A 68,013-nucleotide genomic window follows, 5' to 3' on the forward strand; every position below is an offset into this window, starting at 1 on the left:
TGTAAATTTAACGATTGGGAATATGAGACCAAGAAATACAATTAAGAGTTGCGGCATCAGACATCTGGTTAACGTGATTATGAAATGCGTGAATGAGTCTAGTTCTGGGACGTGGCTCTGAGCGAAAATTTTAAGTGAAGGCTTTTGTAAAGAGCCAGGTTTTGAGTTTCTTTTTGAATGTTCGAGTACAGGTTTCAAGACGAATGTCCGAGGGGAGGGCATTCCAGTGGAGGGGGCTGGCAGTCGAGAATGCACGTTTCTTGAGTGAGGACTTGGCTGAAGGTATGTGTAAGGTGCCTAAGTAACTGGTTCTGATTGGTCTTGATGATGCTTGTGGACGAAGTGGACAGCTTAGATCAAGCGATGTTTGGGAATGGATGGTCTTGTGTGTTATAGTTAGCACTTTGAAAATGATTCTGGATCTGATAGGGAGCCAGTGTAAGTTTTTTAGTATGGGTGTTATGTGTTCACCTCTGCTGGTGTTAGTAAGAATCCTGGCAGCGGAGTTCTGCAACATTTGTAGAGGTTTGGTGGTGATGGCTGGAAGGCCTATAAGCAGAGAGTTGCAGTAATCGATTTTAGAAAATAGAATTGTTTGGAGGACTGTTCTAAAGTCCTGAAAATGTAGGAGAGGTTTCAATTTTTTCAGAATGTGTAATTTGTAATAGCATTCTTTCATTGTGTTCTTGACAAATTCTTTGAGGTTCAGCCTATTGTCTAAGGTAACCCCAAGGTCTCTTACTTGAGTGGAATTGATCATTGGAGGTGTGGTTAGGTTGTTGGTAGGCTGAAGGTTCTCATCTGGAGTGATTAGCAAAAGTTCCGTTTTTGACGTATTAAGTACTAGGTTAAGGCTAGAGAAGAGTGAGTTTATGGACTGTAGACAATTGTTCCAGAAGTTGATGGTGCTGGAGATGGAGTCAGTGATTGGCAGCAGAATCTGGACATCGTCTGCGTATATGAAGTGTGTGACCTTAAGACTTGAGAGTAGGTGACATAAGGGGAGAAGATAGATGTTAAAAAGGGTAGGGGAGAGGGAGGATCCTTGAGGAACTCCGAAAGTGGACTTGACCGGGAGGGAATCCTTGTTGCTGATTCTGACCTTGAATGTCCTATTATGAAGGAAAGATCTGAACCATCCCAGGGCTGATCCTGAGATGCCTATGTCTGAGAGCCGGTCGATTAAGATAGAGTGTTTTACGGTATCAAACGCAGCTGATAGGTCGAGAAGAATCAGGAGGTATGGGGTCTTTTTCTCCAGACCTGCGAGGACTCTGTCAGTTATTGAGGTTAGGAGGGATTCCGTACTAAGGGATTTGCGGAATCCGAATTGGGCTGTTGTGAGGATCTTGTGATCTTCTAGGAATTCAGATAGCTGTTTATTGACTATCCTCTCCATAAGTTTGGCTACAAATGGTAGGTTAGCGATGGGGCGAAAATTAGCCGGGTCTGCAGGGTTCAAGTTGGGTTTTTTGAGGAGAGGTTTGAGGGTGGCTAGTTTCAGTGTGTCTGGTACTAGGCCTTGGGTTAGCGAGCGATTGATGATCTCTGCTAAGGGCTTCGCTATGATGTTGAGAATCATTTCGATTTCGAGTGAGGAAATAGGTTCGAATGAATATAGGTTTGTATTCTGGTTGCATGAATGAGTGTGGATAGAAGGAGGTACTGTGTTACTGGTTGCCAAAGGAGCCATTAGATTGAGGATTTTGTTTTCAAAAAATTGAGCAAGTTCTGTGCATCTGGATTGTGCTTGGTCATCTGGGTAGCTGGTGAGGTGGGTTTTGTGAGCTCTGAGACATATGAGAACAGCGCTTTAGGATCAAAGGAAAAATTGTGAATTTTGTGGGCATAAAAATCTCTCTTTGTGCGAAGTATGTTGTTTCTGTAACTGTGCATGAGGGTTTTGTACTCATTTAGTGTAGCGTTGGATGGATTCTTCCGCCATGCGTGTTCTTTTTTTCTCAATTCTAAGCTTATGATAAACTGTGTTAAAAAGAGAGAAGGACCGAACAGCACGAACCGAGAGGAGGGGGTGGGGAGTTACCCCCTCTCAGTCTCCCTCACTGCAGGACACAAAGAAATGCCAAGACAGTAATCCCACAGAACAGAAGGGCAGACACGGAGCTCAGCACAAAGGAATGCTGAGGGGAGGGCCAATTCACCCCACTGAAAAACTTCATTACCCAACAATCAGCATTCCCTAATGAAATGGGAGGGGGAGTGGAGGGCTTTAGACACCACACCCTGATCCCTCTCCGCTAAACACAAAGAAAAGACCTAAGAAGTGGGAGGATGGGCACACAGACACCAAACGAAAACTGCAGTTCCCAGCAAACACCAAAAGGGTCCGCCTACAGCCCGACACAACGAAAGTCTTTAGTATGTAATGGTAAACTGCTGGAGCTCACGAAGAGCCAGCAAAACAGCTCACGAAGAGCCAGCAAAACAGACAGCAGAAAAGCAAAATTCAGTTCTCTCCTTAGAACTCCTTAGAAACAGGAAAACAGTGAAATCAAACAATGGCAGCAGACAAGATGAAAGTTCCACAGGAAGCCTTGAGGAAGGAGGGCTGGCAAGGTCTGGGCGAAGACCCTCTGAGGAGCAGATAGCCCAGAGACAGGAAGAGGCCCCCGAGGAGCTGGTACCCGGTAGTCTCACGCCACGGAAGAAGGAACAGGAACAAATGCTGAAGTGCAGAGGAGGTAGCTTCAGCAAGTTGATCTCATTGCCAACTCGTAGGCTGACTGGGCCAGCGTTGTTAAGTATGCCTGATGAGTGACGTCATCTGCGGGGGACGCCCCTGAGGTTCCTGCATGATGTGGTTAAAGCTGACCTGGGAGCACGTGCGCACACCTAGGGATCCCCAAGGGCAAGATGGTGATCGGGAGCATCCATGCTGCTTACGAGAGGCCGGGAACAAAGGCCAGAGGGCCAGCAGTAGCTAACAGCAGCAGCAAGTTCTCCCAACAGAGCCAGGACAGAAAAGAAAGAGGTGAGAATCATCGGTTGCAGCCATCTGCAACCTGCGTCCAAGCCTTCCACTTTGTTCCTGCATCTTAATCTTGTTCCTGAGTTCTGAGACTTCCAAGTCCTCGGAGTCCTGCACCTAAGTCCCATGAGCATGACCAGCTCATGGTGGGCTGTGTAATACAGATGAGCTTTGTTTTTCTGGTTCGGGTCGGGTTTCAGTTCGGGCTCTTTGTGGGAAAACTCGTTTTCCCACGGATCATTTTTTGCCAAAAACAAAGCTGGAACCCAAACCCGAAACCGGAAAAACGAATAACAAATGAAAAACCGCGAATCAGAAAAAAAAACCATCCCAACCCTTCACATGTACTTTCTTACATCCCCCCCCCCCCCCCCAACCATCCCGATCCCTCCTCAAGACTTACTAAATGCCCTGGTAGTCCACGGGGTCCCGCGAGCGATCTCTCCCTCTGTGCCGTCGGGCTGTCGGGCCTGCTACAACTCAAAATGGCGCCGATAGCCTTGCCCTTATGATGTCACAGGGACTACCGGTGCCATTGGTCAGCCCCTGTCACATGGTAGGAGCAAAGGATGGCCGGCGTCATCTTGTGCCCCTACCATGTGACAGGGGCTGACCAATGGCACCGGTAGCCCCTGTGACATCATAAGGGCAAGGCTATCGGCGCCATTTTGAATACTGGCAGCCGACAGCCTTAGTGCAGGAGATCGCTCTGGACCCCCGCTGGACCACCAGAGACTTTTGGCAAGTCTTGGGGGGGGGGGGGACTCCTGACCTCCCTAAGACTTGCCAAAAGTCCTTGGTGGTCCAGCGGGGGTCTGTTAAAAGAGGGGCTTCCCCTGTTTCTAATTACAGAATGAATACCAGCTTCAGACGATAATAAAGAAAGAGGTTTATTAATAAAAGTAATTCATAGAGGAATGCGGAAAGTTTCCTCTATGGAGCAGAATATACAGAAAGAATTTAGTACAAGCAAAGGTGTACAAAGTCTGTTTAAAATCTGCTCAGTGTTCTTAACGTGTGCATCAGCTTATAAAGGGTCTGGGGTCTGCTATTATCAGTCATCTGCATAATCCACACCCATTACCTTTAATAACCAATCAATATATGTTTTAACATGTGTACAGCAGCTTGCTCTTACTATAGGCCACAGGCCTCTTCTTATCAGTTAGAATAACAAACTTAGTTCCATCCTTCCAGGAATGATGTCATCCGTGCTGGATAATTCTCTGGCAAGTTCAATGATCATAGTGCTTCACAGTACTATAACTACATATGTGCAGGATATATGCAGTGCACTATTCTACAGGTCCCAGAGTGCTCTTGCACTCGGCTATCAGCGCCATTTTGAGTTGTAGCAGGCCTGACAGCCCGATGGCATGGAGGGAGAGATTGCTCACGGGATCCCGCTGGACCACCAGGGCATTTAGTAAGTCTTGGGAAGGGATCGGGATGGTGGTGGTGGGGGGGGGGGGGGTTGTAAGGGTGTTTTATTTTTTTAATAAATGTGCCTCTCTTCCCCACACTAACCTGAAAAACTCGGGGGAAACCCATTTCATGGTTCGGGCCCCCCCCCGAACCACTACGAATCAGGCAATTTCATTGAAATTGCCTAATTCGTGATAAACAAATGCACTTCTCTACTGTGTAAGTCACATTGCTGCTCAAGTCCTGGGGTAAAGTCTTCCAAGACTTCGGAGTTCTGTCTTCATCTTCAGTTTCAGTGCAAGTCTTCACGCTCAAGTCCTACATTCCAAGTCCTGCAGGTATAGTCTGTGAACAGCCCAAGGTGGACTGTATAGAGCACTCTGCAGCACAAAGCCTGTTTCCAAGCTTACAAATCCATTTTCACTGGGATAAGTCCTCGGAGTCCATCCTTGTTTTAAAGTTCCAAGTCTTGTACCTAGTTCTGGTCTCATGGACCTTGTCCAACTAGTGGATCTCCTTGTTCCTAGTATCTGCCTGAACTTTGTCATTAGCCCTCACCTGGATCCATGTTCCTCTTTCCATGTGATGTTCCTCTTTCCACGTCAAGTTCTAAATCTTCAATGGCTTCATCATGTCCATGTCTCCAGAATCATCTTCCATCCTCACCTCCATCTGTCCTTATGCACAAGCCATTCCCAAGCAGCAAGTCTGGTAGCTGGAGGGCTACCCCGGAGACCAGCATTGTATTTCTGGGTTTTAATCCTGTGTGTGCAGGTTCAGCGAGGCCTTCAAGTTTACTAATTCCAGCTAAGTTTCCAAGTTCCAACTATGTTCCAAGATTAGCCAATAGCTGATCCTGTTTTTGCCTATCCTCTTGGATCTTCCTCTGTGATATGTTCTGTTTCAGGGGCTCTCGCACTTCCATTTGCAACACTTCAGACACTAATTACCTCCCTTTAAGCAAAATGCTACTTCAGACATTTTGAAGTACTTGGTCAGATTGTATGAAATATTTGAGGCAGTGGGCACTCACTCTGAAAAAGAGCAGGTACCCCTACTTCTGTGGAGTTTTAGTGAAGAAACTAAACAATATATAGCTAGCACTCCCAGTGACATAAAAGGGTTGTTGAACATTTAAATGTGGTGAAGAGAATTAAAAATAAAATAATTAATTTGAAGGGGCTGTATAAGTGCCAGTGATGCCTGCATTGAGTAAAGTGCTTGGGAACCATAGCATAGGGTATCCAGGGAAGCTATTACCTTAACAACAGAGCACTGGTCATCTGCTCACTGTAACAAAGTTTAAAAGAATGGTACAAATTATAGCCAAGTTGCTATTTTGTTTGGAAAATTGGTATAATTGGGAATGCATTTGGATTGGTTGATGGGTTTCCTTTTTACTAGTCTCTTGAACCAAGGGTTTTTTTTTTTTAAAGATTTCTGTTAATTACTAATCTAACCCAAGTAAACAAACAAAGACATTCAGCTTAACGCATTCGAACCCATCACCATCACAGAGATACAATCGGTGTTGAAGAAAATGAAACCTTCATCACACCCTTTTGATCAAATCCCTTCCAAAATGCTTCTTCTCATCCCGGATACTATATCAAAAACCCTAGCCGAAATCATAAACTGTTCCCTGTCCCAGGGTATCTACCCAGATGACCTAACAACAGCCTCAATCAAACCCCTTCTAAAAAAACCAAATCTAAATGCATGCGATCCTAACAACTTTCGCCCCATTTCCAACCTCCCATTCATAGCCAAAGTTATGGAAAGACTGGTGAACATGCAACTTTCCAACTACTTGGAGTACCACAGCATTCTGTCTCCAAATCAATATGGTTTTCGCAAAGCCGCAAGCACCGAAACGCTACTCCTCTCACTAACGGACTTCCTCCTCTCCGGAATTGATAAAGGCCAAGCATTTTTATTAATCCTCCTCGATTTCTCGGCGGCCTTTGATACCATCAACCACTACCTCCTTCTAAAACAGCTGGCAAACATAGGAGTGACAGGTGCTACACTATCTTGGTTTAAAACCTTCCTGGAGAACAGAGGATATAGGGTCAAAAATCATAATACAGAATCCCAAAATCACCCTTCCACCCAAGGGGTACCGCAAGGTTCATCACTTTCACCCACGCTTTTTAATGTCTACCTGCTCCCACTATGTCAACTGCTCACAAAACTAAGCCTGAAACACTTCCTCTTCGCTGACGACGTTCAAATTGTTATCCCTATAAAAGAATCCATCACGAAAACAATGGAATACTGGGATAATTGCTTATTAGAAATCAAACACCTCCTCACCAGCCTAAACCTAGTCCTTAATGCTTCGAAAATGGAATACCTGCTCATAACACAGGAAAACAACAACACACATTCAAAATCACCAGCCCTCCTTCAAACCGCCCACATAAGAGACCTAGGAGCCATCTTAGACAACCATCTTAACCTCAAACCATTCATTAACCAACCCACCAAAGATTGCTTCCACAAATTACATATTCTGAGAAGAATAAAGCCGCATTTCCATGCTCAGGACTTTAGAACAATCTTGCAAGCAATAATCTTCTCCAAACTAGATTATTGCAACTCACTACTACTAGGCCTCCCAGCTTCATATACCAAGCCTCTACAAATGGTACAGAACACAGAAGCCAGAATCCTTACAAACTCCAGGAAAATCGACCATATCTCCCCAATCCTCAAAGACCTTCATTGGTTACCGATTCACTACAGAATCATCTACAAATCCATCACTATCATCTACAAGGCCATCCACCATCACACTCAGCTCGACCTACAAATCCCCTTTAAAAAACACACATCCACCAGACCCATCAGGGAATCCTACAAAGAATCACTACAGGTTCCACATGCCAAAACCTACCAACATAAATCTCTCAGTCTCAGAGCTTTCTCCTCAACAGGTCCACCTCTATGGAACTCTATCCCACCTGACTTGAGACAAGAAACCTGTACACTAACATTTAGGAAAAGACTTAAAACTTGGCTTTTTAAAAAAGCATTCCCAGGCCTAGATTAAAACCGCCACCCAACAGCACTAACCCTTATTCAAAAATTGGATTGAAATAAGAAACCACCAACTTCACACTCATACTCAGTACCTTATTATCATGCTACACAACTGTATCATATAGATTCATTCTTGCTATACAACTATGCAATTGTCTGCAATGTAAAGATTACACTGCTCAGTTATCTCCCCCCTTTTCCAGATCCAAGTTAATTCTCCCTGTTTTATTGTAACTTTCTCACATCCATTCTATTGTTTACTGTTTTGGAAGTTTGAATTTGGAATATTGATTACTATGTTACCCTCTGCTTTACACACATTGTTAATTGTAAACCGGGTTGATGTGATTCTTGTCATGAAATTCGGTATAACAAAAATAATAAATAAATAAATAAATAACTTTTCTTTTTATGACATCAGCAATATTCTTTTTTTTTCTCTGCATGACAGTTGGTCAGTGAGGGGTTAAGCTGGGAAAGGTGACAGAGAGAGAGCGTAAGCTGCTGAGCTCTGTTATTTAGGCCTTTATACTGTGTAAAACACCTTAAAAAACATTTAAGAAACAATAACTAAGAGTGAATGAGAATGAATGAGAGGGATTATTAATGATTATTTGCCTGTCAAAGGTAAGGACATTAATTTAGTGAGATTAAAAATAAAACAGCTGAAACGCAGATATTTTCTCAGCTTTCATAGGGCCTCATTTTCCAAGTGGCTCGCACGTGATAAGGGACGTTTTGCACGTGAAAAGTCCCTTATCGTGTGCGATACCAGGAAGAGGAGGAGTCGGGGAGCCACCGGGGCAGACTCCGCGAAGACGCCGCGGACGACGAAAAGGTAAGGGCCTTTTCGCGTCCGAGTTCGCGCCCAATAGCTGCACCTTCTATGGTGGCGCTATTGGGTGTGAAACCGGCAGCGATCGTACGGCGGCGGTGTGATCGCTGCCGGCTAGCGCAGGACCGCCCCCCCGGGTCGACCCCCCGCCCCTCATTACCTAAAGTATTGCAGGCCTGCGATACTTTAGAAAATGAGGCCCATAGTTAGCTGAATGAAAGAAACTTGTGAAACTGATTGTGTGATATTATAATTACACTGAAGTTAAAGCCCTGTTAGAAGCAGACAAATATTGCTGCTTAGATATATTGTGCTGTTCACCTGAAGATAAGGGTGACTGCTGCTGAATTCCAAAGAGTAATTAAAAGCACTTTTGGCAGAAGGGCAAAAGGATTTTCATTTTGAGCTTTAAGACTTCTTATTTTCAAAACCTCATTTCCATTTAAATGCAGTTATCTGAGAACTGTTTGAGGAAAGAGTGACTGAATGGGTATAAGGATCTCATGTGTTATCTAACTAATTTAAAGAGTGTCTGATGTAAAAACACATTAATTTATTCTTATCCACCTTTCCTAGTTGTAGACAGGGAACTGAATTAGCCTTGTATTTTGAAGCTAGTAACATTAAAGAAAGTAAACAAAATTAATAGCTGAGGGAGACAGGTTCTTTTATTGATTTCTTAAAGTCAGAATAGTAGGAAATTGTTCCAGAGATGACGTGGTCAAGCTCCAGAGACGACGCGGGTCAAGCATAAATCCAGGAAGAACTGTAGCCTTAAAAACATTTCATCTTTGTCCAAAAACCAGCGTACACAAGTCATCGTGGGAGTCAAAGATAAGTGCACCAACGAATACACGTGTAAAAGTATTAAAACACTTTTTAAAAAACAATTAAATAGTTACTAGTGCAGTAAATATTTTATAAGATAGACAGAATGTGAAATACAGTTATAGTTATCTGAAACGTTTGGAATGTTTTAAAACCAGGTACCAAGGTTAAAATATATTTATTTGTGTCATACTTCATGTTTATATTTATTTTCCCAGTAAACCATATTCTCTATTGCCAGTTTAATAAATTTAACTTTAATAATACCAAGTGTCAAAATAATTAATTTTTCTTTTATTGGTGAAACTTTGTTGAGGAAAATTGTAAACTGTTAACTTATAACACCTTTAATTAATTAAGGGAACCCCAAAGCCTGAAGCACACAGCTACCTATGTGACAGTGCATAAAAACAGTTTCTAATTTCCGAAGTGGTTTACAAACACCTTTGAGTTTGCCCTCAAAGAGGACTAATAATTAATGTTTTGCTAATAATGTTATGGCACGGCAAGGTGCATACAACATGAGATGTGGCCCTGAGGAAAGCCCCCAAGTTTCAGCTACCACTTAAAGCAGACTTTCTTTTATGGGGATCCTTGTGTCAGAGAAGCTAACAAGGTCACCCTCCAAAATCTCTTTTTTGATCCTATTCTGTGAACTCCCTTATATCTCCACAGGGAGGTGCCCTTAAGTTTCCTTAGAGGAAGCAGGGGAGCTGGATGTCGTTTGCCACAAAGGAAAGACTGCCCCTATAGAACAGAATACAGATAAGAGGAACGACAGGAGCCAAGTGTCCACCATGAGTCAGAGTCCACAAATACACTTTGGAACTAATTCTCTATGTCCTCCTCAGGAGCAACCCACTGTCCCAGCAGTGAATACTGAAAAGGACACGAGTGATTTGCAGTCTCACAAGAGGGATTGCTATGGGAGGCAGTGGCAAAAGTATAACCAGAGACCATCTGTGGAGAGTCAACTTGAAGAGCTGAAGGGCCGGCTGATACCTATAACCTCATTGACCAAAACCACAGTATGCCCATTGCCCACTACACCCAATACAATTCCACAGAAAAAAAGAGAAAAATTCTGAGGAAGCTAAGAGTAACGCCAAACCTAGCACACTCCAAGAGGGTCCCAGTACCCTGGGGTCCTCCACTAGCACGCATGTTGTTTCTCCTCAGGTCTCTACCATAAGTGCCTGAGAGTCTTCTCTGTTTGAGCCGAGAGATGCCCATACCTCTACAGCAGTGGTCAGGTTTTCAGGATATCCATCCGTACTGAATATGCACGAGAGAAAATGTGCATGTTATGGAGGCAGTGCATGCAAAGTTTCTCTCATGCATATTCATTGTGGATATCCTGAAAACCCGACTGGCAGGTGGGCCCCAAGGACAGGGTTGGGGACCACTGCTCTTCAGTACCAGGTGACACCCAGCTGCATGAGAGGTCTGTGGACTCTGTCAGGAAGCACAAGTATTTCTTAGGGAAACTGAAACCTCAGTGACTTCACTACACGATCCCCAATTGAATACAAGATGTTTTTAAGGATACAGTTCTTCCTGGATTTATGCTTGACCAGGTCATCTCTGGAGCTTGACCACGTCATCTCTGGAACAATTTCCTATTATTCTGATGTGTTCAGTTGTGGAGATCTTCTAGATCTAGAATACGATCCCCAATTGAATACGAGATGTGTTCAGTTGTGGGGATCTTCTAGATACAGATTCAAAGGTCACCCTAGTCCAGTGATGGCCAACCTTTTGCGCTCAGTGTGTCAAAATTCATTAAAAAACCGAGCATAACTCGGGTGGTGTCACTTCTAGAAAAATCCATAATTTTGTGATATTTGTAGCTCTAATATTAATAACAAAATGTTATAATTTTAATATATGTTCTGTATTTATTAATAAAGCAAAAACAAATAATTTTTTACCTTACCTGCTTAGTGACTTTTTTGTTGCTGAATTTCATTGGCTAAATCTTCAATTAAAACACTCTCTCCCCCTCACCCCCCCCTCACCCCCCCCCCCCCCACACACACACACAAACTCTTACTCCCCTGGATTTTCTCATACACACTCATGCTCTCACACTCACTGGCTCCCTCACATACACACAAACACACACACCCAGGCAGGCTCACACCACTCCCGCTCCATCCTCCAGGCAGGCACCAATGCATTCACACACATACACCCCCAGGCAGAGTCCCATTCATACACATGCACACACTAAAGGCAGACCCCACTCTCTTTTGCCAGCAACCTCAGAACCTCTCTCATGCCTCTGCTGCCACTGTCACTGCTGCCGCGTGGCTATTGGGGAGGTGCTGATTGCTGCTACTGACACTGAAGCCCATTCTGTTGCCTCCTCTGTGCAGGCCCCGTGGGCTTCCACTTTCTCCATGTTGATCTCGTACATTGTGAGATCCGCATAGAGAAAGTGCTATTCTTGCACATTCCCAAAGATTACATGTGCCAATCACTAAAAAGTAATTTATTTTGTTTTTTTACCTTTGCTGTCTGATCTTCGTTTTCTAATTGGTTGGTCACAGGCTTTTTTTCCCACCTTCCCTTTCTTATTTTTTCCCAATTCCTTTTATATTGTCTTTTTTTCTGTTTCTTTTCTCTCCATCTTCTTCCCTCAAACACACAGGTTCTCATTCTCACATGCATTTCTCTCTCTCACACACACAGGCTCTCACTGGCACATGCTCTCTCTCATACAATCATTCATACACACAGGCTCTCACTGTCACAGGCTCTTTCTCATACAATCATTCATACACAGTCTCTCACTGGCACATGCTATCTGAGTCTCACACACACAGGTTCTCTCTCACTCCCACATGCTGTCTTGCTCAAGCACATGCCGTCTCTGCAAACATTCAGGTCCTCACTCTCACACACAATCTCTCAACTCATCTCATACACGCACACACACTCTACAGACCCTCAGCCTCTCTCTCACCTCTGGGCCTCCTCTTCGCGGGTCACCGGAGGATGGGCTCTGCGGCAGCCCTGCTTCCGGGCCTCTTCTTCTCGGGCCGCTGCGACTTGAGATTCGCTGCGGCCCGTAAACGCAAGTGCTGCTCCACTTCTTCACGCGCTGATGCTTCCCTCCTTCCTGCCCACGCGGCTCCGGCAACATTTACTTCCAGGGACGCACAGGCAGGAAGGAGGAGGAGCATCAGCGCATTTAAACGCGATCTTTTTCTTGGCCTTGCCGATCTGCCTGTCGCTGCGCCCGGGGGCTTTGGGGGGGATAATAAAAAACTAGTTTTAAAGGGTCGGCGCAGCCGATTTAAAAAAAGGCTCTGTGCAGCCGATAAAAAAAAAAAAAAATCCCCGATAGTCCACAAAATGCTGCGCGTGACAGCAAAAAGTCTCGGCGTGTCACCTCTGACACGCGTGTCATAGGTTAGCCATCACTGCCCTAGTCACTCAGAGTTTGTTTGACAAGTTCCCTGTTTTCACAGAGAGTGGATACACTCTGAGATGAGGCCAGTGCGATGAGGCCTTAGGAGCTGATGGAGGGATGGCTGTGGAGGTCAGATTTAAGGCATGGCTCACCATTCAGATACGGAAGATGAAACATAGAAATGATGGCAGAAGAAGACCAACAGGCCCATCCAGTCTGCCCAGCAAGCTTTCACACTTATTTTTTCATACTTTTCTATTATTCTGACCACTGAGTTCAGGGCCCTTATTGGTAACTTTTTAAATTCTAATTTCCTTCCACTCCCGCCATTGATGCAGAGAGCAGCGTTGGAGCTGCATCAAAGTCAAGCACAAGGCTTAATGTCTGAGGGAAGTAACCATCATATCGAGCAAGTTGCCCCCAATGGGGAGGCAGACGAGACCACGGCCACACGAGAGGCAGGCAGCCCATGCCTCGTGCCAGCCCCGGAGCCCCGAACCGGCACGGAAAAAAACTAAAGCGCGGTAAGCCCGTCCCCCTTCAGTGATGCCAGCCAGCGCGCCGACAGAGCCCCTTTAAAGGGCCTGACGGCATTAGGTCAGCCATTTCTCAGCCGGCCCTCCTCCCTGCGCGATTGGCACTGATCCATTGGGGTCAGGGGAGGCAGACGAGACCGCGGCCGCACGTGAGGCAGGCAACCTATGCCTCGTGCTGGCACCAGAGCCCCAAAACGGCACGGAAAAAACTAAAGCGCAGTAAGTCCGCCCATCTTCAGTGACACCAGCCAGCGTGCCGACAGAGCCCCTTTAAAGGGCCCGACGGCATTAGGTGTCGCGCGCCTGGCGTTGCGTGCCTAAGGAGTGTGACAAAGGGGCCTGCCCCTTTGTGCGCCCCTTCGTGCGAACCGTGCCAAAACAGACTGCTAGTGCCTCCCCCGCCCAAACCTGAACCCATAGCTCCCTTCCTGAGCTATACCCAACTAGATCTCAGCCACCCTACTCTTCCCCCCAAGATCACAGACCTTCGATAGTCTGTTCTTCTATTCCCAGCGCAATAAACATAAGCATAAGCACAGGCATAAGACAAAGCAATTTCGTAACTCCAGGAGCCTACCAGAACCTGGAACGGAGCCTCTTCCAGACAAACATCTATGATTGCGCACCTCGAGAAGCACGATACTAACCTACCCTATCCCCATCCTATATCATCGCCATTATATTCGCATAAAGTCATTACAACAACTCCCGAGCCATACATCCAGATCTCTCATCCTAATCATGACCTCCCCCATTACTCAGCTATTAGGGCTCACAATATTCTCTCTAACCCTCTTCAATGCACAGTCCCTGACAAAGAAAATGCACATCCTTAATGACCATCTCCTGGACTCAAAGCCAGACATCTGCTCCATCAAGGAAACCTGGCTCAAAAATTCAGACATAGCCCTGATAAATCAATTACCTACACACCTATATGACATCTTCTCAGTTCCTAGACAAAAAAAAACGAGGTGGCGGCCTTCTTTTAGCCACCAAAAAAGAGCTCAGACTCACCTCACTACCAGTCAAGGACTCCACAAGCTTGAACTAGGTCTATTCAAATCTAATCAGCTTCAAATTCTACTAGAATATGCCCCGCCAGGACTACTAGATGCGGATGCCTCCCCCCTCATAGAAGCCATAGCGAAACATATCAACACAGACTCCCCAGCCATGATTCTCGGGGACTTCAACCTCCACGTCGATGCCACACCACCCTCCCCCAATTGTGAAGCCTTCCTCACCACTCTCAGGGCCACAAAGTAGGACATACGCTTGACCTCATCTTCATAAACTCCAGCCTATCATACTCTATCGCCCCGGACTGCACCCCAGTCTCTTGGTCAGACCACACACTGGTATCCACTACTCTTACAACCAAAGAACGCACAAACCCCCCACAGACCCATTCTACCATCCACTTCAGGAAAGCATGTGGTTCCGAAGTGCTCAGTGAACACCTATCCAAAGAACTCACTAACTTGGATATAACCAACCCCAACTCAGTCCTTCTATCCTGGCACAATATCACAGAGTCAATAGCTAATAAACTATGCCCACCAGCTGTCAAAATAATCAACCCGGCGCTAAAAAGAAAACAACCCTGGTTCTCCCCTGAACTGAAGCAGATGAAGCAAGACCTCAGACACAAGGAAGGAAAATGGCGCAAGGCCACAGGCATTATTACACTGTCTGATTATAAATGCACCCTCCATCTCCACAGGAGCTCCAACCTATGGACAAAAAGAGATTTCTACACCAACAGAATTCATGACCTCCAATTCGATGCCAGGGCCCTGTTCTCCTGCGTTTCCCAACTCACAAAAACCTCCGCCCCAGCTATCCCAGACGAGCATGCACAAATCAAGGCAAACGAGCTCACACTCGTCTTTCAGAAAAGAAATTCAAACACACTAGCACTCCTCCCCAACAACACAACTTCTCCTCCCCTAACTTCCAATACTCCTAATCACACTGGAGCAAACCTCAACACCTTCAAAACCACATCCACTCTGGAGATCGAGTCCCTACTTAAGAGACTGAAACCATCCAGCCACCCATCAGACCACATCCCAGCAAAACTACTGCTACTTATTCTGGACACCATCTCCAGACCTTTGGCCAACATCATAAACTGCTCCTTATCACAAGGAATCTATCCTGACAGGCTAAAAACTGCCTCCCTCAAACCCCTTCTGAAGAAACCTAACCTAGACACAAGTGAACTCTCCAATTTCCACCATATTTCTAATCTTCCTTTTCTTGCTAAACTCACGGAGAAACTGGTCAATACTCAAAACAGATTACCTAGAAGAACACAAAATCCTCTACCCATCTCAATACGGCTTCTGCAAATCATTCAGTACGGAAACCCTCCTTATCTCCCTCACAGATCACATCATCATGGGCCTAGACAAAGGGCACTCATTCCTACTAGTTCTTCTAGACATCTCTGCTGCATTCGATACTGTGAACCACTCTATCCTTCTAAATTGCCTCTCAGACATTGGCTTATCAGGAGCGGTCCACAGATGGTTTGATTCCTTCCTCAGCAACAGAAGCTTCAAAGTCAAAATCAACAACAAAGAATCACCCAGCATCAAATCATTATTAGGCATACCCCAAGGCTCCTCTCTCTCACCTACCCTCTTCAATATTTACCTCCTTCCCTTATGCCAGTTGCTAACAAATCTAAAATTAATACATTATCTCTACACGGACGGCGTACAGATTCTGATCCCCATAACAGAATCCCTCTCAAAAACACTCAGTTTCTGGGGAAACTGCCTCCAATCCATCAACCTCCTTCTCACCAGCCTGAACCTGGTCCTTAATTCTGCCAAGACCGAACTCCTCCTCATTCCTCCGACCACAGTGACCTACCCTCACAGACACCCCCCCCCCCCCCCCAACACCCAGATCACGCATATAAGAGACTTCGGAGTAATCCTCAACAACCGTCTGAACCTAACGAAATACATTAACAGCACAAAAAAAGATTGTTTTTATAAACTACAAACTCTGAAAAGGCTCAAACCCCTCCTTCATTTCCATGATTTTAGGACAGTACTCCAAACCATGTTCTTTGCCAAGATAGACTACTGCAATGCTCACCACCAAACCATCTGTAGCTCCGCATTCTGGAGCTACAGATGCTCCAGAACAAGGCGGCTAGAATGCTGACTAACACCAACCGCAGAGATCACATCACACCCACCCTCCGGAACCTGCATTGGCTTCCAATAAATTACAGAATCTTACACAAGTCCCTCACCATAATCCACAAAACCACCCACAAACAGCTACAGTTCGACCTTAAGATCCCATTCAGACTCCACACCTCTACAAGACCCATCAGAGAAGTGTACAAAGGAACCCTGCAAGTCCCCTCAACCAAAGCCTCACTTCATACAGCCACTAAAGAATGGGCATTCTCAACAGCGGGACCTGCCTTTTGGAATGCCATGCCCCCAGACCTCAGACTGGAACCCTGCCTTCTAACCATTCGGAAAAAACTCAAGACCTGGCTATTCCTCCAAGCCTTCCCTTAACTTTCTGAACCATGCAAAGTGCCACCTAGTCATACCGCGCTATATATGCTGCTAGGCACTCCCCCCCCCGCCATCCACCGCCTGTTAAGTTTTATCTATCTCTTCTGTCCTCTGTTTCCGGCTACCTTAGCTCCCAAGTTCATTTCACCTTGTTTATTGTAACTTTTCTTCTTGTTAAATGGTTTGTTAAAGTTATAACCCCCTTGTTCCTTGTAAATCGATGTGATATGATACTGATCAGCAGTGGCGCGAACCTCAGGGGGACGCCCCTGAGGTTCACTCCACTGCTGGTACTTCAGTCGGGGCTACGCCGCGCGCGTGCCCTTAGGCTGCTGGGAAACATGGCGGAGTGCAGCGTCGAGCTGGTCCAGGGACGCAGGAGGGAAACGGCAGGGAGACGCCGCAGTAGCCAAACTTCCAACAGGCAAAGAGGGAGTCACCAAAGAGGTAAGGTGGGTGTAGTGGAGACGGCGGGCAGTGACGGTCGCAACAGTACCCCCCTTCAAAGGGTGATTTCCTCTTCGGGTACCATTCTTGGGTTTTGAAAGATGCGCGAGGTGGAACTGATGAAGCATCTCTTTGTCCAGAATATTGGTCTGAGGTTCCCAAGAGTTTTCTTCGGGGCCGAAACCTTCCCACTTTAGAAGGTATTCAAAAGTATTGCTTCTTTTACGAACATCCAGGACCTCTTCGACTTTGAATTCTAAGTCGTCTTCTGCATTGATGACAGGTGGATCTAAGTTTAATCAGCTGATTCCAAACACTACGTCTCCAGATAACACATATCTTCCCCAAAATAAAGACATCCAGCTTAATGCCTTTGAACCCATCACAATCACAGAGATACAAAATGTATTAAAAAGAATGAAACCGTCATCACACCCATTTGATCAAATCCCTACCAAAATGCTTCTTCTTATCCCGGACACAATAGCAAAAACCCTAGCAGATATTATAAACTGCTCCTTATCACATGGCATCTACCCAGATGACCTAAAAACTGCCTCAATCAAGCCACTGCTAAAAAAACCAAATCTAAATGCATGTGATCCCAACAACTTCCGCCCTATTTCCAACCTACCATTTATAGCTAAAATCATGGAAAAACTGGTAAACACCCAACTATCCAACTACCTAGAGGACCACAGTATTCTGTCCCCAAACCAATATGGTTTTCGCAAAGCCGCAAGCACCGAAACGCTACTAATTTCACTCATGGACTACCTACTCTCTGGTATTGATAAAGGCTAAGCATATTTTCTAATCCTCCTTGACTTCTCGGCGGCCTTTGACACCGTCAACCACGCCCTTCTTCTAAAACAGCTGGCAAACATTGGTTTAACAGGTGCCACACTAAACTGGTTCAAAACATTTCTAGAAAACAGAGGATACAGTCAAAATTCATAATAAAGAATCCCAATACCACCCTTCTAATAGAGGAGTACCGCAAGGATCATCACTTTCACCCACCCTTTTCAATGTCTACCTGCTACCACTCTGCCAACTACTAACAAAATTAAGCCTGAAACATTTCCTTTTTGCAGACGACGTACAGATCGTAATCCCTATAAAAGAATCAATCTCAAAAACAATGGAATACTGGGACAGTTGCCTATTAGAAATTAAACTTCTCCTCAACAGTCTAAACCTTGTACTCAATGCTTCGAAAACAGAATTCCTGCTCATATCACCGGAAAACAATAACACACTTCCTAAACCACCCACACTCCTTCAAACAACCCACGTAAGAGACTTAGGAGCCATCCTAGACAATCGTCTCAACCTCAAAACATTCATTAACCAAACCACCAAAGATTGCTTCTACAAATTACATATCCTGAAAAGAATAAAACCGCTGTTTCACACTCAGGACTTCAGAACAATCTTGCAAGCAATAATCTTTTCCAAACTAGATTATTGCAACTCATTACTATTAGGCCTCCCAGCTTCTTACACCAAACCTTTACAAATGGTTCAGAACTCTGCAGCCAGAGTCCTTACAAATTCCAGGAAAATTGACCACATTTCACCTATTCTCAAAAACCTCCATTGGCTTCCGATCCACTATAGAATCATGTACAAAACCATTAACATCATATACAAAACTATCAACCAACACATGCAACTTGACCTACAAATACCACTTAAAAAATTCACCTCCGCCAGGCCTATCAGGGAACACTACAAAGAGTCACTCCAAATTCCAAAGGCCAAAACCTACCAACATAAATCCTTGAGTCTCAGAGCCTTCTCATCAGCAGGTCCAGCTCTCTGGAACTCGATCCCATCTGATTTGAGACAAGAGCCATGCTCTTTAACATTTAGGAAAAGACTAAAAACTTGGCTTTTCAAAAAAGCATTTCCAAGCCTTGAATAAAACCTCCTCTCACTAGCACTAACTCGTATGCAATAATGGAATGTAAACACGAATCAACCAACCTCAAACCCTCTCTCACTAATTCCTGCTGAATATTTATCATACTATTACCATTCACAACTGTCATATTTATTCATTTGATTACCTATGTACCGTTTCATAGTCTTATTTTTTCACTTGCTATTCTAATGTATCAATAGGCTGAAATGTAAATATTGTGCTGTTCAATTTCTCCCCTTCCATCCCAAGTTTATTTTCCTTGTTTTTTGTAACTTTCCCTCTCCCTTTTTCTGATTCACTGTATTTAAAGTTCAAGGTTCTTATTGAAAATATTGTTTTTTACGTTACGTTATGCTTTACACTCCTTGTTATTTGTAAACCGGGTTGATGTGATGCCTATCATGAAACTCGGTATAACAAAAACAATAAATAAAATAAAAAATAAAGTTTGGAAGAAAATTTGCTGAGAATGAGTGTTTCAGAAGTGAAACGTGGAAAGCATTATGAATGTCAGCAGCAGTGGATTGAGCTGCTGGGACATCACTGAGCTTCAGTGGAAGTGGTGGTGTTGGGGAACATCTATAGCCCACTTCAAATGATGACATAGTAGTGGATCTTTCAGCTTGATGAGAGGACTTAAGTCTTCCACTAGACATCTGTGAATAAAGTTGCCTTCTGCCCCAGAGTCCACCAGGGCAGGAGTCTGAACCGTGACCGGTCCATAAGTCACAGAGACTGGAAGAGAAAGTGGAGGAGAGGGCACAGAATGACCTAAGAACAGTCCTCCTGCAGGACTTAGGCCCGTCCGTTTTCCAGACGAATGGGACATATAGAGAAATTATGGCCGGGCTGACCACAGTACATGCAAAGGCCACACTTTTACCAAAGTCTTCTTTCTTTGAAGTTAAATGTCCATGACCAAGTTGCATCAGTTCATCTTTATCAGCAGCAAGAATTACTGGAACCATCCGAGGAGCGGATATAGAACTAGCCTGTTTCAATCCAGGTAACAGCTTAGGCCGGATTTCCTTCACCTTGTCCCAGAGCCGCTGATCAATCCGAGTGGCCAAGGCTACTAATTTGTCCAACGAGTCAGGTGTTTCGTGAGCAGCCAGCTCATCCTTTAAACGGGTATCCAGGCCTCTGCAAAAGAGTGTCTTGAGACATTTGCGGTTCCAGCAGAGTTCTGCCGCAAGAGTCTTGAACTCGATGTCAAATTCGGTCAATGATCTGCTGCCTTGCTTCAATTCCATCAAAGCAGAACCGGCTACAGCAGATTGAGCAGGGTCATTGAAAACGGAATTAAACAAGTCCATAAATCCATCTATGTCCTGCAGAATGGGGTCCTTGTGCTCTCACAAGGTAGATGCCCAAGACAAGGCCCTACCATCCAGGTATGAAAAAATGTAGGTGGTCTTGGAAAGAACCGTAGGAAATAAAGATGGCTGTAAGGCAAAGTGCATACAGCACTGGTTTAAAAAGCCCCGGGCCTTCTTAATTTCACCGGAAAAGCGGATTGGAGCCACCAATGGTACAGCAGTTTTTAAAGTTACCTCATGGTTGGAAGCTATGCCTTGAACCTTTTCTGTGTGTAGCTGATGAAACGCTGAAGTAAGCTTCTCCAAGGCGTCTTGCTGCTCCATAATGCACTGGGCTAGGCCCGGTATGGCCTGCAAGGCATTGAGTTGTGCCAGATCCATGGAGTTAGCAATCTGTTAGTGTTTGAGGTAGTTGTGGGTGGATACTTGGACCGATGGCAGATGACCACACCCCCGGGGGAGGCTCCTGAGAGGGACCACCGATTAGGCTAAGAGTACGGAGACAGACACACACTAGTTCTTTTATTAAACAGTATATTGAGCCACTAGAGGTGGCAGTAGTGAGCTGGAAGTGCCCGGCTGGGCTGTAGTCCCTCAGATACTGGAACAGTGATCCTGGATAACTGAGCTGTAGAGAAACTGAATATAGTGAGTAGGCAAAGTATGCAGAGTTCAGGAACAGAACCTTGAAGGTAACACTCACACAATAGTCTCTTAGAAGCAGCCCAGGAGCTTGAATGTAGTAGGCCCTCGAGAAGCAAGTACCTGGCTCCAGGGAAAGCTCTGAGAGAGAGATGGTAACTCACTGGTGTTGTAGGCAGTGATGACTTCCAGGTAGAAGTGGTATTCAGTAGCAAGTCAGGGAACGAGGGTCCTCGATGAGTGAGTACCGAATCCAGACTGCGATCTGAAAGGCAAAGAGAAAGCGAGGCCCCCGAGGAGAGGGTACCCCTGGTAAGTCCGAGGAGGCAGAGTAGCAAGGTGTGCGGAGAGCGAATCCCATCTGCCGATACCTGGAGGAAAGCCGGTAGAAACCTTTGCTAACTCGACACATTAGAGATTTCAGAGACTTTAAATATCCGGTGAAGATGTCATCACCTCAGGGTGACGCCCCTGAGGTTCACGCCACTGCTGGTACTTGAGTCATGGCATGGCATGTTCCATCTTTAAAGATGGCGCCGGCCAGCCAGTGTTCCTACCATGTGACAGGGGCCGGCCAATGGCACAGATATCCTGTCACATGGTAAGGGCAAAGGGCCATCGGCGCCATCTTTATGAGTGGCAGCCGACGGCCCGAGAACGGGAGATCACTCCCGGGACCACCACTAGACCACCAGGTAATTTTAAAATGTTTTGGGGGGCTCGGGAGGGTGGGGGAAGCTAAGGGGTCATTTTTAAAGGGTCGGGTGGGTTGTTCTTTTTATCGGGCCATCGGCGCCATTTTTGAGTGGCAGCCAAAATGGCGCTGATGGCCCGAGAGTGGGAGATCGGTCCCCGCGCCCCCACTGGACTACCAGGTACTCGTAAAAAGTTTGGGGGGGTTTGGGAGGGTGGGGGAAGGTAAGGGATTAGATTTATAGGGTCGGGGTGGGTTTAAGGGTTGTTTTGGTATGCCGGTTTTCCCGCCCTCCCCCTCCCCCGATTTACGATTTTTCACGATAAATTGGGGGAATTTCTATTGTATTGCGACTCTAAACGATTTTGACGATTTAAAAAATATCTGATGATTTTTTTAAATAGTCAAAAAACGATTCACATCCCTACAATGTAATATCTGCAGTGACTAATAGCCATGCATCTTCTACATATGGGATAGATTCTATATGTAGAATAAAATCTGAAGAATCCCGAATGTATGATCGAACCTGCTTAACCAACGGATTAAAAAAGGAATAAACATACTTCGACAATGGTTCCAACACTGAATGAATCCCAGAGACTATTGGGCACCCAGGCGGTGATGTCAAGGACTTATGTATTTTTGGGACCACATAAAAAAAAGGAGTGTTGGGAAAAGGTTCAAACAAGAACTTTTTTTCCTTATTAGTAGTCTTTGAAGCAAACCCTCCTCCAGTATCTCTGCTATACTTTTTTGAAGTGTTATTGTCTGATCACCGTCTAACGGTACATAACAGCTAGTATCTGTGAACTGACGCATCACTTCCCTGTCATACATATCGGTGTCCAAAATGACTATTCCTCCCCCTTTGTCCGCTGGATGTATGGTGATTGATAAATTATCCTGCAAAACAGTACAGGCTTCCCGCCCCTTGACAGAGAGTTTATTATTAACCTGTACTGGCGATTGTTCCAAATCTCGTAGAACCAATTTTTCAAAAACAGCAATAGCCGGATCTACTGGGCCTAGAGAGGTCCATTTGGAAGGTCTCACCAAAGTTTTAGCTGGCATCTGTTTCTCATTATTAAAACATTGAATTATTTTTAATTTTCTGAAACCTTTTTGTAAGGATACCTGCATCACAAAAGAATCATTAGAGTGTCTAATGTTGCGACCACGTGATCCGCCTGTCTGATAGTTGGTTCTGTATGTTCGATCCTTGTAATATCCCTGGTTTCTTTTTGGTACTGTTCGGTTGATAGGACAAAAATCAGGGGGTAACGCAGAACCTCCCACTTGATGTGGTATATGGAAAGTCACCCTTTTACCATTATTTTTCTGAGGATTTATAGTTAAATTATCCTCATCAGATGAGTCGCTTGAAGAAAAGTCAAACATTCTCATCTTCCTAGTCGTTCTATTTTTATTCATCCATGGGTATACATTTCCCCGTGTATAATCTGACTCATCCCTCTGAAATTTTTTAATTTTTGTGGCTTTCAATTCATCCCAAAATTTATCCATGCTGTCCTTATATTCTGCTAACTGACTCGTAAATACCTCCAATGTGACTGATGTTTTGATATCATCTATTTGAGTCTGAATTTGTGTTTGTAAATCTACCCAAGTCCACACACTCCTTCGCCGTCTCTATAATCAATAACATCAAATCGTAGGAACATTTGTTTAATATCGCGCTCCATCGATTGATAAACTGTTCGTTCTGTGCATATAAGAATGGTTCCTTATAAATTCTTAAACCGTGAGCTATGCGCTTAACCCTGCAGTATTCGTTAAGAGAGGCCAAATGTAATTCCGTGCATGTCAAACGCTTCTTCAACTTAACAATCGAACCCCAATCAGGAGTAATAGATTGAACATCTATAGGTGTATCAAATAGTCGTATACCTGATAAAACTGCTGCTGCTGCAGTGGCCGAGTAACTTAACATATTAGTATCTGAAGACATTTCCATATTGCCAAAACCGTACCTATTATAGAAATCACAAAAAAGGCAATGTATCTACCTAACTCGTGCTTATTGTATTACACAAAATATATTTATATATATATATATATGTTTAGTGCAGTATGTTTAGTGCACATCCCATGTGCTCTAATAGCTTTTTAACAAAGAAGCTTTTGCCACTATATGATGGTCCTGCTAAAATACATGAAAAGGGATGTCTCCAAAGCACATCCACAAAATCAATATGCACAGGGCAGCGTGTTAAATCCCCCTTTTATTGAATACAACCCTTTGTGTTTTCTTATGCAATCCAATGTCTATTGACCAGGTCTTTTTGTCTCTTATGATCCTGGATTGATGCACCTGTATCTTTTTAGGACTCTTGTCCACAGCCTCAGGTTTATATTCAGAGGAGATTTTTCAAAGTAGTGAAATTGATCTTTTTACAATTTTATACATTTAGGGGTGGATTTTCAAAACTAGCGCACATGCACATGGACGCCCTATTTTATAACTCACACAAGGGGGTGTACAGTTGTGCAAATTGCGTGCTCCGAAGCCCGTGACCTTCCCCCGTTCCCTCCCAGGCCGCTCCAATTTCTGAACGGCTTGGGAGGGAACATCCCAAACCCCTAACCTAACCTGCCTTTCTCTTTCTCTTTCCCTTCCCCTAACCCTCCGGCCCCCTAGCCCTAATCTAGACCCCCCCGGATCTTTGTCCTACCTGTTGCGCCTGCCTCTGGTGTGCACGTCTATGTGCGCGTGCTACCCAGCGTGCATACACGGACATCTGATTTTATCACATGCGCGCTGGCTGGTGCATCCCATGACTTTACATACATTGCCGGGCCTTTCTAAAATAGGCCCCGGCACACGTAACCCAACCTATGCATGCAAATCTAATGGATTTACGCATGTAGGCTTTTGAAAATCTGCCCCTAAGTGCAATCCCTTTCACTTTCATACAGGTCTTTCCGTTTGACAGTTTGTAGCCATATGTCTTGATCACAGCCGATACAAGGTGTTATGATATGCTCGCTCGTCAGCTCACCTAAATAATCCCCCAAAGAGGGGTCACTGTCACCCTCATGACTCACAAATATCACAGTCTGTATCGTGGTACAGACAAAGTTCTTGCAAACTGTCAAGCAGGTTATACAGTTCTAAACGAGCATAATCTATTGTGAAACAGGCAATGAAGATCTTTCCATTACTTGACAACACACTGCGATCTTTTTAGTCCTTCCATGTCACACAGGCTGTTACATCATCAATAAAGTCACACAATGAAACCTCAAATTGGGGTGAAAACAAATATAGAGATTGTCAGGATCTCCAAGCCCGGACCTCTACTTTGCCTGACCACACCATCGACTCTCTCCAAGTCCGGACCTCTGCATCGCCTGACCACTCCATTGCCTCTCTCCAGACCCAGACCTCTGCATCACCTGACTACTCCATTGCCTCTCTCTAGACCCAGACCTCTACATCGCCTGACTACTCTGTTGCCTCACTCCAGACCCAGACCTCTGCATCACCTGACTACTCCGTTGTCTCTCTCCAGACCCAGACCTCTGCATCACCTGACTACTCCGTTGCCTCTCTCCAGAACCGGACCTCTGCATTGCCTGACAATTACGTTGCCTCTCTCCAGACCCAGACCTCTGCATCGCCTGACTACTCCGTTACCTCTCTCCAGACCCAGACCTCTGCATTGCCTGACTACTCCGTTGCCTCTCTCCAGACCCAGACCTCTGCATTGCCTGACTACTCCGTTGCCTCTCTCCAGAACCGGACCTCTGAATTGCCTGACAATTGCGTCGCCTCTCTCCAGACTCAGACCTCTACATTGCTCGACCACGCTCTTGACTCTCTCTTCATCCAGACCTCAACCTTGCTTGCCACAGTTTCAGACTGCTGCCGGCCCTGACTCCTTCTTGCCCGAAGTGTGATGATTTCTGCACTGGTCATGGTTTTCTAATTATCCATCCTACTATTAGGTTTTGTGATGTATCTACATCTCTCTGAATAAAGAATTCTGAAGCCTCTCTTCCCTCCAACTTAATGTCCTGGTGCTTTATCCATGAGTTCCATTTTCTTCTAACAATGCTTCTTTCTTGTATTTCATTAAATCTGAGAGATATGTGAACGTTACTGTAATGTCTTCTTTTTCCATTAACTTTCAGTGAGTAGACTCTGAGTCCCTTAAGCCTCTCCATGTTGGGAATATGTTGCGTTTTGCTACTCCCATTTGACACCGGTGTACGTCAATATCAGGACACTCTCACAGCCGCAGAGCTCTCTTGGCTTCCTGAGGAAGTGATGTTGGCATGTATATTATTATTTTTATTCCTAAAGATAAATATTAAAGCAAAGTTGGAACAAACCATGATGTGAATGAAAGCATAAAGTGCAGGACATCTCTGATCAGAAGCATCACGCTCAGAGCATTTAGACTGGACGGCTCCATGGAACAGTACAAAATATCCTTCCTTGTAAATAATGAAACTGTGAGCAACTCTTCTACATACAGAGAAGGACCATCGTTCTTAGAACTGTACACTTATATCTAATGATGATTCATGCTATAATTGTCAGTCCTCAAAAGTCCCTGTCCCAATTTTTGGTTAAAGTTTTGCTTATGCAGTTAAAATCCATGGCTAAGAATTAATCTCAATGCTGCCCACCTGCAGAGATAAAAACCAACATTGTCCATTTTTTCATGTAATCTACATCAGGAGAAATCTTCATTGCAAGATCAAAAATCAGTCACTACAGGATTCCTTTCTATGTCTTCATTTTTCAGTTTCTTTCTCTGCAATAAGCGGAGTACACGTCGGACACTTAATCACCAAAGATGCAGTGACACGTTTACCTGAAACAGGTTTTTAAACCAATAGCATTCCTGCATGACACTAATGTCCGTAAGTTTGTATACGATCCAACCAACTCCCCACAATAAGACAAATATAATTAGTAAGAAGCCATGTTGCCAACTTATTCTAAGATTGATATTCAGCGTCACTTAGCCAGATGAGTAAGGACTTACCTAGCTAAGTGGCAGTGGCTGAGTATCTAACTGCATACAGGGGCTGCCGCTTATCTGGGCGATGGACATATCTCCCGCCCTCATACCCGCACTGAGCTGACCCCCTGGGGTCCGGCCTAGAAGAGGCTGCTTGCACAACAATCCGAGAGCGCCGTCCACTTTTCCCACTATCGCAACCCAGCTCGACAAAGGAGTTTCTCCCTCAAAGGATCCCCTCCTCTGGTGTATTACTAGCCCTAGTGCAGCCCACATAGCCCCTCTCCCCCCTCTCCCCTCTCTCCCCCCTCTCCCCATATTCCTTCACCTGCCTCCCGTTAACCGAAATGTTCATCTTCAGTATTCCTTGTTTACACTGTCCCTCCATGCGTAAGAGCCCCCCCAGTACACCCACACCCCTCCAACCAGCGCAAATCCCTAGTGCTTATCATGATCTCACCCCTCACACAATTCCTGGGACTAAGTATGCTTACCATCTCCCTTTTCAATGCATAATCCATCCTAAAAAAAACACCCATCCTATATGGCCTGCTCACGGATTCTAATCCCGACATCTGTGCCGCCACTGAATCTTGGCTAAAGAACACAGACCAGGTTTTCTTTAACCAGCTCCCTCTGCAGACCTATGATATTTTCTCTATCCCAAGACCAAAAAAAAGAGGTGGAGGACTACTCCTAGCTGCTAAAAAAACACCTCAACTTAAAACCCCTTACCACCCAACCCCCACCAAGACTTGAAGTAGGCCTATTTAAATCCAACACCCTACATGTCTGCCTCATCTATGCCCCCCAGGCCTACTCGAATCTGACCCTTCCCCCATCATCGAGTCATCTCTGATAACATCAATTCTGACTCTCCTGCAGTTATTTTAGGTGATTTTAATCTCCATGTGGAATGGATGTCCTCCCTGCACACCCACCTGCGAGATCTTACTTGACACCCTCCAAGCCTTAGGCTATAGACAACTCATCTCTGTGCCAACACACAAAGCGGGTCACACACTTGACCTCATTTTCATTAACTCCCATATAACATCCTCTAACACACCTGTGGCCACCCCAGTCCCATGGTCCAACCACTCCCTCATCAATATCCTCCTCACCACAAACACCCCTCTTCCAGGATCCCACATGCAGACCAAGATAATCTCATTCCATAAACCATGCTCACCAGAGGACCTTACCTTAGCATTTGACAAAGCAGCTATGAACCTCGACCTCACCAACCCCGAATCCGCGCTACTCTCATGGAACAATCTTACATCCCCTGTAGCTAATGACACCTGCCCCATAGTTCACAAAGAGATACCCCTCACGCAATCAGCAAAAAAAACATGGTACACTGCAGAACTAAAAAGGATAAAAAAAGACCTTAGATCCAAAGAACGTACGTGGCGTAAACAACCATCCCTTACTCATAAAGCAGCTTACAAAAACACCTTGCATACTTACAGACAAATCACCCACCAAGCTAAGCGAGACTTCTACTCTACCAGAATTCATGACTACCTATTCAATTCAAATGCCCTATTCTCAAATGTCGCGGAGCTTACAAACTCCAATCATCACAATAATACTTAAGATAACGCCAGTGGTAAATGTTGTGAACTACGTGACTAGTGGACCCTTGGGCCGGCCTATAGGAGACTTGGGAAGGACTTCACTGGTCTCAACTAGACAGGCCGGGAGGCAGATCTCCGGCGGGCAGGCGATGTCAGCTTCACCCTGGAAGCTGGTACTCCCCCGGGAGGAGCCCTTAGGAGCCCAGCTGCTGGGACTTAGGCGATTCACCCTGGAAGTTGGAGCCCCCCGGGAGGAGCCCGTAGGGGCCCGACCGCTGGGACATAGGCAATTCACCCTGGAAGTCGGAGCCCCCCCCCCCCCCCCCATGAGGAGCCCGTAGGGGCCCGACTGCTGGGACTTAGGCGAAGCTCGGAGTTGGAACTTGGACAGATCTGGCGACTGGAGGAGCGGAAGCAGGCAGGTACTAGGCTTGGCTGAAGCTGGCAGGAACCAGGCTCGGGCTATAGGCACGCAGGAACCAATCTTGGCTGAAGCTGGCAGGAACCAGGCTCGGGCTGTAGGCAGGCAGGAACCAGGCTTGGCTGAAGCTGGCAGGAACCAGGCTCAGGCTGAAGGCAGGCAGGAACCAGGCTCGGGCTGTAGGCAGGCAGGAACCAGGCTTGGCTGAAGCTGGCAAGAACCAGGCTCGGGCTGAAGGCAGGCAGGAACCAGGCTCGGGCTGTAGGCAGGCAGGAACCAGACTTGGCTGAAGCTGGCAAGAACCAGGCTCGGGTTGTAGGCAGGCAGGAACCCTGGAAGGCACAAGCTGGAAAAGGAAGAAGCCGGTACAAGAGAGCAAGACAAGTACCAGCATGGCAGGCAGGCAAGAACGGAGTGGCTGGAGCGCTAGCGAACTCCGGGGCTCTAGGCAACGGGGGACCAAAGGAACCCTGTTGCAAGGCGCTGATCAGGCGTCCGCAGTGACCCTAAGTAGGCCGCGGCGTCTGACGTCAGGCTATGGGCGGAGCCATCCTCGGGCGGGAAACTGTCTAGAAAGGTGCGGGGCAGCCGTGCGCGCGCGCCTAGAGGCTGGCCAGCAATGGCGTCTCCCCCGCGGAGACGCCCAGGATCCGACTCCGCTTCACTGCTAGCTGGAAGAGACCTCCGAGGTAAGGGCCGGGACGCGAGCCTCGCGGACCGAACCGCAACAGTAAATGTGAAGAATTAGCCCTGTTCTTCAAAAAAAAAATATCCAATATCCTACTACGCTTCCCAACCAATCCTATCCCTATCACCCCACTCACCAATGACAACAAGGTCACTTTCACGTCTTTCGACCTCACAACCACCAAGAAGATCGAATCCATTTTAAAAAAGATTAAACCAGCTACCCACATCTCTGATACAATACCTACTAAAGCACTCCTGACTATCCCCGCTGCCATCGCCAAACCACTAACCGACATAATTAACTGCTCACTCTCCTTCAGAAAAGTCCCAGACCCCCTCAAACTCGAGGTGTCAAATCCCTCCTCAAAAAAACCACCCTTGACCCCTCCAACCCAGCAAACTACCAACCAATCTCCAACCTGCCCTTCATATCCAAAATATTGGAAAAGGTAGTTAACACACAGCTTACTGACTTTCTAGAAGACCATAGTATCTTACACCCATCACAATTTTGATTCCGTAAAGCTAGAAACACCGAAAATCTCATCCTCAAAGGTATGGACAATGGTAAATCATATCTACTCGCTCTCTTAGACATCTCTGCAGCCTTTGATACTGTCAACCACGAAGTTCTAATCTCTCGCTTAGCAGAGATAGGCATCTCTGGCACACCCCTGTCATGGTTTACCTCCTTTCTCAACCACAGAGAATACGTAGTAAAAATTGATAACAACGAATCCTCACATATTCCACTTACTCAAGGTGTCCCCCAAGGATCCTCATTCTCCTCCACTTACTCAAGGTGTCCCCCAAGGATCCTCATTATCCTCCACCCTCTTCAATATTTATCTTCTGCCCTTCTGCCACCTCCTCTCTGACCTTGGCCTGCAGTTTTTTCTATATGCAGACGATGTGCAAATCCTCATCTCCATTCAAAAATCCCTTAATGAATCCTTGCATTTCTGGGAATCTTGCCTTGTATTTATCAACTCCCTACTATCCAACTTCCATCTTGCCGTAAACACATCTAAAACAGAAATCCTCTTAATATGTTCCATGTAAACCGCCATTCAGGCGATAGTTATCTCTGTTACCTGTAAACCGGAGTGATATGTATATTATACAGGAACGTCCGGTATATAAAAACCAAAAATAAATAAATAATCTCAAATCAACATGACCTCATATCCCAAGCCTCCTCTCTCAACACTTCTCTTAATCATGCCACCCTGCATGCCGTCAAAGACCTAGGTGTCTCCCTAGACCAACATTTAAACTTCAAACCCATATCAATATTCTCCTAAAAGGGGGTTTATTTAAACTCAACATTCTTAAAAAACTCAAACCCCTGCTGCACGCTCAAGACTTCCGTTTAGTACTTCAAACCACTATTCTATCTAAACTGGATTACTGCAAAACCCTTCTCCTGGGCCTTCCAGTTTCCACCACTAAACCCCTACAAATCCTGCAGAACTCCATGTCCAGGTTCATAACCAACACACGTAAAAGGGACCACATCACCCCCATTCTAAAGCACCTGCACTGGCTGCCCATTCACTTCTCTGCCTCACCCTCATGCTATTTCTGTTTCCACACCGTCCCTTCCCTTTCACCCCCTCTGGATCTCTCACACACACATCCTCATCACCATCTCTGCCTCACCCTCCTGCTATTTCTATTTTCTCACCCTCCCTTCCCTTTCACCCCCTCTGGATCTCTCACACACACATCCTCATCACCATCTCTGCCTCACCTTCATGCTATTTCTGTTTTCTCACCCTCTCTTCCCTTTCATTCCCTCTGGATCTCTCACACACACATCGTCATCACCATCTCTGCCTCACCCTCATGCTATTTCTGTTTTCTCACCCTCCCTTCTCTTTCATCCCCTCTGGATCTCTCACACACACATCCTCATCACCACCTCTGCCTCACCCTCATGCTATTTCTGTTTTCTCACCCTCTCTTCTCTTTCACCCTCTCTGGATCTCTCACACACACAACCTCATCCCCATCTCTGCCTCACCCTCATGCTATTTCTGTTTTCTCACCCTCCCTTCCCTTTCACCCCCTCTGGATCTCTCACACACACATCCTCATCACCATCTCTGCCTCACCCTCATGTTATTTCTGTTTTCTCACCCTCCCTTCCCTTTCACCCCCTCTGGATCTCTATCACACACATCCTCATCACCATCTCTACCTCACCCTCAGGCTATTTCTGTTTTCTCACCCTCTCTTCCCTTTCACCGTCTCTGGATCTCTCACACACACATCCTCGTCACCATCTCTGCCTCACCCTCATGCTATTTCTGTTTTCTCACCCTCTCTTCTCTTTCACCCTCTCTGGATCTCTCACACACACAACCTCATCCCCATCTCTGCCTCACCCTCATGCTATTTCTGTTTTCTCACCCTCCCTTCCCTTTCACCCCCTCTGGATCTCTCACACACACATCCTCATCACCATCTCTGCCTCACCCTCCTGCTATTTCTATTTTCTCACCCTCCCTTCCCTTTCACCCCCTCTGGATCTCTCACACACACATCCTCATCACCATCTCTGACTCACCTTCATGCTATTTCTGTTTTCTCACCCTCTCTTCCCTTTCATTCCCTCTGGATCTCTCACACACACATCGTCATCACCATCTCTGCCTCACCCTCATGCTATTTCTGTTTTCTCACCCTCCCTTCTCTTTCATCCCCTCTGGATCTCTCACACACACATCCTCATCACCACCTCTGCCTCACCCTCATGCTATTTCTGTTTTCTCACCCTCTCTTCTCTTTCACCCTCTCTGGATCTCTCACACACACAACCTCATCCCCATCTCTGCCTCACCCTCATGCTATTTCTGTTTTCTCACCCTCCCTTCCCTTTCACCCCCCTCTGGATCTCTCACACACACATCCTCATCACCATCTCTGCCTCACCCTCATGTTATTTCTGTTTTCTCACCCTCCCTTCCCTTTCACCCCCTCTGGATCTCTATCACACACATCCTCATCACCATCTCTACCTCACCCTCAGGCTATTTCTGTTTTCTCACCCTCTCTTCCCTTTCACCGTCTCTGGATCTCTCACACACACATCCTCGTCACCATCTCTGCCTCACCCTCATGCTATTTCTGTTTTCTCACCCTCTCTTCTCTTTCACCCTCTCTGGATCTCTCACACACACATCCTCATCACCATCTCTGCCTCACCCTCATGCTATTTCTGTTTCCTCACCCTCCCTTCCCTTTCACCCCCTCTGGATCTCTCACACACACATCCTCATCACCATCTCTGCCTCTCCCTCATGCTATTTCTGTTTCCTCACCCTCCCTTCCCTTTCACCCCCTCTGGATCTCTCACACACATCCTCATCACCATCTCTGCCTCACCCTCATGCTATTTCTGTTTTCTCACCGTCTCTTCCATTTCACCCCCTCTGGATCTCTCTCACACACATCCTCATCACCATCTCTGCCTCACCCTCATGCTATTTCTGTTTTATCACCCTCTCTTCCCTTTCACCCCCTCTGGATATCTCACACACATATCCTCATCACCATCTCTGCCTCACCCTCATGCTATTTCTGTTTTTATTTATTTATTTATTTATTTATTTATTTTTTATTTATTTATTTAAATAATTTATATACCGGAGGTTCCTGTATAATATACATATCACCCGGTTTTCTCACCCTCTCTTCCCTTTCACCCCCCTCTGGACTCCCACACACATCCTCATCACCATCTCTGCCTCACCCTCATGCTATTTCTGTTTTCTCACCCTCCCTTCTCTTTCACCCCCTCTGGATCTCTCACACACACATCCTCATCACCACCTCTGCCTCACCCTCATGCTATTTCTGTTTTCTCACCCTCTCTTGTCTTTCACCCTCTCTGGATCTCTCACACACACAACCTCATCCCCATCTCTGCCTCACCCTCATGCTATTTCTGTTTCCTCACCCTCCCTTCCCTTTCACCCCCTCTGGATCTCACACACACACATCCTCATCACCATCTCTGCCTCACCCTCAAGCTATTTCTGTTTCCTCACCCTCCCTTCCCTTTCACCCCCTCTGGATCTCTCACACACACATCCTCATCACCATCTCTGTCTCACCCTCATGCTATTTCTGTTTCCTCACCCTCTCTTCTCTTTCACCCTCTTTGGATCTCTTACACACACATCCTCATCACCACCTCTGCCTCACCCTCATGCTATTTCTGTTTTCTCACCCTCCCTTCACTTTCACCCCTTCTGGATCTCTCACACACACATCCTCATCACCATCTCTGCCTCACCCTCATGCTATTTCTGTTTTCTCACCCTCCCTTCCCTTTCACCCCCTCTGGATCTCTCACACACACATCCTCATCACCATCTCTGCCTCACCCTCATGCTATTTCTATTTTCTCACCCTCCCTTCCCTTTCACCCCCTCTGGATCTCTCACACACATCCTCATCACCATCTCTGCCTCACCCTCATGCTATTTCTGTTTCCTCACCCTCCCTTCCCTTTCACCCCCTCTGGATCTCTCACACACACATCCTCATCACCATCTCTGCCTCACCCTCATGCTATTTCTATTTTCTCACCCTCCCCTTTCACCCCCTCTGGATCTCTCACACACACATCCTCATCACCATCTCTGCCTCACCCTCATGCTATTTCTGTTTTCTCACCCTCTCTTGTCTTTCACCCTCTCTGGATCTCTCACACACACAACCTCATCCCCATCTCTGCCTCACCCTCATGCTATTTCTGTTTCCTCACCCTCCCTTCCCTTTCACCCCCTCTGGATCTCACACACACACACATCCTCATCACCATCTCTGCCTCACCCTCATGCTATTTCTGTTTCCTCACCCTCCCTTCCCTTTCACCCCCTCTGGATCTCTCACACACACATCCTCATCACCATCTCTGCCTCACCCTCATGCTATTTCTATTTTCTCACCCTCCCCTTTCACCCCCTCTGGATCTCTCACACACACATCCTCATCACCATCTCTGCCTCTCCCTCATGCTATTTCTGTTTCCTCACCCTCCCTTCCCTTTCACCCCCTCTGGACTCCCACACACACATCCTCATCACCACCTCTGCCTCACCCTCATGCTATTTCTGTTTTCTCACCCTCTCTTCCCTTTCACCCCCTCTGGATCTCTATCACCACATCCTCATCACCATCTCTACCTCACCCTCATGCTATTTCTGTTTTCTCACCCTCTCTTCCCTTTCACCGTCTCTGGATCTCTCACACACACATCCTCGTAACCATCTCTGCCTCACCCTCATGCTATTTCTGTTTTCTCACCCTCTCTTCTCTTTCACCCTCTCTGGATCTCTCACACACACATCGTCATCACCATCTCTGCCTCACTCTTATGCTATTTCTGTTTTCTCACCCTCCCTTCCCTTTCACCCCCTCTGGATCTCTCACACACACATCCTCATCACCACCTCTGCCTCACCCTCATGCTATTTCTGTTTTCTCACCCTCTCTTCCCTTTCACCCCCTCTGGACCTCTCACACACACATCCTCATCACCATCTCTGCCTCACACTCATGCTATTTCTGTTTTCTCACCCTCTCTTTCCTTTCACGCCCTCTGGATCTCTCACACACATCCTCATCACCATCTCTGTTTCACCCTCATGCTATTTCTGTTTTCTCACCCTCTCTCCATTTTACACCTCAGACTCTGTTGCACACATAGAATTCCCCCTGGCTTTCTCACATTGTTCCATGGCCTTTCCCCTTTCTTTTCAACCTCTTCTATCCCCATCCCCGGCTCTCTCATGCCACCTTCACTCCCCCCGCATGTCTCTCATACAACATCCTATCCCAGCCTTCTCTCTCTCTTTCCCTCTCTTTCCCCCACCCAAGCTATGGTCCATTCAAACCTTTGCAGAATATGTGGCAGCATGGATCTTAGGGAGGAATAAGGGATCAGTCAGTCCAATTTGATTGGTGACTTTAATTAAATAAGGAGGGAAACAATATTCACCTCTCATATTCTCCACATAAGCTCCTCCTTGTGCTCTTCTCCCCAACTCTTGCACCATTCACTCCCTCTTGTACAACTTCTCCTTCAAGCATTCATTTCATTCACATCTCTCCCAAGTATTCATCAACTACACACACTCCCTTCTCTCACCCCCTTTCTCTTACCACAAATTATTATGTCCTGACTGGAGCTTTGGGTGACTCCTTCCTCCTCTCTGCTGTCAGCTGATTGCTAAGTCATGTGGACACATTGAGCTGCTGGGCCTGGAGCAGAAGACCAGAGAAGACCACAGAAGAGCCCTCTCTTCCAGGGAGCCGATGGGGTGGGGATTTGGACCCGATGGAAAGGGCTTGAACAGTCTGATGACTGGCTCTTCTTTGCTGTCCTGTCAGCTCCAACTTCATCTGCTCCTGTCCTCTACCTTTGTTGATTGCAGACAGGGATAGGGGTGGATAAGTGGGGTGAGTACAAGTGCAGGGATAAACAGAGTAAACCCTCTGATCCCTTCCCCAGCCCTCCCTTCTGCATCTGTAGTAACCAGCAGTACTGCCAGGTCAGGAGGGGGAGGTGAGACTGGCACAGAATGGCTCTTCTCTGCTCTGTTCTATTGTGCTGCTTCCTACTCCAGCCCTTCCCCTCTGATCACTTCCCCAGCCCCTCCCTTCTGCCTCTGTAGTAACCAGCAGTATTACCAGGTCAGGAGGGGGAGGAGAGATGAGACTGGCACAGAATGGCTCTTCTCTGCTCTGTTCTATTGTGGTGCTTCCTGCTCCAGTCCTTCCCCTCTGGTCTCTTCCCCAGCCTCTTCCTTCTGCCTCTGTACAATCAGCAGTACTGCCAGGTCAGGAGGGGGAGGGGAGATGAGACTGGCACTGAATGGCTCTTCTTTGCTCTGTTCTATTGTGGTGCTTCCTGCTCCAGTCCTTTCCCTCTGATCACTTCCCCAGCCCCTCCCTTCTGCTTCTGTAGTAACCAGCAGTACTGCCAGATCAGGAGAAGGAGGGGGAGATGAGACTAGGAAAGAATGGCTCGTCTATGCTGTGAGTTTTTACCTCTATGGCCAACCATTGTCTGTGGAGCCACATGTGGCTCTTGCCTTCCTGGTCACATTGCAATTGAGCAGCACTGCAGAGGACTGAGGGTAAGAACTGGAGCAGGAAGAATCACAATAGAAGAGAGAAGAGAAGAGCCATTACTAAAAATGCAGAAGGGAGGGTCTGGGGAAGTGATCAGAGGGGAAGGACAAAACAGGAAGCACCAACATAGAGCAGAGCAGAGAAGAGCCATTCTGTGCCAGTCTCTTGTCCCCTTCCCCTCCTGACCTGACAGTACTGCTGGTTACTACAGAGTCAGAGCTTGCCTTAAATAGGAGGAGCTGGAGCATCATTCGGAGGGTCTGAGGGTGGATTTTTCAGCCCGGGCCCTTTAAATTTGAAGCTGTGTTGTGTGCGCGCACCTAGGGGACACTTGACCGGACGTTAAGGCAGTGGTGATGTTGTGTGCAACAGGGAGCTGGAAGACGGACGGAGACTGCTGGGTGCCTTGGCCAGGAAGTCTGAGGCTGCTCGGCCTGGCCGGTGTTGGGAGGAGAGGTCTGTGATTGCAACGGCTTCCGTTTCAATTTTTGTCTGCAGATTTCTTCTTATACTTTCTGGAATCTTTATTTGGAGAGGGTCTCTCTGCATCTGTGACCGAGGTGAGGTATTCTGCTCGTGTGTTGAGCTGTAAGTACAAAAGGGCTGTGGATGGCTCGTGCTGTTTTTTAATCATTGCTTCATCCTGTTGCCATCTTAGCTCTCCATACCTGGCTGATGAGATCTCTTGATGAATGATTTCCAATTTCCACTCACCCTGAGATAGCAGTGGTTTGGGGGGGAGGGATGCCACACAGACTCTGTTATTTCACACACACAATCATATTTATTTAGACACCTACACACGTTTTCTCAACACACTCTCGGTTTATGATGCTTTTCACTGATTTATGATGTTCTAAACCGCTTTTCATCTCACCTTGTGTTCCATTGCTTTTTTTTTTTTATTTAGTTTGTGACACTTATGGCTGCTACCTCTGTGCACTCATCTGCCTCCGGGAAGCATCGGTCCAAGAAGCCCACTTTTCTGAGGAGGATTTGGACCTCCTCGCATGTCTGATCCTTCTGGGGGAAGATTTACTGTTTTTCCCCTCAGTTCTCCTGCCAAAATCAAGTATAATAAAGCCTGGGGGTCTTCTGAGAGGAGTTTAAGAAAAGAAAGCATTCTTCCCTCATGACATTGGTTCTGAGTCTACCCACTTGAAGCATCATATCATGACCCCAAGTTCTACAACTTCATTCCCAACAGAAAAGCTTTGATTTCTGTACATTAATAATACCATTTTCATATTTAAAAGCCTATATCATACTCCCTCTAATCTATTTAGGTTCTTTTGTCTCATTTCATAGAGTTTCTATTTATGTTCATCTGTTTCATGTTGAATTCAGGACACAGAATATTATGTGATTTGTACACGTGTCCTTCCTTGGATTAATAATGGTCATGTGACAGTTAGGGCATCACTGTGTTCTTTCTCACAGAAGGTCATGATCAGATGTAGGATACTGGCACTTGTACAAGGCTTGAAATTTGGAGAGGCTCCAAAGATCAAAAGCCTCGTTATTGCTCCAGTCAACACAAACTCAAACAACAATGATGAATCAAAATGCAAGGAACTAGCCGCTTACTTCTACAACAAAATACAATCTATTATGACTCGCTTTAATTCACAAATAATACCCAATTCACCAGCAATGTCCAACTGCACCCACAACAACAAACTTTCTCTAACTACCCTATCAACCTCCATGATCCAACCATCACCAGCCACCTATAAAAATATTGAAGCAAAGCTTACAAATCTTGTAAATACATCTCATCTCAACTTGAAAATACATCTCGAGGACCAATAGGGAGGCCTCTTCTGGGGCTTTAAACCCCAGCACTCCCTTCAGGCGCCGCGCGCCGAAGGAGCACGCCAAAGGGGCCTGCCCCTTTGTGCGCCCCTTCGTGCGCACCAGACCATAGAAGCTGCAATCACACATTCTACACCATCCGGAACTTCTGCTCTCACCGAACTCAAGCTCTCCTACATTAGCTCTCCTGCAACATTTGACCAGTCTCTCTAACAACCACCCAGCCATTCCAGCATCCATCCAGTATCTACTCAGCTACTCCAGCAGTCATCCAGCCACACCCAGCATCTTCTCAGCTACTCCAGCAGTCATCCATCCACACCAGCATCTACTCAGCTACCCCAGCAGTCATCCAGCCACATCAGCATCTACTCAGCTACTCCAGCAGTCATCCAGCCACACCATCATCTACTCAGCTACTCCAGCAGTCATCCAGCCACACCAGCATCTACTCAGCTACCCCAGCAGTCATCCAGCCACACCAGCATCTACTCAGCTACTCCAGCAGTCATCCAGCTACACCAGCATCTACTCAGCTACTCCAGCAGTCATCCAGCCACACCAGCATCTACTCAGCTACTCTAGTAGTCATCCAGCCACACCAGCATCTACTCAGCTACTCCAGCAGTCATTCAGCCACACCAGCATCCATCCAGCATCTACTCAGCCACTCCAGCAGACATCCATCCGCTACACTTCACCAACCTCACCCCCCCTCATAGACCATATCCACAACACATCATATCATCTCAGACCACAGGATAACCTCTGCTGACAAATCCGGTCCAAGCGAAGACGACAATCCACTTAGGATGCTAGGATACTCAATTCCCATATTATATCACAGTACCTCTCTCAAGATAAAGCCTCCAAAGCATCCACTGTGATACCATCTCATATCCTGCAGAAATCTCACCCCAGTCATGACCTCCCCTCTTACTCAACTCCTTGGACTTGCCCTATTCACTCTAACACTATGCAATGCCCAATCAATCACCAAAAAAACCCACATTCTACATGACTACCTGCTTGACGCCAAACCAGACATCTGTGCCATCACAGAGACCTGGCTGAAGCCTACAGACACTGTCCTGACAAATCAACTTCCTACCAAGATATATGATGTCTTCTCCATCCCTAGACAAAAGAAAAAAAGGGGAGGTATCCTTCTGGCTGCCAAAAAAGCACTTAATCTCACCCCACAACCTATCAATACAATACCAAAACTAGAGGTTGGCTTATTTAAATCTAAATCTCTCCAAATCCTCCTCACATACGACCCCCCCCCCCTGGATTATTAGACCTAGATGCCTCTCCTATAGTGGAAATCATAGCAAAACACTTAAACCTGGACTCACCAGCCATTATCCTTGGGGACTTTAATCTACACAGACGCCATGCCTCAATCTTCCAACTGTGAAGCCTACTTATCCTCCCTTTCGAACATGGGCTTCAAACAACTCGTCAACCAACCCACACACAAAGCAGGTCATACTCCTGACCTTATCTTCACAAACACGAGCCTCACTACTCTCTCACCCCCTCTTTGCCTGCCGGTCCCATGGTCAGACCACTTCATGATCTCCTCCACCCTTTGATCGACGACAAGATTGTCTGCACCGCCTCAGCTCACCACTCTCCACTATAGGAAACCTTGTCCATCAGAAGCCCTCAGCAACTCTCTGATCAAAGAACTCACTAACCTCGATCTATTAAACCCCAATGCAGCCATCCTCTCTTGGCAAAACATTACAGAAACTATAGCCAACAACTTATGCCCACTGTCAAATAAAAACATTAACCCATCTCAAAAAAACAAGCAGCCATGGTTCTCAAAGGAGCTCTGCGCCCAAAAGCAAGGCCTGAGATGGAAAGAAAAGGAATGGAGGAAGAACCCCAACCCTCAAGCCCTAACCGCATACAAAGCTGCTCTCTACCAATACAGAACTGCAACACTACGAACAAAAAGAGATTTCTACGCCCACCGTATGCATGATATGACTTTTGACGCGAAGGCTCTCTTCTTGTATGTTTCGGAACTCACCAAAACTGCCCCCCCTACAATCCCCATTGACGTAGCCCAATTGAAAGCCAATGATCTGGCCTTATTCTTCCAGAACAAAATCTCCAATACCTTGGCTAGACTACCTACTAACCCTAACTGGCTGTCTCCAGATCCTCCACTCCCTCCAAACCTAGAGGTTGGTTTGAAATCCTTTGATCCTACTTACGCCATTGAGGTGGAAACTCTGATAAAAAGAATGAAACCCTTCTCTCACCCTCTAGACCAAATCCCATCCAAACTCCTGATTCTGATACTAGAATATTTCTCTAAACATCTAGCAGATATTATCAACTGCTCCCTCTCACATGGAATCTTCCCGGACGTTCTCAAATTGGCTACCCTTAAACCCATACTCAAAAAACGAATTTGGACCCGGATGATCCTAACAACTATCGCTCCATATCAAATCTGCCGTTTGTAGCCAAGATCTGTAGAAAATCGTAAATAATCAACTTTCAAAATACCTGGAGGAACATAACATTCTACACCGTCACAATATGGATTCGAAAAGATCACAACACTGAAACTCTCCTCATCTCGTTGCTAGATCAGCTATACATTGGCATGACAAAGGACAGTCCTTCCTATAGCTCTTCTCGATATCTCAGCGGCTTTTGACACCGTAAATCATTACAACCCTTATGAACCAGTTATCAGACATAGGAGTCGCAGGACCTGCCCTCAGTTTGTTCGACTCTTTCCTTAGCCAACAGAGGCTACAAGGTTTAAAATTAATAATAAAGAATCCCCCCGCACTAACTCCCCATTCGGAGTCCCCCAGGGCTCCTTATTATCGCCAACTCTGTTTCAATATCTATCTATTCCCTCTATGCCATTTACTTTCAAAATTAAAACTGAAGTTCTTCATTTATGCAGACGACGTTCAAATCTTAATCCCCATTTCTAACTCACTGGACTCAGCCCTCAAAACATGGGATTCTCACTTGCTAACGATCAAACTCTACCTTTCAAGCCTCAACCTGGTGCTTAACACTAACAAGACAGAACTCCTGCTCATTACCCCAGAAGGTAGTCCCTTCCATCAACAGTTACATATCAACACACATATTTCCCACGCAAGAGACCTTGGAGTCATAATAGATAGTCACCTGACACTAAAGAAATTTATGAACCACACTACGAAGGAGTGCTTCTACAAGCTACAGGTACTCAAAAAACTCAAGCCACTCCTCTTCCATCATAATTTCAGATCGGTCCTCCAAGCCATCTTGTTTTCCAAGATCGACTACTGCAACTCCATCTTGTAAGGTCTTCCTGCCACCACAATAAAGCCCCTCCAGCTGCTTCAAAATGCGGCGGCAAGAATCCTGATGAACACTAATCGGTGAGAGCACATCTCCCCTATTTTAAAAGATCTTCATTGGCTCCCAATAAATTTTAGGATTCTCCATAAATCACTTACAATTATTCACAAAAACATTCACCATCAGACGCCTCTCGATCTGATACACCCTCTCGAATTCACTCTACAGCCAGACCCTTAAGGGAAGCCTACAAAGGATCCTTACACGTTCCTCTAGTCAAAGCGGTGCACCACTCAAACATCAGAGACCGGGCATTCTCAATGATAGGTCCCTCCATTTGGAACGCCATGCCCCCGTACCTCAGGCAGGAAACCTGTCTCCTAACATTTAAAAAGAAACTCAAGACATGGCTTTTCGGTCGAGCCTTTCCCTGTTCCTAATCCAATAGCTTGACTCAGAATTGTTCCCTTCTCCACTATAATTAAACATGCGCTAAGACACAAATACGTTATATGAGATTGGCTCCCTCTGCCTCCTCTCACACCCCTACCTGTATATAGTATACTATCTCTGTTCTCCCCCCTTTATTTTCCTTCCCCAGTTTTGCGCCCTTGTTATAATGTAACTTTATGCTTCATCAAATTCTGCCTCTTGTTAATTGGTTACGGTTATTAAACGCTTAGTTCGATGTAAACTGAGTTGATTTGATTTGTATCAAGAAAGTCGGTATATAAAAGCCTTAAATAAATAAATAAATAAATAAATCTCATATAGAAGTAGAGTCAATACTGAAGAAAATTAAACCAGCTCTACACCCTGCAGACACTATGCCCACAAAAACACTTCTCTCTTTCCCGTACCACCATAGCTAAACCCATAGCAAAGATCCTCAACAAATTGATCACACTGGGCACAGTTCCTTCTCAACTCAAACATGCCATCATAAAACTGACTCTTAAAAATCAAACCTAGACACCTCGGACCCAGCGAACTATCGTCCAGTTTCGAACCTCCCCTTCCTATCCAAAATAATGGAGAGAATCATCAATAAACAACTCACCGAATACCTAGACGAGCATTCAATTACTCTTTCCATCTCAATATGGATTCAGAAAGTACCACAGCACTGAAACGCTTCTTCTATCACTATCAGAATCTCTCTTAAAAGCCCTAGACTCTGGCCACGCATACATTACTCGCCCTTCTAGATATATCTGCCGCCTTTGACACTGTAAATCACAATACTCTCATCACACGCCTCACTGAAATAGGTATCACCGGCCCAGCACTACTCTGGTTCCAATCCTACCTGAGCAATAGGACATACAGTGTTAAAAGTGACGAAGTGAATCTAACCTAGAAGCCTCACTCAAGGAGTACCCCAAGGATCTGCTCTTTCGTCAACGCTGTTTAATATTTATCTCACACCACTATGCCGTCTACTATCAAAACTGGGTTTTCAACACTTAATTTACGCAAGATGATGTGCAGATCCTCATACCTATCAACAGCTCTCTCTCAAATGCCCTGAATACTTGGAATTCGGCCCTCACAGAAATAAAAAAAACTTCTCACCGACAACTTTCTGGCTATCAAAACCAACAAGACTGAACTTCTCATCATATCATTCAAGAAAAAATTGAAAACCTGGCTCTTTACGGAAGCCTTCACTTAAAGCCCATGCTAACCTTAAAGGCCTGCACTTAAGCTGTACTATTCATATTTAATGCCTGTACTCGCATATTACTCCTAACATAACCCTAAGTTTCGAGGTATAACCAGTTCAACCAGTTTAACCAGTTTCCTACTTCCGCACAGTTTTATCTACTGTTTTCTATTTATTTTATGTATTACTATTATTATTCATTGTTATATGCATTCTGTTCAATGTTTTTTGATTTTTTATTATTGATTATTGTTCTATGTACACCATATCTATGGTAATTTCAAATCTGGTTATATGTAAACCGAAGCGATATGTACCAGTACATGATCTTCGGTATATAAAAAGCCTTAAATAAATAAATAAAATAAATATCACCTGCAAACAACTCCACGCTGAACACAACTGTCCTACCCCAAGGCTGCCCTCCTACTGCACAACAAGTCTGCAGCCTTGGCGTTATCATTGACAACAATTTTATGTTTAAAAAATTCATCGTTGACACTGTAAAAAACGGGTTTTTTTAAGCTACACACGCTGAAGCGTATCAAACCTCTATTACACCCACACGACTTCCGCACAGTACCACAAGCTACTATTCTATCAAAGATCGACTACTGCAACGCATTGCTATTAGGTTTACCAAAAAACACGTTACAGCCATTACAAATGCTACAAAATGCAGTGGCTCATATCATCACCAACACGCACCACCACGATCACATCACTCCTGCGCTTCAATCCCTTCACTGGCTACCCGTAGCATCCAGGATCATATACAAATCTATGACGCTGATACACAAGGCCATCCATAACTGAAACATGCAATGGTTCTCTGAACACCTGTATTTCAAAAAATCAAACCGTCCAATCAGATCCCAACATCAGGCCAGACTGCCGATCCCTTCTCCTAAACTAACTAAACATTGATCTACAAAAGAATGCTCGCTCATCATAGCAGGAACCACAATGTGGAACAGTATGCCCTCTGAGCTGCGCCAGGAACCCTGCCACCGAAAATTTAAACATAACCTAAAAACATGGCTGTTTAGAAAAGCCTACCCTTGAAGGATGGGACTTATGCAAATTACATACATCGCTGCTCAACCTCCTCCTGATTCCTACCCCCAACCCTGCCCTTCCCTTCTCCCCTTGACTCACGTCCCCCCCCCCCCCCCATGTTTCCCCTTTCCATACCCGTATTATTCCCTGGAATATCTCCCTATAGGGCTGACCTTAAGTTAATTATCTCAGTTATTTTTGTTACATTTATGTATATGATATTTATATACCTAGTTAACTGTTAAACAAGCGTTTGGCTTTTTCCACTTATATTTATTGTAAAGCCTCAGGCTGAATTACTGTTTGCTGTAAACCGAGGTGATGTGCATTATGTGCCGCGGTATATCAAAAACTATAAATAAATAAATAAATAAATAAAATAAATAATCTCACAAATAATCTCCATTTACGTTGTCTCCTGAGATCCTGGGTGGAGTGAGAGCGGCATTCAGTGAATATATGAGCTCGAGCACTGACTTCTCTTCTCAGACTCCTCTGTGTATCGAAGCTCAGAACTCAATGTACAACCAACCCAGCCATGAAGATCGCAGTTGCCTTTCTGGTGGTGGCTCTGATCTGCTTCTATCAGGGTAAGAAATCTTTATATTATCAAAGAATATTGAGCAGAAACCTCTAGATTTACTGAAGTCTATAGCATGTAGAAAACTCCTGAGCACCTATTTGATTTACCTTCTCCCTCAGACCCATAAAGTAAGGGTTTTTTTTAAAATAGTTTAACAGACTGGAATACATTTGAGACAAATTATAGAATAAAATGAGAGTAACATTCTTACATATTCCCAAAATATAATACTCAGGTACTTTTCAGGCACCAAAAAACATCAAAAAACATGGAGGGGTTTAACCCTGATGGCCCACACAGAATGCGCTGGATTATTTTTGCTAATAGTCCCAGAATGTCCTCCAGATGTGATTATATTTATCAGTTGTTTCCCTTAAGGAATTAGTAATTTTCTCAGTGATTTCAATTTCAACCATGTGGGAAAGCTATTTAGATTTGCTGGGAGCTCGCTTCCCCATCAACACAATTGTGTAACTGGCAGCTTGAATACAGTGAATAATAAGAAATGTATCCATGGCTGAGATTGTTTCCGGGGTATCTTTCCAATATCCAAATAACCCCACACACAGGGAAGTAGAGAAAAAGATTTATTACACATTAATCTATTTCCCATTCAATATCCTGCCCAAAATGCACCACTAGAGGACGTGACCACCAAGCATGCAAGCATGTACCTTTTAACCTGCAACCACATCGGCACAATGGGGAAGCAGATCTAGAGAAGGAGGTAAAACCATAGGTATTGGTATAATCAAATCAAAAGCTTAACCATGAGGTAAGATCTTTTTGGACATATTGATATGGAGTGCGCCTCCCTCCATATGTCTCCCAATCCATGTCATCCAGTGTAAGCTGCAGGTCATCACTCCACAGCCGTCTCAGAGAGGTAATTCTATCAGGGTCCTCATCTGTGTCAGTTATAGAAAAGTAGATATGAGATATAGCCCTCCCCTCATGGGAATGACTCTCAAAAATCTCTCCAGAAAATGCAGTGCCCTGGTCCACCCTTTACCCTTCAATCTTCCCAAAGCAGCTCTCATCTGTAAGTAAAGGTGATGAGCATTCTCCATGATCCAGGACTGATTCACCAGATCGCTAAAGGCCACTCTATTGTCTCCCTTGCACATTTACAAATGTAATGGAGACCACATTTGATAACTGGCCATATCAGGAAAAAAGGAGCAGTAAGAGTGAGAGGGATTTTTAGCCAGGAGCATCACTGGAGAGCAAAAAATGAAGAATTATATGAGAACGATAGTTTCAGTGAAAGAACAGTCTTCAGTTACGCAGAATGTTTCTTTTCTGGCACAGGCTCAGTTCTTTCGAACGCTTTTTCAATAGAACTACACTTATGGGACTCTGTTGCGGTCCTGCCCGCGCTCCTCGCGGGCAGGCTCCTTACCTCGGGCGGCCAGTCGGGCCGCTGACGCTGCCGCCATAGCGGCGGTCCTGCCGCGGACTCCAGGCTCCTCCCCGGCCGCCTCCTGCTCCATGCAGCAGGGCAGACCCGCCGCGAGCTCTCCCTCGCGGTCGGGACCCCCGCTGTCTTTCCTGGTCCCCCCGAAATTTCTCTGCCTTCCCGGGGTCCTCAGCCGGCAGGGGGGGGCGTCCCTGCCAGTGCTCGTGCTGCAGTCCGGGTCCTCGCCTAGCAGGGAGGCCGTCCCTGCCGGTGCCTGCAGCCAGCCCTTCGTTTCTCCTGCCTCTCTGCCTCTTACCTGTTGCTTCGCGGCTGGGAGCCGCTCCTGCAGCCTGCCATCGCTCCTTACCTTCAGCCCATGGCAGGGCTGCTCCCGCTGCCTGCCTGCTTCTCCTTGGGCCTTCCATGTGGCTGGGAACGCCACCGATGACCCAGCTCTCTTCGCTCCAGCTCCCTAGGGTGCGTGCGCGCGCCTCTACTCCTCTTCAAGGGCCAGCCAGGTGTGGCCCCCTGCTGACCCCTCCCTGGGCGTTGTCCACCTCAGCCCTACAGAAGGACTCAACGTCCAGTCCGTCTTTACCTTCACAAGGAGTTGGTCACTCCTGAGATCCTTCGCTCCAGGAGTTGTCTGTGTTCCAGCCTTCTGCAAGGTCCTGTGTTCTTTGTTCTCTGTCGGAGCTCCTCGTCCAGTCCTGATGTCTGCCCGCTGCCCCAGTCCTGATGTCTGCCCGCTGCCCCAGTCCTGATGTCTGCCTGCTGTACCAGCCCTGATGTTTGCCTGTTCATGTTCCTGCCCTAAGGTCTGTCTTCCAATCCGGTTTCCGTGTTCCAGTCCAGATGATGCAAGCCTTGTACCTTGTTCCTGAATTCGCCTGAAAGCTAAGTACCTCGTTCTTGAATCTCCTGAAAGCTAGTACCTTGTTCCTGAGTCGGTTAATGTCCTGGTACCTCGCGGCAAGCCATGTCGTGGTCCGTGACCAGCCCCACGGGCGGGCTGAGTAGGGCGCTTCATGTTGCCAGTCTTGTACCTCGCCCTTGAGTCTCCTGTATGCATTATACTTCGTTCCCGAGTCCGCGTCTGTGCCTGAGTCTATGTCTGTGCTTCCAGTACCTCGTTCCTGAGTCCACGTCTGTACTTCCAGTACCTCGTTCCTGAGTCCATGTCTGTGCCTGAGTCTACCTCGTTTCTGAGTCTCGTCTGCATCCATGGTCAAGCCTTCGCTGTCCTGGCCTCCATCCGGCCTGCCGCTTCATGCCGTACCCTGCGGCAGGTCCGAAAGGGCTGGGAAGGGTCAGAGGACTGTTCACAAGACCAACATTGCGTTGTTGGGTCTTCCGAAGCGTGCAGGTCCGGAGGAGGGTCAGTGTCTCTAGTCTTCAGTCCAGCCTCGCTCCTGACCAACCCATGCTCGGGCATGCCTCGCCTACCGCGGCACCTCCTTGGAGCTACTCTGGGGTCGAGCCGCGGCCCAAGGACACACATCTCCCAGGAAGTGGGATCGCTCTCCTAGCGCTCTACAACAGACTCATTAAAAACATTCAGAGGACTTTTGAAAACCTTTCTATTTCAGCTGGCATATATGTGACACACTTTCATTTTCTACGTCCAATACTTTTTAGTGCCTGATTGTTCATTTAAACTTTTGAATGCATCATACAGATAATTTATATTTTGCATTTTTTTCTTTTTGATGTTATAAAGTATATTTTATTGTATATTGCTTACACATTTGTAGTGTTAAGTGATTAACAAATCTTAATAAATATACATGTAAATGTAAGTCTCTTTATTTTTCACATCCCGCTGCTTTCCTCGACACTGCAGGTGCTGCTGCTGCCCCCATTAGTGAACCCGTTCAGGACACAGCGGAAAAGCCTGTGGTAAGTGTGCATGAGCAGCACTAAAGCAGGGCAGGTTAAGAAAAGTGTGTTTTTATGTTCACTTTTTTATTGCTTTGTTGTTACAAAGAATGTTCAAGTTATAAAAAAATTTAACAAGGGCAACTTCCATAGCCAAGGCCTTGATCCACAACTCCCCCTCCCTATTCCCCCAGGCTTGATTCACCCCTGAACCTCCATGAACCCCGATCTCTACCCGCCTCCTCCTCTCAACCCCTAATGCTCCTCTGCCAGCTGCTGCCTGTTCTTGGTCCTCTCTTGAGAGTCCTGCACAGGCAATTCAATGGTGCCCTGCCTCCAAGGACCAGAGACCCAATCTTATTGCATTTCCAAATTTTTCCTTTAAATCTAGATACACATTTCCCTGCTGCTGTGAAAAAAAAATCTCAACCTGATTTATTTATTTATTTAAAGTTTCTTTTATACCGATGACCGTTTACACATCGCATCGGTTTACAGTTAAAAAGGAACAAATGGGCAGAACCCTTACATATACATTGAAAAAAACAGGTTATCTTTTGGGCAGGGCCCTTACATGTACTGAGAACAAGGTGGTTAAAAGTGGGATAGGGTATAGAGCTGACTATGCCGCGAGCGTCCGTGATATCAATAAATAGATACAGCAAAATCAGTAAAATCACAACTATTTACAAAAGCTAATTACATAAGTAGCCGAGTCAAAGTACAAAATCGATGGGCATGAGACATATTCCAAGAAATAGATTCCTAGTCATGTAGCAAATTCTTAGTTACTCAATTTTTAGTTAAACAGTGGGGGGTTTATGTAATGGCAGGTGATGTGTGGTAAGCTTGCTGGAAGAGCCATGTTTTCAGTTTTTTTCTTGAAAGTGGGTGTGTATGTTTCCAGGCGTATATCGGGAGGCAGGGAGTTCCATATGGAGGGGCCAGCGAGAGAGAAAGCTCTGCTTATGGTAGATGATAATTTGAAAGATTTGATGGGTTGGGCACGTAGGGTTCCTTGGAGGGCTGTACGTGTGGGTCTATTCGAGGTACGGGGGAGGAGTGGGGGGTTAATCCAATTGAGGTTAGAGTTCAACAGACTTTTGTGGATGATGGAAAGGGCTTTATAGAGAATTCGGGAGTGTATAGGGAGCCAATGAAGTTCGATAAGTGTGGGGGTGATGTGATCTCTTTTTTTTGAATTTGATAGTATCCTAGCGGCAGCGTTTTGTAGTAGTTGTAAGGGTTTGGTATAGGTGGCGGGAATGCCTAGAAAGAGTGCATTACAATAGTCTACCTTAGATAAAATGATAGACTGGAGTACAGTGCGGAAATCAGAAAAGTGTAGCAGTGGTCTGAGTTTTTTTATGGTTTGGAGCTTGAAATAGCATTCCTTGATGATAGATTTGATGAAGGGTTTGAAAGTAAGATGGTTATCAATAAGGACACCAAGGTTGCGAATGTGTGATGGGAAAGATGTGGATGAGTATGCAGGTGGGATGTCTGGGAGTGGTGGCCTATTAGATATGATTAAGAGTTCAGTCTTGCTGGGATTTAGAGCTAGTTGCATGTCATTTAGTAATTTGTTGATAGAGGAAAGACAGGCTTCCCAGTTAAGCAGAGCAGTATGGAGAGAGTCAGAGAATGGGAAGATGAGTTGCACATCGTCGGCATAAATGAAATGCTTGATGTGGAGGTTAGTGAGGAGGGTAGTGAGGGGAAGCATGTAAATATTAAATAGGGTAGAGGAGAGGGAGGAACCTTGGGGAACACCTTGGGGAAGATTAATGGGGTCAGATTCATTGTTATCTACTAATACAGTGAAAAGGCGATCCTGGAGATATGATCGTATCCAGGATAGGGCATTGCCAGTGATCCCGATACTCCTGAGTATGTTGAGGAGGACATCGTGATTGACTGTGTCGAATGCCGCCGAGATGTCAAGCATGGCAATAAGATAAGAGGTACCTGAGTCGGTTCCTTTAATGAGGGTATCGTGTAGGGAGAGCAGCAGGGTTTCAGTACTTAAGTGCTTTCTGAAACCGTGTTGTGTAGATGGGAGAATGTTGTTTTGTTCCAGGTGATCGGGAGAGACGGGAGTTGACAACTTTTCAATAACTTTAGCTAGGAGGGGTAGGTTAGAGACAGGTCTGTAATTGGATAAGGTGTCTGGGTCAAGATTGGGTTTTTTGAGTAGGGGTTTTACTACTGCTTGTTTAAGAACTTTAGGGACTGTGCCATGCTCTAGGGAACAGTTAAGGATATTTGAGAGGGGTTTGGCAATCACCTCGGGGATAGCTAGCAGGAGTTTTGTGGGGATGGTTTCGGAGGGATGAGATGATGGTTTTAATTTTTTAAGGATGTTTTGTACTTCAAGAGAGGATGAAGAGTCAAAAGATGAGAGGGAGACTGGAGAGTTGATGGTGGGCAGACAGATATTGCTGTTATTCTGTGAAAATTGTGCAGTGATGGAAGAGACCTTGTTTTTGAAAAATTGGGCTAATTCATTGCAACGATTTTTAGAGGGATTAGCAGGTAGTTGTTTGAGGGTAGGAGAAGTGAGGTCCGCAACCATGGTGAATAGGGCCTTAGGGTTATATTGCATACCATGTATTTTTTTAGCATAGTAATTACGTTTAATCTGAAGGATGGAATTTCTATATTCATGCATTTGTTGGTAGTATAATGTTTTAGTTGCGGGGGATTGGTATTTGCGCCATGACCTCTCAGCTGTTCTGAGTTGGGTTTTAAGATTCCTAAGTTCAGGCGTATACCAGGGTTTTCTGTTTCTACGGTTTGGGTTGATAGGATAAAGGTTTCTACGGTTGATAGGATATAGGTTGCTATAGATCCCTATAGGTTGATAGGATATACGGTTGATAGGATATAGGTTTCTACGGTTTGGGCTGATAGGATAAAGGAACAATTTTAGTGGGACACTTTGAAACAGGTGATTCTAGAATATTCCATAATAAGTCCACGGTGAGTTTTGTAAACTTTACCAGGCAGATCGTGTCCTTCACATTTAAACCAGGACGTCTTCCATCCATGAAATTATCACATTCAGCAACGTTCCTGGCTGCCTCAGAGGACACCATGAGAACTGATGTTTCATTCTCCATTCCCACAAGTTTTAGATCTCTTACTCTCTGCTGCAATCCCAAACTAGCAGAGACTTTCCTAACTCGTCCATTGGCATCAGTTCTCTCGCCATGGCCCGGTACCGGTACCAGGGTGGGGGTTATGAATCGGGGGTATTCAAGGACTCTTGATACTGCAGGTTTGGAGAAGAGCGAATGTTTTCCTGCTTCATAGCGGTAGCACAGAGGAGGCTGGAAACTATAGGCCGGTTAGCCTCCCCTCAATGGTGGGAATATTAATGGAAACTAGGGATGTGCAGACAAAATGTTTATGTTCATAAGTCCATAAGTCGAAAGGGGGGGTCAATTTCGGTCAATATGGACATATGTAGAATTCCATAAGTTGAGTCTATGTCCATACGTGCACCGATTCCCTAAATAAAAATTTAAACCCCTCACCCTCCTTAATCCCCCCCCCAAGACTTACCAAAACTCCCGGGGAGTCAGGACACCATTCCTGTATTCCTTTGCGAGGAGCACGTGACGTCGGCGTCACGTCGGAGTGACGCGGGCGTCACGTGATTCACCGCGCGTCCTCTCCGGGACCCTCGTTGGACCCAAACGGAACTTTTGGCCAGCTTGGGGGGGCTGACCCCCCAAGCCGACGTCACGTGCTCCTCGCAAAGGAATACAGGAATGGCGTCCTGACTCCCCGGGAGTTTTGGTAAGTCTTGGGGGGGGGGGGATTAAGGAGGGTGAGGGGTTTAAATTTTTATTTAGGATCAACGATCGCGATTTCCAACTTATTCAACATAGCTATGTTGAATAAGTTGGAAATTGCGATCGTTTTCGCCTCATCACTTTTTTAAGTTAAAAAAAAAAAAAGTTGCGTTTTACATATGCGGTGAAAACGAATGCACACCCCTAATGGAAACTTTGCTGAAGGAAAGGAGAGTAAACTGTGCTCAATCTGGTGGATTGCTGGACCTGAAGCAGCATGGATTCACCAGGGGAAGGTTTTCCAAGGAAGACCATTGTACTACAGGACCAAAGAGTGACCAAAGTTGGTGCCAGCAAACCTATTATAACATTAAAGAAGTAATACAAAGAACTCAAACAACCAGAACCCTACCTGTGAAAAAGCACAGGTAAATATCATACCGGGTCCCAGAATAGCAAGACACCACCTATCGGGGAAACAAAACAAACCCGATTGCTATAGATCCCTACACAGACACTGCATGCTAGCAGAATCTCTCACCTTGGTCACACGCACAGAGCATTAGAATCAGCAATATGCAGACAAAAACTGAAATGGAAACCACAAGAAGCCAGACTCTGTGTGTAACAATGGAAAAACAGCACCTCCATTCTCATAAAACAAATAAAATCAAGAAACATAAAGCATCAATTACAATAGTAAAGCCATACTAATAAAATAATACTTTAAAACTACTGACAGAATAACTTCTATTCATTAAAATACATTTTTTAAAAATTTCCCAGGCACCAAAAAATATTTCAAAACAGCACATATATCTGATAATACCCAATAATTAAAACTAAAAAGAATTTTAAAAGTCCCTGCTGTTCATACCTGAGATTTCCAGTCACCCTGAAATTCTCGAGGATTAGGGGGTTAGGAGGGCAAACAAACTTTATCCTTTCTCTCTCACACACTCTTGCATGTGCATTCTCTCACACATACACTGTCACATACACACACATACATGCTCTTATACACACACACAACTTCTCTCTCTCACAGACACAGACACACTCTTAGGCTCTAAATCTGCTTCTCTCCCCCCACCCTCACCCCCACACACAAACACTTACCCCCCCAGATTCTCTCATATACACACACACACACACACACACACTCTCACTCTCACTGGCTCCACATAAACACACACACAGGCAAATTCCCAGTCATTCTCACACACACATACACACACACACACACACACACACACACTCACTCTCACTGGCTCCACATAAACACACACACAGGCAAATCCCCAGTCTTTCTCACACACACACACACAGACTCCCACACAGGATACCATTCATTCTCACACCATTCCCAATTCATTCTCATATACACACATACAGACTCCTAGGTAGTCACCAATTGATTCTCACACACACACACACACACACAGACACCCAGGCAGGCACCCATTCTGACACAGCCAGTCCCCTAGGAAGGAACCCATTCTTTCTCAGACACAGTCACACCCTCATCAGGCCCCCATTCATTCACAGGCACATACCCCAAGCCAGACTCCCATTCATACACAGGGTCACATTGAAGGCAGACCCCCTCTCTTTCTTTTGGCAATAACCTTGGAGCCTCTCTCATTCCTCTGCTGCTGCTGTCACTGCTATTGGGGAGGCAGAAATCGCTGCTGCTGGCACTGAAGCCCATTCTGCTGCCTTCTCTGTGTAGGCCCTGCGGTTTTATAAATTTATGGGGCTTCCAGTTCCTCCATGCTGATCCAAAATTTAAATAAAAAGATCCCAAGTTACTGTTCCTTATTGATTAATAGCACTTTATGGACTTCTGCTCTAGGAACTTGTCCAAACCATTATTAAACCCAGTTACACTATAACTGCCATAACCACATTCTGGCAGTGACTTCCAGAGCTTAATCTAAAAGTGAACTAAGGCAGAGAATAAATCACAAAAGTAAAATGTGTGTTGAATAAGACTAGAAACTTTAGGAGTGAAAGAAAGGGTCCAGTCTAGAAGGAACCCAAACTGGTCACAGTGTCCTTCATTTGTATGGGATCGATTCCCATAGAAGGGGTAGGAATTGTCTTATAATCCATAATCCTGGGTATTGCACTGTGTGTCCCTTAGGAAAATTATCCTCTTTATATTAAAGAGCAACATCATGTTATGGTTACGTGTGTTTTGGTGGATCCTTGGGTGCTGTGGAGATGACCATGCCCACGGGGAGGAGCCCCGTGAGGAGCCACAGCACTGGACTAGACTCGTAATGCACAAAACACAAATAGTTCTTTATTAGACAGCTTGAAGAGAGCCACCAGAGGTGGCAGTAGTGAGGCAGTCAGTAGTTGCAGTCTCAGGGACCTCGGCAGAGGGAGCCCTTCTCTCTTTGATGATGAAAGGAGGTTCCGCAACAGGTTTCCCAGCGAGGAGATACTGTGGATGAGATAGAGTTAGAGTACTCACTAGGTGTTTGCTGTTGGTATGCGATTCCACCAGGTATGTTGTAGAAGGTTGGGGGCCACTTTCACATTCAACATGAGACGTACGAACAGAACAGTGGACTCTTGTGAAGATTTGATGGCCTTCGGAGTGAGGAAACTCACTCCAAGATGAGATTTGTGCAATGTTCTCTCCACCTAGCTTGTTGTCCATCAAGCTAGGTGGAGAGAACATTGCACAAATCTCATCTTGGAGTGAGTTTCCTCACTCCGAAGGCCATCAAACCTTCAGCATACTGAAACAGGCTGTCCGGAAACATTGTGAACTGCGATAAACCTTTACCGGCCTCTAGCGCACAACGTACCGCAAATGAAAGAGGTGTAGCTATTGGCCGCGCTAACACTGCGGCTGTTTCGCGGCACACGATAACTCTTTCCTACTTTACATATGCTCCGCCCCAACTCCGCCCCCTGAATAAAAAATGTGCATTCGCAAATCGCGTTAACGGTTGTTAGCGCGATTTGCGGAATTATCTCCTGCGGTAACTCCTTGGAAAATGACCCCCTTTGATTGTAAACTGCTCCCTTCTACCATAAATTGCAAAGGCGATATAAAAATGATTCTAAATAAATAAATAGGTCAGAGGTCCCTCGCATATCCCGTGTTCCTGGGCCCCAGCCCCAGGGTATCCCATACTGCTGGCCCTCTAGCATTGCTGAGAGAATAAACTGTGGGAGCTTCTGACAATGTGTAACTCATTCCTGCCTGGAGATTTTGGGATTGGGGCAGTTCAAGGGCAATCTAAGCAAGGTTGGAAACTTGACATTGTTGTTGCAGATTAGTGAAGGAGTGTGCATGTGTGTGTGTGAGTGTGTAAGGGAGGGGTGGGGATCCAAAATTGTCTGCTCTGTTTGCCATCGCAGGATGCAGTTTCTCTTGCCCACAGAGGGGAGGGAAAATGTCAGCCCCCACTTTTACCCAGCTAAAGGTTCAGTAAAATCATTTGAAATTGCCCTCAGAATTCAGGCCTGGAATGATTTAGAGATGAAGCAGGCCCAAAAAAATTCAAGCATGACCTGAAAACGTTCTTATACCAACACGCATTCTCTGACCAACATGCTTCCTACCCATGACGCCCTCCCCCTTCGTTCTTCTAGCATAATGGACACAATAATGACATCTCCGTATATAATATATAATTTTCCTAACCTGTCTGTAGATAATCTCTCTGTATTTAAGTTTCCTGAATTCTATCTGTACTTTGTTGAAAATTATGCTATTCCAGATATCCGTTAATTCTTGCCCACCTCATAACAGTTATACGTTGCCTTTCCTCTTCTCTCTTACATATTGGGGTAGATTTTAAAACCCCTGCGTGCGTAAATTCTCCCGGATTTTGCATAGGCCGCCGGCGCACGCAAAGCCCCGGGACGCGCGTAAGACCCGGGGCTTCGTAAAAGGGACGGGAGGGGGCATGTCTGGGGGTGTCTCCGGGGGCAGGGGGCGGTCTGGGGCAGGTCCGGTGGCGTGGTGACGGTTCGGGGGCTGGCCGGGAGGGTGGTCCCGAGTCCCTCGGCACTGCGACCTGTGCCGGGGGATGCCGGGGTGGCGCGTGCAAGTTACTTGCCCAACAAAGGTAGGGGGGGGGGGAATTTAGGTAGGGCTGGGGGGTGGGGTAGATAGGGGAAGGGAGGGGAAAGTGGGGGGACGCGGAAGGAAAGTTCCCTCTGAGGCCGCTCCGATTTCGGAGCGGCCTCAGGGAACGGAGGCAGGCTGCGCGGCTAGGCGTGCACAAGCTGCCGATTTTGCGCAGCCTTGTGCGCGCTGACCCTGGATTTTATAAGATACGCGCAGCTACGCGCGTATCTTATAAAATCTGGTGTACTCTTGTTCGCACCGGTGGCGCGAACAAAAGTACGCATGCGCGTATGTTTAGAAGATCTACCTCAGAACTTGTTAAATATCTTTCCTATAACTATACCTTGTTTTTTCTATAGTTAAGAACATAAGAACATAAGAAAATGCCATACTGGGTCAGACCAAGGGTCCATCAAGCCCAGCATCCTGTTTCCAACAGTGGCCAATCCAGGCCATAAGAACCTGGCAGTACTCAAAAACTAAGTCTATTCCATGTTACCATTGCTAATGGCAGTGGCTATTCTCTAAGTGAACTTACTAGCAGGTAATGGACTTCTCCTCCAAGAACTATCCAATCCTTTTTTAAACACACCTATACTAACTGCACTAACCACATCCTCTGGCAACAAATTTCAGAGTTTAATTGTGCGTTGAGTAAAAAAGAACTTTCTCTGATTAGTTCTAAATATGCCCCATGCTAACTTCATGGAGTGCCCCCTAGTGCTTCTACTATCCGAAAGAGTAAATAACCGATCCACATCTACCCGTTCTAGACCTCTCATGATTTTAAAAACCTCTATCATATCCCCACTCCGTCGTCTCTTCTCCAAGCTGAAAAGACCTAACTTCCTCACTCTTTCCTCATAGGGGAGTCGTTCCATTCCCCTTATCATTTTGGTAGCCCTTCTCTGTACCTTCTCCATTGCAATTATATCTTTTTTGAGATGCGGCGACCAGAATTGTACACAGTATTCAAGGTGCGGTCTCATCATGGAGCGACACAGAGGCATTATGACATTTTCCGTTTTATTCACCATTCCCTTTCTAATAATTCCCAGCATTCTGTTTGCTTTTTTGACTGCCGCACCACACTGTACCGACGATTTCAATGTGTTATCCACTATGACACCTAGATCTCTTTCTTGGGTTGTAGAACTTAATATGGAACCCAACATTATGTAATTATAGCATAGGTTATTTTTCCCTATATGCATCACCTTGCACTTATCCACATTAAATTTAATCTGCCATTTGGATGCCCAATTTTCCAATCTCACAAGGTCTTCCTGCAATTTATCACAATCTGCTTGTGATTTAACTACTCTGAACAATTTTGTGTCATCTGTAAATTTGATTATCTCACTCGTCGTATTTCTTTCCAGATCATTTATAAATATATTGAAAAGTAAGGGTCCCAATACAGATCCCTGAGGCACTCCACTGTCCACTCCCTTCCACTGAGAAAATTGTCCATTTCAATCCTACTCTCTGTTTCCTGTCTTTTAGCCAGTTTGCAATCCACGAAAGGACATCACCACCTATCCCATGACTTTTTACTTTTCCTAGAAGCCTCTCATGAGGAACTTTGTCAAACGCCTTCTGAAAATCCAAGTATACTATATCTACCGGTTCACCTTTATCCACATATTTATTAACTCCTTCAAAAAAGTGAAGCAGATTTGTGAGGCAAGACTTGCCCTGGGTAAAGCCATGCTGACTTTGTTCCATTAAACCATGTCTTTCTATATGTTCTGTGATTTTGATGTGTAGAACACTTTCCACTATTTTTCCTGGCACTGAAGTCAGGCTAACCAGTCTGTAGTTTCCCGGATCGCCCCTGGAGCCCTTCTTGTTATAATGTAAAACTTTTCTTGCTAAGCTATGTTTTATGTGAACCGATGAGATGTTCCCAACGTTCATAGGTATATAAAAGCTTCCAAACAAATAAATAAATAAATAAATAAACAAATAAATACACGAATAAAGTCTTTGTTTGTTTGGGCATTAGTCTTATATTTATCCTGCCATATCCTGTTTGGTAATTTGGGGGAACTCTGAGATGTACATTTTTCTCTTATCCTGCAGTTTCCTCCTGCTTCATTGGGTCTTCTGCTCAGCTGGAAGCAGGGAGGGACTCCTGATGCCATGAGCCCTCATTCATAATTACCCCAGGATTTTCCTATGTTTTATAATCCCCAACCCTTGCTGTGCTCCTCATCATATCCAGTTTTGTCATTGCAGAGGAAGTCCTGGGCTGAGACACTGCTCTCGGGACCCTCAATGATGGCCACTAAATCTGACCACAGGGTGTCTACCTTCAGCAGGACACCAGAGGTCAATCAATGACAAGGACAGCATGACCAGGACTCGTTCCACCCAGGGTCTGTGAACGCTGCCTCTGCAACCTGGAGAGACACAAAATCTGCATTTTAATCACTTCTAATTCAATTTCTTTCAGAGAAGAGACACTAGAATTAGATTGCATGGAACACTGGTAAGAGCAATTTACTGAATTACAAATAATTTCACATACTGTCATATAATTTAAACATAATTTTTCACATGGTATATAATAATTGTATTTGTGTATGTGTGTGTGTGTGCGTGTGTAGTGTGTGCAACTTGCAATTCATCCCCGGTTCTGCTGCTCCTAAATCTACAGATACAATAAGGGGCTAATTTTATAAAAGCAGGAATAGCAGTAAATTCTAAGGGTTGATTGTACCCACGGACATTACCAAGTATTTTCAAAGCAAATTTACATATACACAAATGTAGAAACAGGCTATTTTAGTACAGACATTTACACACATAAAACCAGGTTACATGCATACATTTACACAAACTGAGCACCAGGCTATTTTAGTACAGACATTTACACACATAAAACCAGGTTACATGCACACATTTACACAATCTGAGCTCCAGGTTATTTTAGTACAGACATAAAACCAGGTTACATGCACACATTTACACAAACTGAGCCCAGGCTATTTTATTACAGACATTTACAGACATAAAACGAGGTTACATGCACACATTTACACAAACTGAGCCCCAGGCTATTTTAGTACAGACATTTACACACATAAAAGCAGGTTACATGCACAAATTTACCACAACTGAGACCCAGGCTATTTTAGTACAGACATTTACACACATAAAACCAGGTTACATGCAAACATTTACACAAACTGTGAGCCAGATGATATTAGTACAGACATTTACTCTCAAGAAACCAGGTTACATGCATTTATTTACAGAAACTGAGCCCCAGGCTATTTTAGTACAGACATTTACAAACTTAAATCCATCTTATATGCATAATTTACACAAACTAGGCCCAGGCTATTTTAGTAACAACATTTAAACCAAAAAAACCAGGTTACATGCATACATTTACACAAACTGAGCTCCAGGCTATTTTAATACAGACATTTACACACATAAAACCAGGTTACATGCATACATTTACACAAACTGAGCCCAGGCTTTTTCATTACCGACATTTAGTCACAGTAATCCAGGTTACATGCATACATTTACACAAACTGATCCCAGGCTATTTTAGTACAGACATTTACACCGACAAAACCAGTTTACATTCAAACTTTAAAAAGACTGAGTGCCAGGCTATTTTAGTACAGATATTTACACAAAAAAAACCCAGGTTACATGCATACATTTGAGCCCAGGCTATTTTAGTACAGTCATTTACACAAATAAAACCAGGTTACATGACAAATTTACCACAACTGAGCACCAGGCTATTTTAGAACAGACATTTACACACATAAAACCAGGTGACATGCATACATTTACACAAACTGAGCCCCAGGCTATTTTAGTACAGACATTTACACACATAAAACCAGGTTACATGACAAATTTACCACAACTGAGCACCAGGCTATTTTAGAACAGACATTTACACACATAAAACCAGGTGACATGCATACATTTACACAAACTGAGCCCCAGGCTATTTTAGTACAGACATTTACTCACAAAAACCAAGTTTATATGCATATCATACCTATAAGGGAGCCCGGACCGACGTGCCGCAAATGCGCAGTAGAGAGCAGCTCTACTGCGCATGCGCGCACATCGGCCAGAGCGCAGCGTGTCAGAAAAAAAAATGGCGCCTGCTCCTTAGGAGTAGGACCAGCAGCGGCAGCAGCAACGAGCAGGACCGGCGGCGGTGGCGGCGATGACGCGCGCGCGAGAGGCAGGGAGGAGCAATAGTGGCGGCGACGCGCGCGCGAGAGAGAGGCAGGGAGGAGCAGTAGCGGCGGCAGCGTGCGAGAGGCAGGGAGGAGCAGTAGCGGCGGCGACGCGCGCGCGCGGGAGGGACACCCCCTGTCTGCCGGTTGTGGATGAGCTGGGAGGGGAGTGAGTGAGTGAGGATAGGGAGGAGAGAGTGAGCTGAGGGGAGGAGGAAGAGAGTGAGGTGGGAGGGAGGGGGAGAGAGTGAGATGAGTGAGGTGGGAGAGGTGGGAGGGAGGGGGAGAGTGTGAGGTCGGGGAGGTGAGGTGGGGGGAGGTGAGGTGAGGGGGAGGGGGAGAGAGTGAGGTGGGAGGGAGGGGGAGAGAGTGAGGTGGGGGAGGTGAGGTGGGGGGAGGGAGGGGGAGACAGTGAGAGGGGGAGGTCAGAGAGAGGGAGGTGGAGGGAGGAGAGAGGGAGGGAGGAGAGAGAGGGAGGTGGGGGGAGGTGGGAGGAGGGAGGAGAGAGAGAGGGAGGTGGGGGAGGAGAGAGGGAGGTGGGAGGAGGTGAGAGGGAGGGGAGGGAGGAGAGAGAGAGGGAGGTGGGGGGAGGTGAGAGGGAGGGAGGAGAGAGAGAGAGGTGAGGGGAGGGAGTGGAAAGGAAATGGACCAAAAAAATTTTTTTAATGTAGCCCGTTGTTACGGGCTTAACGGCTAGTATGTACATAAACTGAGCCCCAGACTATTTTAGTACGATATTTAAACACATAAAACCAGATTACATGCATACATTTACACAATCTGAGCGGGAGGCTATTTTAGTACAGACATTTACACACATAAAACCAGATTACATGCATACATTTACACAAACTGAGCGGGAGGCTATTTTAGTACAGACATTTACACACATAAAACCAGGTTACATGCACACATTTACACAAACTGAGCCCCAGGCCATTTCAGTACAGATATTTACTCACATAAAACCAGGTTACATGCACACATTTCTACAAACTGAGCCCCAGGCTATTTTAGTACAGACATTTACACACATAAATCCAGTTTATATGCATAATTTACACAAACTGAGCCCCGGCCTATTTTAGTACAGACATTTACACACATAAAACCAGGTTACATGCATACATTTACACAAACTGAGCCACAGGCTATTTTAGTACAGACATTTACACACATAAAACCAGGTTGCATGCATACATTTACACAAACTGAGTCCCAGGCTATTTTAGTAGAGACATTTACACACATAAAACCAGGTTAAATGCATACATTTACACAAACTGAGCCCAGGCTATTTTAGTACAGACATTTACACCGACAAAACCAGGTTACATGCACACATTTAGACAAACTGAGCCCAGGCTATTTTAGCACAGACATTTACACACATAAAACCAGGTTGCATGCATACATTTACACAAACTGAGCTCCAGGCTATTTTAGTACAGACATTTACACACATAAAACCAGGTTGCATGCATACATTTACACAAACTGAGCTCCAGGCTATTTTAGTACAGACATTTACACACATAAAACTAGGTTACATGCATACATTTACACAAACTGAGCCCCAGGCTATTTTAGTACAGACATTTACACACATAAAACCAGGTTACATGCATACATTTACACAAACTGAGCCCCAGGCTATTTTAGTACAGACATTTACTCACATAAAACCAGGTTACCTGCATACATTTACACCAACTGAGCCCCAGGCTATTTTAGTACAGACATTTACACACATAAAACCAGGTTACATGCATACATTTACACACACTGAGCCCCAGGCTATTTTAGTACAGACATTTACACACAATAAACTAGGTTGCATGCATACATTTACACAAACTGAGCTCCAGGCTATTTTAGTACAGACATTTACACACATAAAACTAGGTTACATGCATACATTTACACAAACTGAGCCCCAGGCTATTTTAGTACAGACATTTACACACATAAAACCAGGTTACATGCATACATTTACACAAACTGAGCCCCAGGCTATCTTAGTACAGACATTTACACACATAAAACCAGGTTACGTGCATACATTTACACAAACTGAGCCCCAGGCTATTTTAGTACAGACATTTACTCACATAAAACCAGGTTACCTGCATATATTTACACAAACTGAGCCCCAGGCTATTTTAGTACAGACATTTACTCACATAAAACCAGGTTACCTGCAACATTTACACCAACTGAGCCCCAGGCTATTTTAGTACAGACATTTACACACATAAAACCAGGTTACATGCATACATTTACACACACTGAGCCCCAGGCTATTTTAGTACAGACATTTACACACAATAAACCAGGTTACATGCATACATTTACACACACTGAGCCCCAGGCTATTTTAGTACAGACATTTACACACATAAAACCAGGTTACATGCATACATTTACACAAGCTGGGCCCCAAGCTATTTTAGTACAAACATTTACACACATAAAACCAGGTTATGTGCATACATTTATACATACTAAGCCCTAGGATATTTTAGTACAGCATGTACTCATATAAAACCAGATTACATGCATAAATTTATTCAAACTGATCAAAGGATATTTTAGTACAGACATTTACACACATAAAACCAGATTACATGCACACATTTACACAAACTGAGCCCAGACTATGTATTTATTTATTTATTTATTTGTTTGTTTGTTTGTTTGTTTATTTGCTTTTATATACCGACATTCGTTGGAATACATCACATCGGTTCACATTAGAACACCTGGAACAGTTTGACAAGGGTCGTACTATTTTACATTTTAACATAAACTGAGATTGAAATAACATAAACAAAAGTCATTTAACAAAAATCTTTTAACAATAACTGTGACTGGTACTAATACATATTATGTAACGTAGGTTTAGATAGAGAGTTTTAAAAAGGGGGGTATAGGGGTAGAGGAGAACATGAATAACGGAGGGTGAAAAGGGGTGTGAGGGTGGGGGGGTCTCAATATTGGATGCCGGAAGTACTATGATTGTAATGGCGGGTCTGTGAGGCAGAGATTGAGTCGCAGGTGGGAGAGAGGGAGTTGGGGGAGGGTTAGGTTGTGTCATGGTAGGCATAGAGGAATAGCCATGTTTTCAATTTCTTTTTAAAAGTGTGAATGGAGGGTTCTAGTCTGAGTTGAGAAGGGAGCTTGTTCCAGAGGGTGGGAGCAGCTACAGAGAAAGTGCGTTGTCTGGTAGAGGTGAAGTGTGCTAGTTTAGTGTGAGATCACAGGTTTTTCTGGCTGTGGTGTGGTTGGGGAGGGTTGTTAGACCATTTGATTTTACGGTTGTTGATTGTTTTGTTAAGTATGGTGAGGATTTTGTATTGTGATCGGTGTGATATGGGGAGCCAGTGGAGTTCTTTTAGTATGGGGGTGATGTGTGAGGAACGGTTGCTGTTTGTGAGAGATCTGGCTGCTGCGTTCTGAAGCAGCTGGAGGGGTTTTAAGGTGGAAGCAGACAGATGCTGGAGGGCTGGCAACTACACCAGCAAGACAGGAAAACGCAGACAGGGTTCTTTGTTAAGAATAACCGAGGGGCGCTTTAAGAACATCCGATGCTTTGCACTCACTCTGCACCTGGTAGTGAAGTCAGCTCTGGGCTTGGAGTACAATGACATAGAGAATGAATACCTGCATAGGTTAATACAGAAGTTCAGGAACATAGCAGCACACTTCAACAGAAGTGTCAAGGCGGGGCAGGTTCTCCGACAAAAGCAGACTGACTTGGATATGTCTCACAAGAGTCTCATTCAAGACATTGCCACCAGGTGGAATTCCACCTTTATGATGCTGGAGAGGTTACTGGAGCTGCAGACACCCCTTCATGAACTTTCTGGTACAATGGACATAGGTGTGCAGAATCCCCTAGGGCATCATGATTGGTTAGTCATGAGTCAGCTGGTAAAAATCCTGCAGCCCTTCAAGGATGTCACGGAGGAGCTGAGATCCAGAAGTGCCACCTTGGCTGACATCATCCCTATAGTTAATTTCCTGGATGAACATTTGGAGGCCTTTAAACAGGAAGAGGGAATGACTTCTGAGGTGATGCAGTGTCTGGACGTTTTGCAGCAGCAGGTGAAAGACAGATTAAGGCCTTTAACAGATGACCGCACATACATGCTCACCTCAGTCTGTGATCCCCGTGTGAAATGTAAACTCACCATACAGTCCAATTGTCTGTCATTTGTGAAGGAGCTGCTGTTAGCAAAAGTCCATGAACAGGAGCGCCATAGGTGGAGACAGATTAGGCTTGAAGCAGAGATGGAAAAAGCAGGCACGTCAGCGAGTTGTGCTGCTAGCAGGAGCAGCACTGTGTCAGCGACATATAGTAATTCCTCCTCTACGTCAGAACGCCCAAGGCATGTTGCCCATAAAGATTCATCAGTTGTGCAACGTGCAAGAGAGAAAGCAGCTGGCATGAGTGACTCTGAGCCCGCCCAAGCAAAGGAGACACCAGCACAGCTGTCAGTGACATGGTATCTCTCAGAGCCGACAGAGAAAATGCAGACAGATCCGCTGGCATATTGGGCACACAAGTCCACTGTCTGGCCACACCTAGCCACAGTGGCTGAACGATATCTGTCATGTCCACCAACCAGTGTGCCCAGTGAACGTGTCTTTTCAATGACAGGAGATATCATGAGCCCTCACCGCTCAAGGCTGGCACCAGAGTTGATGGAAATGCTAGTGTTTTTGAAAGTAAACCTGCCTTTGCTTGGGTTTCCAAATTTTCCCTGTGAATGGCAAGATGAATAAAAGCAATTCTAAGCCTTGCAGCAGCTCCAATTGCCTCCTATGCTGCAGATAATATAAGCATTGCAGCACATGTACCTGACATGAAACGCTGTGCCTGACTGTCAACTGTCCAGGCCTTGTGTTCCTACAAGTATTAGACCTCGATTGCTGCGCCTGTTCATCCAGGCCTTATGTCCCTAGGTGGGACTGACCTCTGTCCTCGACTACTTTGCCTGTCAGTCCAGGCCTTGTGTCCCTAGGTGGGATTGACCTCTGTCCTCAACTTCTTTGCCTGTCAGTCCAGGCCTTGTGTTCCTACAAGTGTTTGACCTCGATTGTTGTGCCTGTTCATCCAGGCCTTATGTCCCTAGGTGGGATTGACCTCTGTCCTCGACTGCTTTGCCTGTCAGTCCAGGCCTTGTGTTCCTACAAGTGTTTGACCTCGATTGCTGTGCCTGTTCATCCAGGCCTTATGTCCCTAGGTGGGATTGACCTCTGTCCTCGACTGCTTTGCCTGTCAGTCCAGGCCTTGTGTCCCCAGGTGGGATTGACCTCTGTCCTCTACTGCTTTGCCTGTCAGTCCAGGCCTTGTATTCCTAAATGTGTTTGACCTCGATTGCTGTGCCTGTTCATCCAGGCCTTATGTCCCTAGGTGCGATTGACCTCTGTCCTCGACTGCTTTGCCTGTCAGTCCAGGCCTTGTGTCCCTAGTTGGGATTGACCTTTGTCCTCGACTGCTTTGCCTGTCAGTCCAGGCCTTGTGTCCCCAGGTGGGATTGACCTCTGTCCTCTACTGCTTTGCCTGTCAGTCCAGGCCTTGTGTTCCTAAATGTGTTTGACCTCGATTGCTGTGCCTGTTCATCCAGGCCTTATGTCCCTAGGTGCGATTGACCTCTGTCCTCGACTGCTTTGCCTGTCATTCCAGGCCTTGTGTCCCTAGGTGGGATTGACCTTTGTCCTCGACTGCTTTGCCTGTCAGTCCAGGCCTTGTGTTCCTACAAGTGTTTAACCTCAATTGCTGTGCCTGTTCATCCAGGCCTTATGTACCTAGGTGGGATTGACCTCTGTCCTCGACTGCTTTGCCTGTCTGTCCAGGCCTTGTGTCCCTAGGTGGGATTGACCTTGACTGCTTTGCCTGTCAGTCCAGGCCTTGTGTCCCTAGGTGGGATTGACCTTGACTGCTTTGCCTGTCAGTCCAGGCCTTGTGTTCCTACAAGTGTTTGACCTTGATTGCTGTGCCTGTTCATCTAGGCCTTATGTCCCTAGGTGGGATTGACCTCTGTCCTCAACTGCTTTGCCTGTCTGTCCAAGCCTTGTGTCCCTAGGTGGGATTGACCTCTGTCCTCGACTGCTTTGCCTGTCTGTCCAGGCCTTACATCCCTACAAGGGCTTGACCTCTAACACTCTGCCTATCCGTCTACTGTCAAGGCCTTACATCCCTACAAGGGCTTGACCTATAAAACTGTGCCTGTCCGTCCAGGCCTTACGCCCCTATCAGGGCTCGACCTCTAACGCTGTGCCTGTCTGTCCAGCTTGGAGCTAGGATATAGTTTTCATGACCTTCATAACTCGGGCCATTTTCCCAAGATGTTTCTTAGTTGCTACATTAATGTTTCTAGTGCTATAGTGCTATAGTGCTACCCACCCACCCCTAGGTTTGTGTTTCTTATATAACCTGCCTAGATTCATAAATGGCAACAAGGTAAATTAGTATTTCCATAATTGCTATTCATCACAAGTCAAAAATTACCAAAATGAGGACTATCCAATGTAACTGCTGTGGAGCCTTTATTCTGAGGGAAAGCATCTGGAAACATAGAGCTTGCCCAATTTGTGCACAACTCTCTTCCTTGAAAAAGGAGCTGACTGAGGTTAAAGCTCAAGTAGCTTCAATTACAAGAATTACACCCACATTGCATTACTCAGAAAATAATTCCCCAACATCACAGAAAAACCAGAAGTCAAGAAAAAGAGATTCATTAGGCTCAGGTAGGACCCACAGTCACCCATTCTTGACAGATGGACAGCCAACAGGTACACCCTCCCACTCAAACAGGTCATTAAGAAATTCTTTAATATCCAGGATTACAGTGGGCTCTGGAAGAATTAGACCTGTGATGAGGAGACACACAATGTACCGAATGCAAAAAGAACAAAAAGCCTTCTCTATATTAAAAACTGAAGAAGTTCTTGAGAAAAACATTGAAGTGTTACCAGAAAAGAGAAAACAAACACAATGCATGCAGAATTTCAAGATCCATAAACAAAAGAAAAATCTAATTGAGATGGATATCTCTGTCAACAGTGGCACAACTGCAAAAGGAAAGAGTGAAGTGAATAACAAATCTCAAATAAAGTCTCATAAGGCGTCCAGGAAAAGCAATAACCTTAAAGAGAGTACCTGGAAGGCTATGTCCACAAATGCTCATAGTTTGGGAAATAAAATCCCAGATCTGCAGGCCCTAATGGCTGAGGCAGAATTGGACATTGTTGCTATCACAGAGACATGGTTCACAGAATCTCATGATTGGGATACAACAATACCAGGCTATAACTTGTTAAGGAAGGACAGAGAGGATAGAAAAGGGGGAGGTGTGGCTCTTTATGTCAGAAACAACATCCAAGCATCTGAGCTGCAAGGAAGTTGGGGCAAGGAAGAAGCACTATGGGCCGACCTAACAAAAGATGACGGAGCATCCATTTTTATTGGAGTGGTTTACAGGCCTCCAAACCAAAAGGAAGAGCTGGACAGAGATCTGGTTGAAGACATCCATAAGATAGGCAAGAAGGGAGAAGTGGTGATCGTTGGTGACTTTAATATGCCAGATGTAGACTGGAAAATCCCATCTGCAGAAACTAAAAATAGTAGAGCGATAGTGGATGCCATGCAAGTAT

The 68,013-nt window shown here is 45.5% G+C and overlaps 1 long non-coding RNA gene across 1 annotated transcript; it reads left to right on the plus strand.

Annotated features, from left to right (window-relative positions):
* The first annotated feature begins 44,803 nt into the window (after positions 1–44,803).
* LOC115082506 lies at positions 44,804–58,622 on the plus strand. Its single transcript, XR_003854184.1, has 3 exons — positions 44,804–44,962; positions 48,198–48,253; positions 58,587–58,622. It is a non-coding gene; the product is annotated as an uncharacterized LOC115082506 (long non-coding RNA).
* Positions 58,623–68,013: the final 9,391 nt, after the last annotated feature.

This window comes from Rhinatrema bivittatum, unplaced genomic scaffold, assembly GCF_901001135.1.
Source record: "Rhinatrema bivittatum unplaced genomic scaffold, aRhiBiv1.1, whole genome shotgun sequence".
NCBI lineage: Eukaryota > Metazoa > Chordata > Amphibia > Gymnophiona > Rhinatrematidae > Rhinatrema > Rhinatrema bivittatum.